This window comes from Ranitomeya variabilis, chromosome 7 (assembly GCF_051348905.1).
Source record: "Ranitomeya variabilis isolate aRanVar5 chromosome 7, aRanVar5.hap1, whole genome shotgun sequence".
NCBI lineage: Eukaryota > Metazoa > Chordata > Amphibia > Anura > Dendrobatidae > Ranitomeya > Ranitomeya variabilis.
In genome coordinates, this window is record NC_135238.1 from 12,285,325 (window position 1) to 12,345,643 (window position 60,319).

At 45.4% G+C, this 60,319-nt stretch overlaps 4 protein-coding genes across 6 annotated transcripts; 3 read left to right on the top strand and 1 right to left on the bottom strand.

Moving 5' to 3' along the window:
• The first annotated feature begins 666 nt into the window (after positions 1-666).
• Positions 667-11,666, top strand: LOC143785337 (programmed cell death 1 ligand 1-like). Of its 3 annotated transcripts, XM_077274090.1 has the most exons (7): positions 667-1,304; positions 1,788-2,114; positions 2,414-2,713; positions 3,923-4,057; positions 5,185-5,682; positions 11,186-11,263; positions 11,515-11,666. In XM_077274090.1, the coding sequence occupies exons 1-6, from the start codon at positions 1,244-1,246 to the stop codon at positions 11,230-11,232; spliced, it is 1,368 nt and encodes a 455-aa protein (XP_077130205.1). In that variant the 5' UTR covers positions 667-1,243; the 3' UTR covers positions 11,233-11,263; positions 11,515-11,666. The 3 variants fall into 3 exon arrangements, with proteins under 3 accessions (XP_077130205.1, XP_077130204.1, XP_077130206.1); XM_077274089.1 differs by lacking the exon at positions 11,515-11,666 and having other exon boundaries at positions 11,186-11,323; XM_077274091.1 differs by lacking the exons at positions 3,923-4,057; positions 11,515-11,666 and having other exon boundaries at positions 11,186-11,323.
• Positions 11,667-11,722: 56 nt separating this feature from the next.
• Positions 11,723-25,109, bottom strand: LOC143785340 (uncharacterized). Its single transcript, XM_077274093.1, has 5 exons — positions 24,971-25,109; positions 13,779-13,952; positions 12,959-13,100; positions 12,711-12,756; positions 11,723-12,412 (listed from the first exon to the last, which is right to left on the bottom strand). Exons 2-5 carry the CDS (start codon positions 13,857-13,859, stop codon positions 12,364-12,366), a joined length of 318 nt encoding a protein of 105 aa, XP_077130208.1. The 5' UTR covers positions 13,860-13,952; positions 24,971-25,109; the 3' UTR covers positions 11,723-12,363.
• Positions 14,078-27,125, top strand: LOC143785338 (uncharacterized). Its single transcript, XM_077274092.1, has 5 exons — positions 14,078-15,424; positions 18,290-18,619; positions 19,821-20,105; positions 22,626-22,721; positions 24,913-27,125. Exons 1-5 carry the CDS (start codon positions 15,379-15,381, stop codon positions 25,311-25,313), a joined length of 1,158 nt encoding a protein of 385 aa, XP_077130207.1. The 5' UTR covers positions 14,078-15,378; the 3' UTR covers positions 25,314-27,125.
• A 9,795-nt stretch (positions 27,126-36,920) lies between these two features.
• On the top strand, positions 36,921-37,819 carry LOC143784353 (uncharacterized). The gene has a single exon (XM_077272547.1). The coding sequence runs from the start codon at positions 37,024-37,026 to the stop codon at positions 37,702-37,704; it is 681 nt and encodes a 226-aa protein (XP_077128662.1). The 5' UTR covers positions 36,921-37,023; the 3' UTR covers positions 37,705-37,819.
• Positions 37,820-60,319: the final 22,500 nt, after the last annotated feature.

Below are 60,319 nucleotides of genomic sequence, written 5' to 3' on the forward strand. Positions count from 1 at the left end.
AGAGCACAGGGGCCCCAGGCAGCACACGGGGCCCCAGGCAGAGCACAGGGGCCCCAGGCAGCATATGGGGCCCCAGGCAGAGCACAGGGGCCCCAGGCAGAGCACAGGGGCCCCAGGCAGCATATGGGGCCCCAGGCAGAGCACAGTGGCCCCAGGCAGCATATGGGGCCCCAGTTAGAGCACAGTGGCCCCAGGCAGAACATGTGGGGCCCCAGGCAGAGCACAGTGGCCCCAGGCAGAACATGGGGCCCCAGGCAGAGCACAGGGGCCCCAGGCAGCATATGGGGCCCCAGGCAGAGCACAGGGGCCCCAGGCAGCATATGGGGCCCCAGGCAGAGCACAGTGGTCCCAGGCAGAGCACAGGGGCCCCAGGCAGCATATGGGGCCCCAGGCAGAGCACAGTGGTCCCAGGCAGAGCACAGGGGCCCCAGGCAGCATATGGGGCCCCAGGCAGAGCACAGTGGCCCCAGGCAGAACATGGGGCCCCAGGCAGAGCACAGGGGCCCCAGGCAGAGCACAGGGGCCCCAGGCAGCATATGGGGCCCCAGGCAGAGCACAGTGGCCCCAGGCAGAGCACAGGGGCCCCAGGCAGCATATGGGGCCCCAGGCAGATATATGGATTCTAGACTCCCGATTCTTTAGAATCGGGCTGCCATCTAGTAAGAATATAATGACTATGGACAGAATAGAACTATTATAATACTGTCACCTTTGGGAAACACAATGTGAACTATGTGAAGAATTTGACCATTGTATTTTGGTTCCTGTACCTTCCATATTATGGTTGGTTCTCTGCTTTGTTCTGGAGCTTGTGAAAAGTAGTTTGCTTCATTGCACAATTACAGGCCGCTGGACACTCAGTTGTGGTTTTATGCTCCTTTACGAATGTGTATATAGAGTAAGTAGCAAAATGCAGGATTTACTTTTGACCATCCAGTTTCTCAACAGATTTCTCAAGCATTGGGGGAAAGGCTTTGGATATTCTAAACCTGTTTGATACCTTTGCAACAAGCTTGAATAAAATCAGCATAAATTTTACAACATTGAAGTCCGGGAACTCCTTGATATTTCTGTTTGCATAGACTCCTATACTGTAAGCATTGGAGATTTATTAGGTTCTTTTCATGGGTGTTACTTCTTATTATAATTGTATTATTTGCATTAGAAATTCCTATGTCACTGGTAACTCGACTGGAGGTATTTCATTATTTAATGAATGTGGAAACAGATATGATACGTGAGCATGAAGCTCCATAGTGTTATTTTCCTTCCTCTGCTTCTGTGGTCCAACAACCAGATGACAGGTGAGTGTCCATTATAATCCTGATTTTCAGCTGTATGAGCAATGGCAACTTTTCTATTATTATAGAATCAACTTTTAACCCATGGCGGTTCCCTTAGCTTTATCTGCTGTCTTGGGGCTATGTTTCAAGAAGTGTTGGAGAGTCAGTGAATCTGATTTTCTGATATAATAAGCTGCACTTAGATATATAGATTTTGCATCTTTTTATTTACGATTACAACGTTTTTCTCTGGTAACGGCCTTATTGTTTGCCCATTGCGGTACCCTAAGAATTGTTTCCAGAAGTGTTGGAGAGTCAGTGAATCTGATTCTCTGATATAATAAGCTGCACTTAGATATATAGATTTTGCACCTTTTTATTTACGATTACAATGTTTTTCTCTGGTAACGGCCTTATCGTTTGCCCATTGCGGTACCCTAAGAATTTTTATTTAAAAATAGTGATCATTCTTGCTGTGACACAGGTTTTCATTTTTCATTGTAGGAGCATTTGACTTGTCCGGCCCGGATACTCACAAAGTTCTAATAGGATCTGTCGCCATCCTCAGATGCTCCTTTAATGTGGACAAGCTGCCTCTAGACACACAATTTTTAGCCATACATTGGTTTTTTATGGGAAACCAAATTCTAGCTTATGACAATATGTTACATATTTCTCGACCAGGATTGACCATAGATCTTGAGGCTGCTGTGATGGGGGACGCATCTCTAATCATTTCGAAAGTGAACATTTCAGACAAAGGTGTATATAAGTGTCGGGTCATATACAGCCCTCACTCCAAGGTTAAGGATATTAAGCTAGATGTAGAAGGTAAGGAGCTGAATTATGTTTTACCTTAAATAGTCATGTGGAAATATTAGGTAGATTTCACACCTTGGGCTCTTAAGTGACAACTCATAGAAATCCGTAATGGTGGCCATATTGGTTGTCACTCAGTCTTTATAAAATCAGATGAAACTAAGAAATGGCTAAATATAAGTTCTATGAAGTAATAGGAGACCACAAGTAATGTGGTGGCTCCTTTATATTCATGGGTTTCCGTACCTTGGCAAGGGACATTTATATATCTGCTAATTCGGGAAGCTCTGACTTTTTTCTTCCAATTGTAGCTCATCCTATCATGAAAATAGTAACTAAACCTGTGATTAAAGATGAAGAGAATACGTTGCGTTGCTCAATCACCGGATTCTACCCCCCTGATATCACCATCACATGGCTCTGGGGGGCCGAGGTCCTAGATACCCATGAAATGTATGAGCCTCAGAGACAAGAAGATGGGACCTATAACGTGAGCAGTGCGGTGGTCATAATCCCCACGGATGACAGCATGAATAAGACGTGTACCTGTAGGGTCACTCATGTGTCTCTTCAGTTCCCAGTCGAGAAAACCTTCCACTTGATTCTTACAGGTGAGTGGAAAAAAAAAATCTTAATGAGGTCGTATTTGTAAAGTGAATCTGGTAGAAAGTTGCATCTGTGAGTCCTACATGCCAGAGAGTTTATCCTGGTGATCTGGGTGTTAGAAACATAAAATTCCTGGTGGACAAATAGTTAATAATAACTATTAATAAATTATATCCCTGGTGATCTAGAGACTCACAAATTACTAAATAATAATATGGTATGGCGAGGAAAGTAAATAATATCCCTGGTTGTCTAGTGGTTCATAATTAAAATAAATAATATCCCAAATGGTGAAGCAGTTAATACGTTGTAAATAAGATGTAGAAATAATACTCCTGGTAGTGTAGCAGATAATAATATAAACATAACTCCTGGTGTTCTAATAGTTAATAAAATCCCTGGTGGTCAAGCAGATAATAATTTAAATAATATGAATTGTGGACTAGCAGTTAATAAATAATATAAACAATATTCCTGGTGGTCTAGTGGTTACTAGATAATCTTCCTGAAAGTCAAGTAGTTAATTAAATTAATTTACCTGGTGGTCTAGAGGTTCATAAATAATACACAACACAATTGTTTGTCTAGTGGTTAGTAAATAATATCTCTAGTGATCATGTAGTTAATAAGTAATGGTACAATCAATCATCCTGGTGGTCTGCAAGTTACTAAATAATGTCCCTTAATGTCGAGCACTTAATAATAAATACACATTAATAAATTATATCCCAAGACCTTTAGAGGTTAGATAATATAAACCCTGGTGGTCTAGTGGTAAATAAATAATAACTCTGGAGTTAGAGTAATAAACATTCTTTCCTGCAGTATAGCAATAATAAAGAAATAGGGTAAAGAGATAGTAAATAATGTCCCTGGTGGTCTAGAGGGTAAAAACTTTCTTAGATGAGTAGGATTGAAGGGTTTTTCCTGAAGTAGTACACTGATGATCCATCTGTAGAATAGGTTATCAATATGATATTGGTGGGGTCGGGTCTCGTTGGGCTTTTTCAGGAGCAAATATCAGTGGAGAAGCCAGGTGCCAGACTCTGGTCCATCTCATGGATAGGTCATCAGTAACCTGGAGCACTACAAATCTATGAATTTATTAATCTCTATACCACCAGGGATGCTATAGAGCAGCATTATGTCAGTTTTGGGTAATACCTTTAACAGATAAAATCCTAGAGTGACCCAATGTTTTTGTTGTACCCAAGAGCGCGCAGACGTTCGGTCCTCGGAAGGCTCTGCGGACTGGTCGTATACCACGTTCACAGGTCTGTTCATCGCCATCCCAGTCGTTCTCTTGCTGCTGGTCGTTCTGCTGACGGGGTGGATATGGAAGAATCGAGGTGAGAAAGGTGACGGCGTCGTGTAGCCGTCATACTTTTGTAATTCTGATGATTACTCATGAGCAATCAACCATTACTATGTGCCATGGTAAATCTAAATCCATCTCGGCCAGATCTGTGGTCGTACAGTGCAAACCCGGGCACAGTACATATAGTGCTGGCTGATGCCGAGGAGCCAATTCTGCTTTTGCGGGCAGCTCTGATAGCATGAGACACAATGGAGGATGTACCGCGTCTGCTCATCCACCCGAGAGCAGCCACATACACGGACGCAAAAGATCTTCAGGACTCCAATCCATCGTCCGAGTCTGTAGTCCATGGCGGCACTGTGACCTGCCTCCAACCGGCCGCCATCCATGGTGCCTCTTCTGATTAGTAGGCCCGGTGCTACATTATATCCACTGATCAGAAGAGGAGGCCGGCCGATAGGGGAGGGCTCTGATACGGCCGCCATTGGACTATGGTCTTTTATAAATCTTTTTGCTCAACTCCGTATCTTTGTAATCACACATCAGTTTAATAAGTGTAAATTGCTAAAATACTTAAAAGGGTTTTCACCTCCCACATCCAGAAGTGAGAGACGTAGCTGATAGGGAAGACTGTCGACTTCTTTCTAGGTTTCCTGTACGCCCCGTCCCATTATTAAAATAAGAGGCCTGCACGATAGCTGCTGGAGCAACGTGCCGACAATTCAGTGTACACAGAAAGCTGCCAATCAGGGGTGTGGGTGGAGTTATTCAGAGAAAGCTACCAATCAGGGGTGTGGGTGGAGTTATTCAGAGAAAGCTACCAATCTGGGGTGTGGGAGGGGTTATACACAGGAAGCTGCCAGTGATGTGGGTGGGGTTATACGGAGCTCAGCATTTAGAAAACTGCAAGATCTGAAGCAGAGTAAACAGGGATTTTATAAAAACTGCACAACGTAGTCTAATAAGTGATACATCACTAGTATTAGGCTCTCTGCCCCTACATTATGCAACTTTAATATTACTTAGCAAAAACCTGCTGAGAGATTCCCTTTAAATCTCATGACCACAATCCTGTCATCTTCATCTGATGGTGGTTTGGAAGTTACAATATAACATAAGATTTTGATTTTATTTTATATTTATGTTTACTTTCCATAGTTTGTACACAGGTGCAGAGCACAGGTAATGATGAGGGGTCCGGAATTCCAGAGTCTCAGAAGCTACAGGAGCTTAAATCTTCATGTCCAGAGTCAACAGAATCTACAGCTCTGAGATCTTCTCCTCCAAAGTCACCAGAATCCACAACTTCCAAACCTTCTATTCCAGAGTCACCAGAATCCAAACCTTCTTCTCCAGGGTCACCAGAATCCACACCTCTGAGACCTTCTCCAGGGTCACCAGAATCCACACTTTCTCGCCCTTCTGCAAAGTCAAGATCTGACCCTTCAAAACAATCCCCTCCAGAGTCACCAGTGTTCCCACTTGTAGAACCTTTTGTTGTTTTACAAGTACCTTCAAAATCTACAACGTTAGAGTTGCGAGTATCATCATCTTCACAACTTTCTTCACGAGAACTAGGTCCTCCACCACAAGTAAAATGCCAGGATGACGTGCAGCAAGGTTTTCTACAGCCAAGACTTTATTTGTCCGGTCATGGTAAGTGGATCCCATTGATCGGGCAGCTTGTGGGTGAGTTTACTTTTGCACAGGGAGCCAAGTCAAAAAAGTCTTAGAATGTACATTGTTATAATATCCATCCCTCTGGCCACTAGACTTGCACAAGTCTTCACACCTAACCTATGAGCAAGGCATGAAAAAACTGACCAGATTAAAAATCACAATATTTATTGAAAATATATATAAAACCACATATGAAAAAGATTTAAAAAAATGAATCCACCCAATGAAGAAAAAGGAGGTGGAATAACTTGAGACCCCTATAAATATGCATATAATTCTGAAGGTATACGAAGGTAGTGTCACAAGAAGATACGATGTACAAATTGCACATGGTAAATATAATAATACAGTAATGAATTATAAATGCATGGAATGAGTTCATTAATAGTTATCAATACTCAGTACTGGTAACAAAAACGATAAAAAACCATTTACATCAGATGCAATACAAAAACCATGAAATAGAGACAATAAAAAGATAAAGAGTGATATAGACAAGCGGATGCGCAGATCTGAAACAAGAATGTCCATCTGATGCGCATTTCGCACAATGTGCTTCATCAGGGGTTAGATGCTAAGTGTGCAGATGCCTCCTTGTAAACACCAATAGAATGGAAGTAGCTTACTTTAAGGTGGGTGTGATACACCATGGGATACAGGTATGGATCTAAAGCTAAAGTGGTGTCGAAATGATCCTGGAGTGACCTGATCAGCTGACTGTTCATGTGATAAAAAAAAGTCAGGAGTGTCACTACTGATGTGGTATGACTAATCTCAGGGAGCTTCAAGGTAACATGGCAACACTGGAATTGAGTGTACGGCGATGCCCCGAACCACCCGAGAAAACTCAAGGATTGAGCTCAACAGAAGAAGCATTTGACAGATGACCATGGACTTAGAACTGTTTCTTGTAGACACAGTGTTTCAGGGTGTTGCCCTCATCAGTACAAGGGATGAGATCTGATTTGGCTGGGTGAGAGGCTCTGGACTGGGGTCTAAGGGGTAACATTTTCCTTGTGGACAGTGAGAAGAGGGGCAACACCGCGAAACACCATGTCTGCAGACAGAGATGCTGGTTTGGCTTTTATCCCAAGTCATATCGCAAGAAACAACTTCCATATTTATGGTTCTTTGTTGGAATTCTAGAGGATTTATAGGGCCCTCATTGATTCTAGGGACGGCAATTTGAGAACTTTTGTTCTTCTGGCTTTCTCCACTTGTATCCATTACTCTTGCTTGTAATTCCAGTATCTTTATGCGTCTTGGACTAGTATTGTTGTTATCTCTTTTAGCACATTTTTTTTCTTCTAGGCTACCCTTTAAATGATGGATCGATATGGTCATATGTACCTTCTCAAACTTTTTTCCCGGCATCTCTTGATCCTCGGGTGTGTCTTTTTCATTTGTCTCATTTGTTTTTTTGAGTATCATTATACTGTCACAGATCACATGTAGGTTTTCACTTTTTTCATTCCCACTGTTGACTCATTTGTGTATATTTTACGCATCTTCTTACACTTTTCACTTGTACTTTTATTGCCATCTACCGGTGCTTCTTTTTGTGTTTAACATTATACAGATATGATTGTTAATTATATTTATTTCACCCTCACATGCACTTGTCATACACATTTGTATCACCGCACACATTCAGCTTTATCTTATCTGTTTTCACATTAATATTCAGTACACTTTTTTCCACTTATTTTCATGTTATCATTGTAATTTTTGCTTTTTTTCTGATTTTTACATTCACTTTCACACGTTTTCACTCATCTCCTACATATATACCACCCATAATTCCAAACCTATAATCCTGCTATGATTAAAGGCATCTAGGATGCCAGAAACGCGTCACTTTTTAATCTATACCGTTTTTATCTATCCGCTGGAAGTGCCGCTCTCTTCACTTCTTCCACTGTTGCTGTGCCACACCAGATGGAGACGTGGCACTCACCGGTCTTTCCTCCCACGGACTCCAAATTCACAAAGCGTGTTAAGCTCAAGTCTTTTCCTTTAGTTTGAGGAAACTAACTTCCCCATCAACTAGTCTTTAAAATGTTTATTTAACTAAAATACGTTATACAGGGAAAGTTAGGCAGGAAATTTACTCATACATAGGTGAATACTGGAGGACATGGGGGACCTCACAGGTTCCCTTTAACATCTAACCCCTGAAGAAGCACATTCTGAGAAATTCGAGTCAGTATTACCGTATTTTTCGGACCATAAGACGCACCGGACCATAAGACACACCCCAAATTTTGAGGTGGAAAATAGCAAAAAAAAATTCTTAGAAGATGGGGGTCCGTCTTATCGTCCGAATTTAAGGTATCTTACCTGAGGGCCTGGCGATGGTAGAGCGGAGTCACAGGAGGCATGGTACCTTCCTCAGGAAGCCAGCGGCAGCAGAAGTGGGGCAATGATGCAGTCCCAGGGTATCCCAGCAGTGCGATGCTGCGGGTCCGGTGTCGGCGGTGAGGTAGAGCAGGGTCCCTTCTTCAGGATGTCGGCGGCAGAAATGTGATGCTGCGGCCCGTTGGCCACGGTGAGCAGAGTGCATCATTGATTTCTCGGTGGCCATTTTCCTGAAGCTGAGGACCGCCGAGATCTCAATCTGCGCAAGCGCGGCCTCTGGCAGCCATTTTCCTGAAGCTCACAGCCTCAAGAAAATGGAGCGCGAGAGGCCTAGCCGAGATCTCAATCCGCGCATACGCTGCCTCCGGTGGCCCACGGCTTCAGGAAGATGGCAGCAGAGAAACCGAAGATGTACTTAGCATTGCTCACCGCCAACACCGAGCTTCAGCATCGCCGCACATCTGCCTGAGGAAGGGACGCTGCTACACCACTGCCGCAACCCCCCAGTAAACCTGCGTTCGGAGTATAAGACTCACCCTCCATTTTCCTTCCAATTTTTTTGGGGAAAAAGTGCGTGTTGTAGTCCAAAAAATACGGTATGTATATGCACTTATCTATATCATTGTTCTGCCAAGGGCCATTTGGATATTTATACCATCATTCAGGACTGTACAAAATTATCAACTTGAAAATGATCCTGCGATATTTGGTCAAACAATTATCTCACCCCTAATGTGATGGCTGGAGCTGCTTCTCTTTGGTGGGGCTGTGATATTAGGTGGTATTGATTATAATATTGTTATTCACAGCTGCTTTACTAGGTTTACATCGGTCAGGAGCGCAGTCAACTTTTTGTAAAGAACCTACAGTAGTAATTTTTACCGAACACAGATATATATTACACAGCAGGTCTCCTCAAAGTGGGAAATTTATCACTGCTCACGTATCATAGAACTCAGGAAGTGGGAGATCTGCTGTATACATCACATAGGATACACTGCGACTCTGCTTTATATACATCACGAGACAGAGACTCTGTTGTATATACATCACATAGGAGACACTAAGACTGCTGTATACATCACATAGGATACATTGAAACTGCTGTATATATATATATATATATATATATAACATAGATGTATATAGCAGTTTCAGTGTCTCCTAACAGAAGACAGAAACTGATGTATATACATTACGTAAACGGAGGCTGGTGTATATATATCACATAGGAGACACTGAAATTGCTGTATATGTATGTATACACTCACTGGCCACTTTATTAGGTACACCTGTCCAACTTCTTGTTAACACTTAATTTCTAATCAGCCAATCACATGGCGGCAACTCAGTGCATTTAGGCATGTAGACATGGTCAAGACAATCTCCTGCAGTTCAAACCGAGCATCAGTATGGGGAAGAAAGGTGATTTGAGTGCCTTTGAACGTGGCATGGTTGTTGGTGCCAGAAGGGCTGGTCTGAGTATTTCAGAAACTGCTGATCTACTGGGATTTTCACGCACAACCATCTCTAGGGTTTACAGAGAATGGCCTGAAAAAGAAAAAAAATCCAGTGAGCGGCAGTTCTGTGGGCGGAAATGCCTTGTTGATGCCAGAGGTCAGAGGAGAATGGGCAGACTGGTTCGAGCTGATAGAAAGGCAACAGTGACTCAAATCGCCACCCGTTACAACCAAGGTAGGCCTAAGAGCATCTCTGAACGCACAGTGCGTCGAACTTTGAGGCAGATGGGCTACAGCAGCAGAAGACCACACCGGGTACCACTCCTTTCAGCTAAGAACAGGAAACTGAGGCTACAATTTGTACAAGCTCATCGAAATTGGACAGTAGAAGATAGGAAAAACGTTGCTTGGTCTGATGAGTCTCGATTTCTGCTGCGACATTCGGATGGTAGGGTCAGAATTTGGCGTAAACAACATGAAATCTTTGGGATGTGGTGGAACGGGAGATTCGCATCAGGGATGTGCAGCCGACAAATCTGCGGCAACTGTGTGATGCCATCATGTCAATATGGACCAAAATCTCTGAGGAATGCTTCCAGCACCTTGTTGAATCTATGCCACGAAGAATTGAGGCAGTTCTGAAGGCAAAAGGGGTCCAACCCGTTACTAGCATGGTGTACCTAATAAAGTGGCCAGTGAGTGTATATATATATCACATGAGACACAGAGACTGCTGTATATAAATCACATAGGCTACACCGCGTCTGGTGTGTACAATACATAGGGAACACGGAGACTACTGTATACATCACATAGAATACTCCAGGCTCTGCTGTATATAAATCATATAGAAGACACTGGGACTGCTGTATATTCATCACATAGGAAACACCGGGACTGGTGCATATACATCATATAGGAGACAGCAGGGCTGCAGCAAATACATAATATAGGAGACACTGAAACTGCTGTACATACATCTTATAGGAGACACTGGGGCTCTAGCATATACATCACATAAGAGATGATGGGGAAGGAGTATATACATTACACAAGAGACACTGGGGCTGGATTATATACAATAGGAGACAGGCTGGAGTATATACATTACAGGAGATGATGGGTCTGGAGTATATTCATCACACAGGAGACATTGCCGCTGTTGTCTTTTTCTGTGGGTCTGAAGTTCATAGCTCGCTAACTCTGCCAACAAAGTACATCCAGACACTGGCACCGGTCAGCGTCAGGACGTAATCCTTCATTGCATGGGATGCAGCATTCAGCAGTGAATGCTCCCTGTGCCTGCCCACTGTGCAAAAGGAAATTAAACCAGTGTAGTCTCCAGGAATCTGTCCGGGGCTGGAGAAAAGGTGAACAGCCCACGGGCCGGAGGTTGTCCACTCCTGCTGTAGCTGTTTATTCATTATCTCTTTTTTTCAGAAGTCGTTTTATTCAGCTTCCATGCCTTGCTCATAGGCTGGCTGTGTCTCCATTACATAAGACCTTGTGCACATTTTTGGACTATATTGTTGCTCCAGTCCTGTATTATCCATCTACCATCAGTACTGGTGGCTCTCCCCTTCCTTACAGCAGTGATTTGTAGACTATTCCAGGGCAGGATGAGCGATCAGTCTAAGCATTATGTCCATTTCCTATTTCAGAACACTCGGCGAAGACGTACCACTGGGGACACCCCTTTGGAGACTAGACCTTCAGGTCTCCAGCTCTACCTGGACCAGGTAGATACATGCGTCTGTCGGTACATTCTCTGGTGACCATGGTGGATGCATGAGGAGTGGAGGGGTACAACAGAGGGCACCAAGTATGGCGACACCGTCAGTGCCATCTCTAGATGTAGATCATCAGGGTTGTCTAATGTCGGACGGTCCATCACCTCAGGTGCAACACTGTCCTCATCAGCTGACTACAGAGAATGACGCGCAACAAAGTTTTACATCAAAAGCCTGACTTTACTATCATTTCTGTGCAGGAAGAAGAGTCGGCTCACAATCCAAAGTCTTCTCCTAATAAAAAATTTATAAGCAATCAATTCCTTGCTCAACATGTCTACCATGATAAAGGGAATGTCCAACTCACCTTTTATATAGGTGTAATTATTATTTATCCTCCGGAGCTGCACTCACTATTCTGCTAATTTTTATACTATACATGTAATTGGTGAAAAGAACAAGAACTAAACCTTTGACTTAATGGTTTAAATTAAAAAAAATAACACTTCTCAAAGAAAAAATATTTTGTTTGCATATTTGTTAGTACTTTAGTGAAAAGGAACCTGACTTCTGGACATTGTCTATTACACTAATGTGATGGTTACAATGTTTTCAGCTATACACTATGTGCAGTATTTGTGCTATAGTTAGTGCTAAAGTTAACAAGTAAAACTTGCCTCTGAGTATAAATCAGTGACCCCGCGTCACCCGGGCAGTACAGTACGGTATTACGGTATACATAATGCAGTCTACTGGCTGAGTCACGGAGTGAAGAGCCGGTTCTTCTCTTTGATTACAGCTTCAGCCAGTTGCCGTCACCACGATGTTTCTGAAATCCAGCCTGAGAACCCTTCTGCCTATAACTAAGGGTCGGACGGGAGTATGTTACGGTCTGTATGTTATGGTCTGTGTTCAGAGTGTAATGCCCGGACTGACCACGGGTGAGATGGATCAGGCAACAAGTGAACAAGCAGTTCTCGAATGTGATGTTGGAAGGACTCGAGAGACTTAAATTGTAAAGAGCAGCTTCAAAATGGCTGGAATTGTGGGGTTTACAGTAGTCACTCCCCCGAATCTGAAGGTTGAGAAGTTCTCCTGTAGTTAGACATTCAGTTGCCGAAGATCAGAGTTTGGTTGCCCCCTCCGGCTGCAGCGCGGCTGTAGAGACAGAGGATCTGGCGTTACCTGCACCATCATCACTGTGGTCCTCTCACAACAGCACGTAATGAACCTTTTCACCTTCCTACTAGTTTAATTCATTTTTTCAACTAGTAAATGAGGAGGACCTTAAAGAAACGTTTAAAGAATTTTTCAATTATTGCTTCAACTTAAAAAAAAAGAAAATTCTACCTGGGAACCATAAAGCAGGTTAGCTGCTACGTAGAGAGTGGGGGAAAAAGTGTAACCACGATGACTATGTTTGTAGACTGTGTTTCAGATCCTACTTATCGCTTACCTGATCCAGTAGGAGGCCATTGCTGGGTCCTGACGGATGCCAGCACCTGTATACACAAGACACAAGTGCAGAGCAGGGTTAGGGTTAATAACTTTCGTAAGGAAAACATTACAGAAGTGGACACAATGCAGCGAGATTTATGGAAACATCTCTCTGGAAGCTTCAGAGCAGAAATCTGTAGACTATCACGGCCCCATTATTATAAATTTGCCCGCTGAATCAAAACATAAAATGTGATGGAACATTACCTCTCAGATACCTCTGCCCCACCACGTGCTGGGCACTGGAGTAACCCAAGTGGGCGTAGAAGTGGGAGACATGGAAGTGGAAATTCTCATACCAGATCCAGATATACAGCAGGCAGAGCAGAGCGCTGGATACGGTCAGGAGCTGCGGGAGAGTGCGGCAGGGTCACCCATAGTATACAGTTATAATCCGTTATCCTTTCCTTCTATGTAGGAGAGGTGGGTTGTCAGACATTTGCTACGGAAGCCACGACCAGAGGGTAAACGTGATGTTTCCAGAGCTGCACTCAAAATTCTGCAACCTACCTACAACAAATATGCTCTGCACAATATAAGATCACAATCATTCTATGTCACATCCGAACATTTACAAATATTTAGCTGCAATGGAATTTAACATTTTAATTTATTTATTTTTTTGAAAAAAAAAAAAAAGGAAAAATGTTGGAAATTAATATAATACAATTGCTGCAGCAAAAATTTATTACATTAATTTCCAATACAAATTGCTTACAAGCGCACAGAGGATACTTCGTTCTCCCTTTATGGTTTGCCAGTCTCCTAGCGTTCCCCATCTGATCATTTATATTATCACTTCATTTCTTTTATTCAGAGCAGGGATTAAACAAGGTGAACCCAAAAGGCTCCAAGAAATGAAAATCACATATATGTCATTGTTATTCTGCGCTCAATTCACATCCAAAGCAGAGATCAAAATAGAATTGGTCACAGATTACAGATTTTGCTTTCCCACATAACTAATTTAATAAAAGAGAATAGTAATCTATTTGGAGTAATCTAGTTACCCCCTAGCAGAGCTCACCTCCCATCGGTGCCACCTCATGCGCCCTTTCTCCACCGGCCTGGTCTCCATGTTGCAGCGCTCTCTCCTTTGCCGCATCATGTGTGATCTCTCAGAAGCCGAATGTCTGCATTTATAGCCGCTGCTATCCTTCTTCTAGTATGTGGCTGATGGACGAGTGATGGATGACGAGGCCTGGTGCAGAGATAAAGGGCATCTGTGTGTGCGATTAGTGACATTTATGTAGGACCACGGAATGCTGATGAGGGACGACATCTATGTCCTTCTATTCAGACAGCTGAGGAAAAAGTGTTTTATACTTTAAGGGTTTTTTTGGTTTTGACATTTGGATTTAAGATTGAAAAATAACATATGGAAATGACGTCCATTATGACTAAACATGGAGGCCATATGCATTAAACAAAAGAACTCTGATGGTCAAGAAAGCACTGATCATATGATCGCCTGGTGAACCATCATCGTGATGAAGCCATATTGGCCGATACAGTTGTATGGAGACTTCTCTACTGAGATCTTCAATTGCAAACGCTTAAAACCAAAACAACCATAATCTTGGATGCTGCAAAGGAAAGTAAAATAACAAAAGAACTACAGACATTTAAAAAAAACAAACAACAAACCTTTATTAGTTCAGCATTTAAAAAAATTGGAATACCCTGAATAGACTTATAACTCCCATCATTCTACACATTTGTAGTGTTTGCTGGTATTAGGACATCACTTTTATGGCCCATTGTTGTAAGCCTCACATGGGAGAATCAAGTATGGCGCTTCGATTCACAACTCTAGTTCCAAAATATTTCAGAAGAAGCTAAAAAAAAAATGAAAAAAAAAAATCAACATGGCCTCAGCTGAACGGATGTGTGTGTCTCGGCCTAATGGGCCACAAAAATGGAATAATTAAAAGACTTCTGAACAGTGTGAGGCCGATGTCTGATGTAAGAGCTGCCGCTACAGATCTTCAGACATCAGCTCTTTGTCTCCTGAGACTACCTACCGCATCACCAAACCTTGAAGATAGCGGAGCCTTGATCGTGGAGCCCTCTGCTGACATGACCCTAAGCATAAGAGGGAATAGAGATTCGCAGGACCACAAGGGGACTTTGTCCAAAATGCCGCCTACACTCGTCAACGAGAATTAATTTTTTTTAAATGCAATGGAAAAAATGTCCAATGTACAACTTCTGATCCATATTCTACTGTACGTTCTACTGTTAATAACAGTGTCATGTTCATTTCATCGGCCATTATGGGAGCAGGCAATCTTTTGCTTCCTTCAGAGGAAAACCAATAAGAATACTGGGAATGTGTTTATATTCCCAGAACAAAACTGCTCCTCTTAGTTTCACTTCCCAAGGTCAATCTCTAAATCTGCACAGAGCAAGAAACTTTCTGAAAGCTGAGAAGGGGACATATAAGTGAAGAAAAGTGTTCCAGTATTTTACAGGTCAGAGGACAATCCACAGAAAATCCAGGCATTCACGTTCCCAGCAAAAAGCGCCTTCCTTTCACTTTCCCGTCATCGTGGACTAAATTTACACAAGACGTTAGGACTCTTTCTAAAGCCCTGGGAAAGGTGTTGATAAATGAAGGTACCGCCATGGGGCAAACGATAACCCTGCTGCTTCTCTTCCTCGGTCATACATGTGAGTGTTGTAGTTACTTGTCTCACCCTGCTTTATAGATCTTGTTTACCAGATCCCTCAGTGACGGCAGCCATAACCCCACCCTTATCTCACTCTATTGTCTTCTAGTTATATTATAGCTAGTGATTGTAACAATGTAACCTGGACTTATACAAGTATTGCAGATGAACTATTAGGTTCAATTTGGTGTGTTACAGCCTTGCTAACTAATGATACCTTGTTGTGTAGTGCTGATGATCAATCATATGCATCATTTTAAGAATTATACAATAGAACTTATTAAGTGTCAATTTAACCTGTACTACATTTGTAAATTTATTTCTCTTAGCTATTCCTTATTACATACTGTTTGTAAATCAACATATCAAATAAAATTATTACACATGTTCATTATTTATATACTGAGGTTGATATATTAATAGGACAATATGCTTGAAGGAAAAATGTTGCATTCAAAACTTTGTGTTGTACTGACATTTTTCCCCTAAGGTTGGGGTCACAATGGCGTATAATCGGTCTCATCTTCATCCAGGAGATGGACGATTTTTTTTTTCACTTGTCATCCATTTTTTTTAGGCTACTTTCACACTAGTGTCGTGTACTGCGCGACGCTATGCGACGTTGCAGCGCACCGACGCATAGTGTGCAAGCGCCGCACAACGGGGGCAGCGAATGCTGTTTTTCAACGCATCCGCTGCCCCATTGTGATGTGCGGGGAGGCGGAGGCCCGGCCGCGCATGCGCGGTCGGAAATGCTGCAGACGACGCATCAAAAAACGTTACATGTAACATTTTTTGGTGGCGACGGTCCGACACAACACGACGCAACCGTCGCACGACGGTTGCGACGTGTGGCAATGCATCGCTAATGCTAGTCTATGGAGAAAAAACGCATCCTGCAAGCACTTTTGCAGGATGCGTTTTTTCTGCAAAACGACGCATAGCGACGTGCAGTGCACGACGCTAGTGTGCAAGAGGCCTAACTCAGCAGCTATGAATCCTTTACACGACCATTTCGTTTCCTATGCTACAGAACTGTAATGTATCCGTAAAAATCAGGTGTCATACTGACGGCATCCCATTTTCCCCCTCACCCATCAGATTTTGAAGTCAAATCTCAGCATGCCGCAATTGTTTACTTACGTTGAATACGCAGATCTGCACGGTTTCATCGAATAACAATGCTCCAATCATATTTTTTTAATCAAAGTGCACTCGTCTGAGTTACACGCTAGTGGGAATGAGCCCAAGTAGAGATACTTCTTTCCCCATTAATATTGCTACAATACAATATAATGAACGATGTAAAAATTATGCCAAAAAAGTCAGAATTGTATATTTTTCAGCGAACTTGAACTTTTAGTTTTTCAGTATGTTTTATGAAAAAAATAATATCATTGAAAATGACAACTTCTCCTTGAAAAAATCAAAGCCACGAACGGTCAAGTTTAAGAGGAGTAAAAATCAAATGCAAAAATAAAAATGCACTTAGTCAAGTCATGAAGGGGTTAAATCTAGTATCATTAAGAACTCAAGGCCTTTAAGGGGAATGTACAAGATGTAACACGACCAACACAGACTGTGCTTTTCTCCACTTCTTACAACATGACTATTTTCTGTGTTATGAGCATGCATGTACATTAAAGGAGAATCGTCATGTTGAACGCTGCTCCCTACTTGCAGGCAGCCGGTCATAGACCAGGAGGAGCTGAGCAGCTTCTTTCTGGCAGCCTTTCCACCTGCTCATTTGCTTATCATGTCCCAGATTGAACTGCTATTTTCATGTCCCCGATTGAACTTGCTATTTTCATGAACAGGAATTTCGGTGATTTAATGAATGGGGACTCACTAAACATGGCAAAAAAGCGGTTTACATGTGCTGGTGATCATGTGTGTTAAAATTCCTGTAAGTTTCAGTCTGCAATCTCTATTCCAAATAGGGTCGCAAGGGGCATAGCTATAATGTAGGCCCGGACATGAAGGGGGGTTTGGAAGTAGGAGGCCAGGAAAGGGTTAATAAAAGCTAAGGGGGCATGAGGTTAAAGTTCAGGTCACATGGGTTGGGACTCAGTATAGGATTGGGTAGGAAGTTGTGGGATGGAGTCGGGAAAGAAGTTTTAAAGTACCTTAAAAAGAAGAGGAGCATCCAGGATCATCATCTTCTTTGGATCCAGGACCAGTGAACATCACCATGGACCCATCATTAATGTCGTTCCTGGAGGCTGCAGCGGAGGCCTGGGAACGAGTGGCTACAGGACCAGCTGGACTAACTGGTAGGATGACACACTAACCCAAGCGCACCCGCCTGCCAGACGTCATTGCCCCCCAGAGCCCCGATGTCCCTCAAACCTCCCTGACAATTCTGGAAAGGGGAAGAGCCATTCACCCCCGTGACATGATCCTGGCCCTTTCTGTTCTGAATACTAGTCCCCACTGATACCCCACAACGGGCCTCGCCCACCATGGGCACCAACGGAGGGCTGTTCGAAACGGCTCTCCCAGTAGTATAGACTGGATGTGAGCTCTGTCTTTCCCAGTATTATAGGCTGGCTGCAAGTTTGGGCTGTCTCCCAGTAATATATAGTCCGGATGTGAGCTCTGTATATCGCTACAGACATCAAAGGCGAGAAGATATAGTGTAGATACCAGACTGATAGCCTGGGGGCAGCATAGGACCCTTGTGTGCCTGATGTATGATTGCCAGAGATAGGCAAATTCATATAATAGAGCCGATTTCTCCAGGTTGAGGATCAGGAATGAGCGCCATAACACACAGTGCTCTGCTTGACCATCAACATCAAACGAGTTAATTTGTTTTGTCTTAATTCTGGAAGATTTTGACACTCCGACCCATTCACTCTTCTAGGTTGTGCCCTGGAGATCACTGTTCCTTCCTCACAAGTTGGGATAGATCAGACTGATGTTCTTTTGCCTTGCACATTCGATGTGGAAACATTTCCTCTACAACTACAGGACTTGTCCATCTTCTGGCATTTTGGAGAAAATAAAATTGCAAGATACGACACAAAGACAAAAGGGTCTACTTCACGATTTGTCATCGATGAGCAGAAGGTCAAGAAGGGCGATGCCTCTCTGACCATCCAAAATGTGACCGTCTCCTACCAGGGCACATACACTTGCACTGTGGTTTACGGTCTTGACATTCAAGAAAAGAAAATTCAGTTACGTATGCTTGGTAAGCCCAGTATGTGATGGGTCCATAATTGGGGGAAAAGGTTATGTTGTCAGCTGCAGTGCATGCAATTTACCTCTGGTCTGTATTATTAGCCTGTTGCCTTTCATATGCCACCATAGAATTCAAGTATTTTACGAGGTAGTCACAAAGTTTTAGTCTTAAGGCCACGTTAAGGCCAAGTATTTGGTCAGTATTTTACACCAGTATTTGTAAGCCAAAAAATGACTTCAGACCTATTCTTGGAAATTGGCCAAAAAGGTTCCTATACATAATAAAGTTGGCTAGATCAGCACATAATGGCACAGGCCATTTAGTATATTTTCTGGCATAAATTATAATACATTTGTTGGGTCACACCCCTCTACTAAGCCACGCAAACTTTTTGAAAGGCGACAAGACAAAAGCATAAAAGTCAGAAATGTTTGTGCAAAATAGGTATGACCTCCACTATTCTTGACAAAAAAACACCAGTACACAGGCAAAGATGCTTAGGCTACTTTCACACTTGCATCGGTACTCGGCCGTCACAAAGCGTCGGCGCGACGTACCAACGGAAGAGTGTCCTTTCACATTTCCGTCTGCAGTCCCAGGGAGAGAGAAAGAAAGAAAGAAATTTCCTGCCGGGCATGCGCAGTTGGAAAAACAGGATACAACTCACAGAAAAAAGTTCCCTTGAACGTTTTTTCCCCAATGACGGGCTGCCAAATTCCGACGCAACCAGTGGACAACGGACAAAAAGTGTGGCCATACGTCACGATGCGTCACTAATACAAGTCTATGGGGAAAAAAACGCATCCTGCGGGAAAATTTGCAGGATGCGTGTTTTTTTCACAAAACGACGCATTGTGACGGGTTCTGAACAACGTAAGTGTGAAAGCAGCCTTACGTGTCCAAGGCCTCCAAACAATTGCACTATCCAAGGTGCAGCGGACCCAAGTAAAGATGGCAAATACACAGGTGCAATAATACCGATAAGGCAGCCAGTGTTTTTTTTGTCAAGAATAGTGGAGGTTTTTCCTCTTATGGTTTTTTTTTTTTAGACTAGGACTGGCAATATGTAAGGACCCTTGACGTGGGTTGCCAGCTTAAGTATTGTGGCCATAATATCAATCAATACCTTGCATTTTCTTTTTAAATCAAAACACCTAATGGCAAATAAAAGTGATTGTTTTACAGAAACTAATAAAATCTCTCTCCCCAGCGGCTCCGAGGGTCAGTATCACGGCTTCCAGGACTCCCGATGGTAACGATCAGATTTATATGTGTGAAGCAACAAACTTTTTCCCAGAAGAAGTGACAATGCGCTGGTTGTTGGACGGGAAGAGAATCGATTCTCCCCGACAGAGTAACCACAGATATTTCAATAAGGAGATTTATCATCAGATTCAGAATAAAGAGAACAACCCACCATCCCAGATTTCCTGTGAGGTCCAACATGAGGCATTAAAAAGTCCTATAAAGATAACAGAAAAAGTCAGACTGGAGCGTAAGTCGTTAATACCATTACTTTACGGTCAGGTTTCTGTACTCTCAGGCTATGTTCACAGGAGACGGTGAGCTGTGGTATCACCGATTGTGACTGGTGGATCCTGTAATCAGCAGTGTATGGAAGTGTTACCCGTCATTGTAATCCAGCCTCTGTTGATAAGGAGCCTGCTGAAAACTACTGAGAGGACAGGAAGTGTGTGTCACATCTGTGTCTGAACATGCTGCAAGAACCCCTGCATTGGCCGCTAGGTGGCGATAGCTTCCCCTTTGTTATTCACTTGTGTTTCTGCAGTGAGCTGGTAGGTAATTAGCTCTCTGCTGGGAGCCATGGTCAAGGCTCGCCTCTATATAATTCCCAGCTGACCGTAGCTGCCAGTTATTAGTTAGATTGTGTTCAAGGCTCTGACTGTGCTGTGACTTGGTTCCAGTTGTCTTTTTTGTGTTTCAAATCATTGTAAGTCTAAAAAAGCCCCCGTGGTCAGCGTGAAAATTGAAAGATTATTAAGGTTTTCTTTTTGTAAACATCGTGATATTCAAAAAAAAAATATAGCCAAATTAAATTATTTATATATACACTAAATATTTGGCGAGTGACCGAATCTGCATGATTTCAGCTCTGCAGGCCATTATTTTGGTTTTAAAATGAAACAAGTGTGATGCAATTGAAGTAGAGACGTTCAGGTTTAATTAAAGTGGTTGAACAAAACTATAAGGGGCTCAAAAGTAATTGGACAAATTAACGTTACCTTAAATAAAATGTTCATTTTTGATACTTTGTAGAGAATCCTCTGCAGCAACGACAGACTCAAGTCTGGACGTCACCATCGCTGGTTTCTTCCGTGTGAGGCTTTACTGCCTTTGATTTCTGTGTAATATTTTATCTTCATCTTTGAAATTCATCTCGATGGGTCCGACAGTCACAGTCCACCAGAACCTGATTATCCACTACAGGTTTTCACTAGTGTGCAGGCAGCAGATGCAATGTCTGCAAAACTAAATCCATTCAGTCATCCGCTGGCTTCATCCAAGATATAACATCATTCATCAGTTGCGATACCCAATAAATAGTTTATTGCATCTGCTGCCTGTCATTTAAACTCCAATACAGTGGGTGTACTATCCGAAAATAAAAAAAAAAAAAAGGATAGCAGAACATTTGTCTAATATCAGTAATAATAATGCCTCTTATTCTGGAGCCTCCAAACATTTTGTCGATATTCACAATGGTGACATTTCACACTTTGCGTTTTACGATTTTCTTCACTACATCATGGAGAGTGTTTTTCGCTTGGATGGATCTACTGACGGGGGTTTTTCTTCACCATGTAAAGGATTCTGCGATTATTCATCACTGTTGTCTTCCATGACGTCCAGGCCTTGTTGAGTTCCCGAGCTCACCAATGTGCTTTTACTTTTTTGCAGAATGTATGAAACGGTTGAATTTGCCACTCTTAAAATTTCTGCTCTCTCTAATGGATTTCTTTTTTTCAGCAAAATGATGTTCTGCTTCTTTTCTATTAAGAGCTCCTTTGACTGCATGATGTGGGTTCACAGTAACAGCTTCCGAATGCAAATGCCACACCTGTAGTCAGCTCCAGACCTTTTACCTGCCTAATTGATGATGGCTTAAAGAGGCAATAGCCCGTGCAGCCCATGAAAGAGCTTTTGAGATAATTGTCCAATTACTTTTGGTCCTTTTAAAATGAGGCAGCTACATATTAAAGAGCTGTAATTCCTAAACCTATTAGGATGTGAATTCAAATTAAAGCGGAGAGTCTGCACTTTAAGCCCATATTGATTATATAACTTTTTCTTGAATATGTTTTGGTAAACAGCCAAAATGTATGTCGCTGTTCAAATATTTCTGGAGCCAACCGATATATATATTTTAGAGGTTGCAGGCAGACAAGTCCTGGATGGAGTGTGTGTGTGTGTGTGTGTGTGTGTGTGTGTGTGTGTGTGTGTGTGTGTGTGTGTGTGTCACTGAGATGCCTAGCCTCAGTGATGCGAAACCCAGAGAGCAGACTGGCCTGGATTTTGGGTCCAGGTTTTAGGAACGGCTACTAGAGCTGGGTGGAACTGGCGGTCCCCATACCTCCAGTTTTAGGCCTTGGAATGGCCCATTCTAGACAGTTCAGCTGCATCATTCAGTATCTGAGTGTAGAGGTGGAAACATCTGAGACTTTGGTCAGTCGGCCAGAAACTGACCAAATGTGATTATATTTGGTGGAAGTCTGACTAGGTCTGTGAAACTGGTTTAGGATATAAGAACTGTATTTTATTCCTTAATGCCTGAGAAAAGCTGTTTAACCAAGAAAGTATGTTCCTGTATTAACACTACGAGCTGCCTAAAAGCAAGCGATACATACATACATACATACATATACACACACACACATATACACACACACAGAAGGTGAAGAGTAGAGGCTTATATCGATGGAAGAGGATGTGGCAGTCATGGTGTAATTTTTGCAGTAGCGCTATGTGTTATTTTTGCTTCTGTTTGTTCTTCCAGGTGACAGTAATAGTTGGTGGCATTTAGTCATCATCGGTGTCTTAGTAGGATTATTGGTAACGTCACTACCAGGACTCTGGTATTTCGTGAAAAGAGGTGAGATCCTACATTTGATGACACTTTTTTTTTTTAGATGATATATATCACTATATTGCTAGCACCGATTGTGGGTGTTAGAGCCGACACCTGCACCCGATCGCCACGGCGCTTAGCTTGAGGCCGAACGATCACTGCGCAGTACATATACTTCTTTAGGCTGGTTTCACACGTCAGTGGCTCCGGTACGTGTGGTGACAGTTTCCTCACATACCGGAGACACTGACTCACGTAGACACATTAAAATAAGTGTCTCTGCACATATCAGCGTGTTTTCACGGACCGTGTGTCCGTTTGCAAAACACGGAGACATGTCTGCTTTTCTCCGGCAGCACGGTCCGCAAAGCGTCCCACACACGTGCACAGGGAGAACAGTGTGCACGTACCGCCACAGGAGAAACAGCGCTACAGTTAAGCGCTGTCCCCTGCGTGTGGTGCTGAAGGCGACATTCATCTCTTGTCCCCTGCAGCGCTCGCAGGAGAAAAGAGATGAAAAATCAATTTTTTTTTGTTAAAAATAAAGTTTGGGGTCACCTCCCACGCGCCCGCCCGCTTGCAGAAGAAATACTCACCCAGCTCCCACGATGCCTCCTCTCAGCGCCGGCAGCTTGTTCTGTGTGAGTGGTCACGTGGTACCGCTCATTACAGTGATGAATATGCGGCTCCACCTCCCATAGGGAGCTGGGTGAGTATTTCTTCAGCAAGTGGGCGAGACCCCAAACTTTATTTTTAACAAAAAAAAAAAAATTTTGATTTTTCATCTCTTTTCTCCTGCGAGCTCTGCAGGGGACAAGAGATGAATGCCGCCTTCAGCACCACACGCTGGGGACTGCGCTTACTGTAGCGCTGTCTCTCCTGCACGGTCCGTGTGGTCCTCAGGCGGCACACGGGCGGGACACGGCTGCCGCACGTGTGCCACGTGAGCACACGGACACAGATAACTCCAGTACCGGAATTATCTGGACGTGTGAGACTGGCCTAATGTGGGACTGCAGTTCCCGCAGAGCAGTATATGTATGGTGCATGTCGGGAAGGGGTTAAAGAGAAATAATTCATTGTACAGTAAACTTCCTTTAATCTCCTCTCAACATGAGGATTTTTTATTTTCTTTTGCGATTTTATTTTTCCCTCCCCTTCTTTTGAGAACCATAATATTTTTATTTTTCTATCCACATAGCCATATAAAGTCTTGTTTTTTTCGCAGGACGAGTTATTTTGCCATTTTACCATAGCAGGTGCTAAAAACAACAAACAAAAAAATAGCAAAAAAATATTCTATGTTCAGTGAAATTAGAGAAAAAAAACAAACATTTTCACCATTGTTTTTAGGACGTTCATGACTTGTTAACCTGATACTTTAGGTCAGTATGGTTATGGTGAAACCAAACTTGTATAGTGTTTTTTCCTTTTTTAACATAAGAGATGGGAACATTTTTGATTTGTAAAAATTTGTAAAAAAATTGTTTGGTTTTCGAAATCCATGACTTTTTTCATTGATTGAGCTATACGAGAGCTTGTTACTTATTGATACCATTGGGGTATATACACCGTATGTGGTGATTAAACCCCCCCACAATTCTGGCCTATTTTTTTCACTTTACAGCATTTATTGTACGAGTTAGTTTCATATTTTGATCGTACTTTTACAGAGGTGATGATATTGAAGTTTTGTTCTCTTTATTTTAACAGGGATTTGAGGAAGGTGATTCACATTTTAAATTTTTTTTTTTTTTTAAAGATTTTTTTTCTTTATTCTGCTACTACTAAGGGCTTATAAAGACGACTGTATTTTTGGTCCAAGTGTGATCTGACAAAACATCGGATTGCACTCAGACCAATGTTATTCTATGGGGTGATTTTTTTCCTCAGAGTGAGCCCACCTGACGAAAGAAAATCACAGCGTACCCAGTTGCCTCCGTAAATCGGATCACACTCAGCCATGCAAGTCAATGAGTTGGTGGGAGAAAAAAAAAAAAAAATAAGACTCAACTGGGATGACATCTGAGCGCAGTCCGATTTTCACAGAGAATGGAGAATTTTCATTTCTATCTTCTCCATATCTGGTAAATCAGATCTCACTGTGACAAACGCTGATCAGACTATTGGAAGGATTTTTTTCGGATGTGAGAACATACAGGCGTGTAACCCTAGTCTAATACAAAAAAAATAAATTTCTCTGTAATTCCTACAGATTCCCAGAGGTTTCAGGTTGGTCACATTCACAGGGTGAAGACTGAGGAGAAAGTTACCTTTTACTGTACGGCTTCTAATTGTCCTCAAGACGTGCGGGTGACCTGGACGATCAAGGAGAACAATGGAGAGAGGATGGTAATCACAGATAATAACCAGGAAAGAGATGAAGAAGCTGTCCTCAAAGTCAGAAGTGACTACATTGTGGAAACAGAGCGATCAAACGAGGATAACCTCCATCATGCTATCTCTGCTCTGAGATTTACACCGGTTGTGTCCAAACACAAAGAGGTTGAGGTCTCCTGCCAGTTCCTCTGTAACGGGAGAATTTTGGAGAAGCGTCTGAAATGGAGCTTCAATTTCAGTAAGAGAAATCAAGGTCTTCCAAAGTGTTTCTTGTAAATTCCCAGTTGAGCTGCAGTAATAATCAGCAAGAATAAAATGACGAGAAGACATATTGACCATGATGAGACCTAGAAGCATCGTACTTATCATCGTAGTTATTATAGGATAACCATCTCCCCTGAAATCTAATCAAATCCAGACAGCTATTCGTCCCTTAATAACTCGATGGAGTTAAAGTACTGATGCAGAATCAGAGGGACGGAAACCATTCCAGGTCAAAAGAGAACTCATAGAAAATCTGGAAATTTGCACTTTCTAATCGTTCTAGTAATGTTATGACTCTTTCTAAAGCCTTGGGAAAGTGGCTTTTAAACGAAGGTACCGCCATGGGGCAAACGATAACCCTGCTGCTTCTTTTCCTCGGTCATACATGTGAGTGTTCTAGTTAGTTATCTCTCCCTGCTTTGTATAACTTGTACACAGCATCAGTCACTGTCAGCAGTCACATCCGCTCCCTTCTTGTTTTCCCACATCACATTTTACATCACATTGTCGATTACAATACAAAGCGTGTGTCTCATATGGTTCAGCTTATCTTGTTTTTGATCTCTGCACTGTTATTTTGTCAAAATCTTCAATTAACCTTGTAGTGCCTTATTTATATGGCTGCGAAATTGGTGACAGCGTCAGTTCTGCTCCATCTGTAACTGAATTATCGTGTGACATCTATTGCTTGTAATTATGTATATATGATATGAAAATCATTACTCACGTGCGATGCTTATATACCTACTTTCACATTCAATACTTGCACTTTATAAACCCCAAATGCAGACATTTTTTCCCTAATAAATTGGTTGCGACTAAAAACTTACAAGTTTGCTTCATCAACGTATTAAATTAATTAGTTATGTGAACCAAAACTGGCATCCAGCTCATATACAGGATAGTAGAACGTCAGCAAATAAAGTGCATGGTAATGTTTATTTGTTCTCTGTCACAAGGTTTTCTCTTCTGCTTTTGGTATTAATTAGTCTCGGTATTCAAGAGCCTGAGTTCACCGAATGTAAAGCCTCGCTGTTTAACCCCTGAAGGATGCAGGTTTTTTTTTTAATAACTATATATTTTTTTAAGCACATTCAGTAGTTCTTGATATGGTCGCTTCCTTGGCGCTTCTGTCAGACACCAATGGGTTGAATGGTGTTTTTTTTTTTTGTTTTTTTTTTTACAAGGACTGTGGATGTTAGGTGATACCAGGTATTGTACATACACTTGCTCAGATCATGGGGCACAAAGTAGAATCACGACACGTTTCAGAACCAAATCAGCTCTTTCATCGGGTGATACATAAAAATCATGCTTGATTCCCAACAAAATCCCATTTCTTGGAAACATACTATTCAATCCCCTGGTGTCAGACCACAGTGTCAAAGAAGCCGACCAAATCAAAAAGTTCTCTATGGGCTTACACCGTTCTCTTGAAGGACCTGCCGACTGATGATGTCCAAATTACCTGAACGAGTTGTTATTTGTGCAGTCAGAGCAACCCCCAAATCATCCCCAATGTGATGTCCTGTGAGCGCAGACGCTTTTTTGTTTTCTATTTTTTATTATTAACCTGAATATTTTAGTTTACATGTTGACAGGTCTGAAGGATAAAATATCAATATGAGATTAGTAGGGTTCAGACATGGCACTCGTGCTCCAACCAGCTGAAATCCTCCGGCAGAGGGCAGATATAAAGTGATGTACGGGGCAGAGCGCAGCAGCTATGCATGCTGCTCTGCAGCTCCGTTCTGTGCTTTATCTGCCATATTTGGCTGCTGCCGGGGCATTTTTCATCTTATCATTGGGTGTAATGGATGTCGGACTCCGACTAATATCATATCCTCATAGGTCATCAACAGTAAAGTGACGGACATTCCCTTAGAGAGATGATAATAATAATAATAATTTTATTTATATAGCGCCAACATATTCCGCAGCGCTTTACAAATTATAGAGGGGACTTGTACAGACAATAGACATTACAGCATAACAGAAATCACAGTTCAAAACAGATACCAGGAGGAATGAGGGCCCTGCTGCTCGCAAGCTACAAACTATGAGGAAAAGGGGAGACACGAGAGGTGGATGGTAACAATGGCTTTAGTTATTTGGACCAGCCATAGTGTAAGGCTCGGGTGTTCATGTAAAGCTGCATGAACCAGTTATCAGCCTAAGTATGTAGCAGTACAGACACAGAGGCTATTAACTGCATGAAGTGTATGAGAACATGATGCGAGGAACCTGATTATGTGTTTGGTTTTTTTTTCGAATGGGCCACACAGGGATGGTTAGGTAAATGCATTGAGGCGGTAGGCCAGTCTGAACAAATGAGTTTTTAGGGCTCGCTTAAAACTGTGGGGATTGGGGATTAATCGTAGAGATTATTATATTTACACTAATATGAAGTTTTTACTTTCACACCATTGTTTTATTTTCTTTTACCCAAGTTGTTGATGTGTGAAGTATGATGAGGAACGCAGGGGTGTGATCTACTCTGACGCTATAGGGAGTTGTCCCATAGCGGAGGATGGGTATCAAACTTATTTTCACAGTAGAGATCTATACAGAGGTTTACAGATGGAGGAGCGCTTTCTGAAGTAAGTAAACCCTTAAAGAGGTTGTCCAAGCAGATAATATTGAGTTATCCATGGCATATATAATCGGTGATATTGGTGGTGTTCTAACACCAGGTGACCCCCACTGATCAGGTGGAAACAGCTCCAGGTGTAAAGACAGAGCTGCAAAGTGTAGTTCCATTCAGTAAGTAGTGGCTGCTGCCAGGTTCTGCAGAACAGCAACTATTCTATTGATCAGTGGATATGCTGGGTATTGGACCACCACCAATCTCATATTAATGACATATCCTATGGCCAGACCATCAATATTTTCCACCCGGACAATCCCTTTACTGCAATAAGAGTTTATCTTTCACAATATACATTAATAAAGGGACCAAGCACAGTTCACACCTCCTCTTACCTCCTGCCAGGTTACATGGTCAAGACACCTCAACTTGATGGAGAAGTGAATAGTTAAAAAGGTCAACATGGGCAAGATGGCTGGAAGGGAAGGAGACCATTACACAATTTCTGATGCAGTACTGAGACAATAGAAGAAAATAAGGTTATAAAATACTGTGGATTATAAAATTATTTCCAGTCCATATAGCAGGTTCCGGAATAAGGGAGGTTAATGCAAGGAGTCAATATTCTTCATATTACAAGTCAGCTACTGCAGAGCCTCATTTTTAAAGCAAGTAGAACTTTGTAACAAGGTTTTACTGGCGTGAAGCTGAACGTTGGAAAATTTGCACCTTTCTAACACTTTCAATGACCTTACTACAGGCATCCTGTTACCACCTTTTACATATGGAAGGTGCTCATTTTCCAATAAAAATGTCTTTTTTTTTTGCTTTTTTTTGTAGAGATCAGATTTGTGAGTCATGAGAAATCTAGAGATGAAATCATATGCAAATCAGGCTGGAAATGCACTGGGGGCATTATTATGCATTTGGAAGAGGTAGAAGTACAATTGGAGCGCCCACCAGGGCAGTGGGGATACTCGGTACCGGACCGGTACGCACTGGGTACGCAGGACATGCGGATGTGTCGTTCTGACGTGCCCGCCGACCGCACGGGAACACAACTTGTTGCGCTTGCGCGGACGGCGGGGGTAGTCAAAACGACACATCCGCATGTCCTGCGTACCCAGTGTAAAAGACAGGTACGCATGACACATGCAGAAGTAGGTGGACTTAAATGGAAGAAGTGGGCGGGGCTTACCGGAGGAAGTACGCAGCCCTCTGCAAAGCCCCGGTACGCAAGTGTGAAACCGGCCTAAGAGGCATTGTCGAAATCTGTGTTAAACCCCTACAGCATTCTGTCTTCAGATTACATAACAAAAACCTGCTGACTGCTTCCTTTTAATGTCAAATAGAGTATACAATTCTTATTTTTTTTTATTGTGCAGGAATCTGAGCTGTGAATTTTACGCCTCTGAGTAAAGATAAAATCTGAGCAGAAGTTTTACATTTCACTCCAAAGGAAATTAATAACAGATGGAGTCAGAGTAAGGACAACAAAGGCTACGAGGAACATAAAGGCGCTACGCGGCGTATCCAGCCCAACAGTGACGGCACCGACACAGCTTTTATCGAGGTTACATTTATCAAGCCTTATGTAAAATATAGAAACAAAATATTATAAAGTGATTGTGGAGCACGAAGCACCGAATTCTGTAATAGAGAAGATCGACCTACGAGAGAGCTGTGAGAAACATGAATGATGTCCGTAAAGCACTGGGGAAATTAATAGCGCTATAAGTAAAATAAATAGTTCTAAGTGTCACGTGTCAGATAAATCGCATAGGTTTTAGAATCCAAAAACGGAAGATTTACATGATACGCTACATACTGTATATAAGCAAGATACTGGAGGCCGCAGGCAGACAGGAGACTGGGAAGCAGGTAGCAGAGGTACTGGAGGCTACAGGCAGACGGGAGACTGGGTAGCAGAGGTACTGAAGGCCACAGGCAGATGGGAGATTGGGTAGCAGAAGTACTGGAGGCCACAGGCAGAGGGGAGACTGGGTAGCAGAGGTACTGGTAGGCACGGTACTGTATAAGGAACGTGCCTCTGACTGCGGAGCCCTTAAGGGATAGCTAGAGGGGAAAACTGTGCAGTGCCCAATTCCCCCCTCCCACTACTTTCCCAGGTGATGTCATGATTGGGACGCCCAGCGGACCAACCGGGGAGAGGAGGGAAGTCTGGCCACACCCTCAGGGGTTAAATTCTAGTGCCGGGCCCGGATTCTCCCTCTTTCTCCCCGGCTGACCCTCGGAAGCTGTTGTCTCCCTGATCTCCTGACCGCTATGGCTGCCCCTACGACCGAGGCCCTACAGCGAGGAGCTGCACAGGAAGGTGAGCAATGGTCGCGATCCCCTAATTCTGGCCTGGGTGCTCACCTTCCTGTGCACTCTCCTCACCCCCTAGCCTCCCCGGCGTCCCCCAGGGCTCCGTCCCTGCACACCCCCTCTCCTGGAGTCTCTTTCTCTCCTGTCTCCCCAGGGCAGCTAACCCCCACTCATCTGCCCTTATTGTCCATCGCAGACCCCGGTCCCCCTGGGCCTCCTCTCTCAGCTCCGGGCGCTCCCGCTGATCATGGTGCAGCTGCGACGCCAGGTAGACGCTCGGGGCGTTCCTCCCGTCCTCCCGAGCGCCTGCGTGTTGGAGCAGAGCCAGCGCTGACTAGCCGCCGCGCTTCTGCCCCACGTGCGGCTCCGGGGGGCGCGGCGGGCGTCGCGACGTCTACTTCGGGCTCCGCTGCCCGCCGGTGCCAAGCGCCCGCTCCTAACTACAAGTGCGCCCGGGCCCCGGTCACTTCCGGTCCCCAATCTAAGGCCCAGGGCCCGGCACACATAGTGGCAGCCTCCCCCTCTTACACAGGCCGCCCTGCCTCCCAGAGTGCAGCGCGGGCCCTGTGGGACATGCCCACTTCCGGCCCCACTTCCTCCCGGCAGACATGCAGCGCTGCGGAGGCAGGCAGGGGATCGCCCGCTGCCTCGGGGTCCTCCCGAGCGCCTGCGTGTTGGAGCAGAGCCGGCGCTGACTAGCCGCCGCGCTTCTGCCCCACGTGCGGCTCCGGGGGGCGCGGCGGGCGTCGCGACGTCTACTTCGGGCTCCGCTGCCCGCCGGTGCCAAGCGCCCGCTCCTATCTACAAGTGCGCCCGGGCCCCGGTCACTTCCGGTCCCCAATCTAATGCCCAGGGCCCGGCGCACATAGTGGCAGCCTCCCCCTCTTACACAGGCCGCCCTGCCTCCCAGAGTGCAGCGCGGGCCCTGTGGGACATGCCCACTTCCGGCCCCACTTCCTCCCGGCAGACATGCAGCGCTGCGGAGGCAGGCAGGGGATCGCCAGCTGCCTCGGGGTCCTCGGCGGCGCGCCAGCCGCTCAAGAGGACCGGGGGGCAGCCAGCCCAGGCACACCGTGAGTCCCCTGCAGCGTCAGGGAGTCTCCCCTCCCTGATGCCGGCATGGGACTGCCAAGCCCCGCCCACTTACTCCCCGGGAGGCAGCAGCAGCGCAGCTTTAGTCTGTGGGGCTCCAACCCGCCAAATCGGTCGGGGGGGCGCCTCACAGACAGCGCTCACTAGCCCCCCGTGCCGGTACCCACCACAGAGCGCTGGACCGGCCCCTACCAGAACAGGACTGCACCACCGTGGGCCTCTGGCCAGCCCACCCCTTGCCCGCCATGTCCCCCCAGCAGGCACATCGGCGTTGCCTGTGCGGGGGAGCAGGCAGTCGGGGGCCAGAGCCACGAACACGGCCGCGGAGCGTGATGACTGGTCTATCGAGACCAGCCAGCACGCTCCGCAGCCAGGAATGTACGCACCAAACACGCACACAGTCGCACCAAACACACAGCTGCAATAAATTACGCGCAGCCAACACCCCCATGCTCCCAAACGCAAATCGCAGACAGTTTCCTATCAGTCCCCACCCTTCTGCGCTCACCCTGCGGTGCCAGCCTAATAGTCTCCGCACCTTCCCCGGCCCTACCCCCTGCACCGCCGCTCACGCCCCATGGCCAAGGTAACGTCCCCCCTACTCCCGAGGTAAATGCACCTAACGCAACCCCTAGACGGGGTGATCGCAGGCATAGATGCCGCAAATCGTCCTCACCCTCATCAGTAGACTCCCACCACCGTTCCCGCTGTCCCTCTAGCTGTCGGCATTCCCACTCCAGACGCCGACACCACTCACACAGGAGCCACCATAGATCCCGCTCCTCCGGATGGCGCTCGCCATCCACAACCGGCTCAGATACATCGGGAAGATACAACGGGCGGTACCGGTCGCATGCCGAAAGACGGCGGTCTCACCGGACACCCAGAGCGGGTACCCGGTGGGAACAGACACTGACACCCCCCGTTACGGACCAGGCAGAGATCGGAGCCCCAATAGCCTCTCATCCTCGAGCACACGACAGATGTCATCCGTCACGTGCTCCGTCCTGGGCTGACGTACGGGGAGACATGCCATACGTACCTCCCCGGTCCACCAGCCAGCACCGAACCATCGAAACTATAGAAGCTGGAGCACCTCCCTCTCCGGGGGACGCTCGGCACCAGACACAATGCAGCAGAATACATCCCCGTGCCACGGCGCTGGCCGCTGGCCTGCCATCTTCATCCTCCTGGGCGGGCGGCCAGCACCAGGACGCCACGGCAGGAGCCAGAGTACCTCCATCCGGAGACACTCGGCCCGCATCTGACAGCGGTGAGTTCTTCGATGTCGGTGAGCACTCTACAATACAAAATGCGGGAGAAAGCGAGCCGGCAGCCGCTATTAAGACCCTAGTTCAGCAGTTGACACGCCCAGGCGTACCAACTGACACTAGCACCACCCAAGCAGCTAGTCTGCACAAGGATGAATTTTTCTGTGGAGTTAGCCCGCTAGGAGCGCACGTTGAGTTAGAGACAAAAAAAAAAAATTGGGGATAATGCTTACGTAGACAGATGGTCCGACGGACGTTTGGTTACGCCAGTTGAGCTGATGGCTGAGTGGTTAAGCGCCTGTTTTCTGATATAGACAACTTGAGTTCTATCCCCCGTGAAAGTAATTTTCTGGGAGCGCACGTAGGCTTAGAGACGAAGCAGAAAGTTTGGGGTAATGAATACGTGGAGATATGGTCACTGTTATCGGCCGACCAACAGTCCGTAGACAAGGAAAGGACGATAGGTGAGCGGCTACAAGATTGGAACAAACAAAAAATAGCGCAAACGATGAATAACTGGCTTCAGGCTTTCGCGGTTCTCGGCTGCATCATGGGCCAAAAGCACCCAGAACGCTGTTCCGAACTATTTATCTATCAGGACCTAATCTATAATTCACATAAGTTTCACGGCGGGTCTGCATGGAAGCGGTACGACGAGGAGTTTCGCAGGCGGCTGGCCCTGCAACCAGACTTGGGCTGGGGGGGTAAAAGCGACCGATGTATGGCTACGACTCATGCTGTCCCAAACACAGCCCCCCTTTCCAGCAGCGACCACTTATCACTCAGCAGCAGCAGGCCAGAATACAGGGGTCGTACGCGGACCTGGGGCCTGCTTACTTTTTAACGACGGATACTGCCGTTTCCAAGGGTCCTGTAAATATAGACACGAATGCTCCTCCTGCGGAGGTGGACACCCTGCATCCAGGTGTACCCGCCAAGCAAACAGAGCGCCTGCGAGGTTTTCACCCCGGCGAACATAACCGCGATGGGCCCATGGCTAAACCGTTATCCCAATAAAAAGCGGCGCAACAGCCACATTTCTGCTTTAAATACGGCTTCTATATCCCCTTCCAACCCAGTCCCAAGTTAAAATCAGCACGCGAATTCCCCAAGATTGAACAAAAGGAGTAGAACTAGGCTCGATGGCGGGCCCATTAAAATCATTGTGTGCTCCATCGCTGACTGACAGCCTGAGTGAATCTTCACCCAGGGCTACCAACCAGTCCAACCAACAGGAGCCGGTTTTTCATCCTTCAACTGAAGGCTTTACAAACGAGCTACACAGGAGTCGGAGCACACAATCGGTGTGCATGGTATGATCAATAATGAATTAACGCCGAAAAGGTGGTTACTTGAATCGATGCCGAAAAAGGCGGTTACTACGGCTATGACGAATCAATGATAAATCAATGCCGAACGGGCTTTTACTGGCAAATGAGAATAAACTACACTGGAGCAGGAGTTCCTCCATCAATGGGAGTCACTCCGCCAGAATCAGATGGCGGTGAGTGTTTTTCATTTGGCGAACTCAATGGTCTGGGGCTCAGCGGACGGTGGAACAAGGGTCCCTGAGGTGGACTTTGAGAACGGGTGAAATATGGTTTCATAATGCGGGCAATGAATACAGGTCCCGGGGAATGTGCTCAGAGGACAGTAAATGAGATTATTGATGGGCTTGACATACCAATCATCAATTAAACCCCAGCTTTACATACGGTTTCTTCAACATACTAGAAATTAGACTCAACCGCTGCCTGAAGGCAGACTTGCTGGTCTGGAGGACATTCCGGAAGTCCTACAAGTTTATGGCGCGGGGCATATATGCATTATGGCGCGGGAGGCGCCAAACAAAGATTTAGGCCTAATGGTCGGTGGAAATATTACAGATGGTTTCGCGGCAATCTACAAGGACCAGTGGTGAAAAGGCCAATGGCCTGAACTATGGACCACGGCCGCATGGGGCCGTGACCCAGCACTGGTAGAAATTTTGGCAATAGTAACATCAGTCGAGCTATGGGGGCCCAATTGGAAAATACGAACATCAGATTTCTAACCAAACAGCTGAGAACAGCAAAAGCCCAAAACAGCATGCCCCCTTCTTCTCAGCCAGCACTCGCACTGTTGCGACGCCTAGCACTACTATGCCTGAAACACAACATCTGGTGCCGGGCTACATTTACGGCAACTGTAGATGAAAGAATTGTTTAACTTTGTTATCTTCCGATTGGCAGGCATTCAAACTCTTCCTCTCCAGGGAGCAAACGTCGGGCCTACGATGTCCTCCTTCCCTCTGGGACATGGTGGCCAATCACTGATGCCCTTGATCCGCGCTTCAGTGATACCGGCGACTTGGCAGGTTTACGGTAAGGCGTGGGAGGAGTGGTGCTCGCTAACGAAAGGAAGACCAGTCGATAGGTGCCACCGGGTGAGATGCGACGTCTTAGTAGAACTCTTACAACGGCTCGGGCGGAGAGGTGCGTCAGGGACATTAGCGCAACGTCATCTATCGGGAATAGCTTCATTCGTTCAGCTGCTGGGGTGGGTGGACGTAACCAAATATTCTTCATCAAACAAGCCGTTAAAGGCTGGAGAAGGCTTCAACCTAGCCAGGAATGCCGTCGCCCAGTTTCCTTACGGCTACTGCACGACATAATTGCAATATCTTCATCAGTGTGCAAGTCACAATAAGAGGCAACGCTGATATCTGCGGCGTACGCAATCACCTTCTTTGGGGCACTTCGCGTCAGTGAATTAGTGCCGCAGTCAAAAAACAGCATCAGTAGGCGGTTTAATCAACGAAGACCTCGTCATATGCAGCAAAGCTCTGCGCATTAGAGTACGGAGATCCAAATGCGACCCCACCGGGAGGGGGACATGGGTATTGGGCAAGGCGTCAGACGGCCCTATATGCCCCGTAAAAATAGTTAACCCCTTCCCGACATGTGACGGTATAGTACGTCACATGTCGGGACCCCCGCTTTGATGTGCGCTCCGGCGGTGAGCGCACATCAAAGTCGCGACATGTCAGCTGTTTTTTACAGCTGACATGTGCGCGCAATAGCGGCGGGTGAAATCGCGATCACCCGCCGCTATTAACTAGTTAAATGCCGCTGTCAAGCGCAGACAGCGGCATTTAACTACCGCATCCGGCCGTGCGGCCGGATATGAGCGCATCGCCGACCCCCGTCACATGATCGGGGGTCGGCGATGTGTCAGGAAGGTAACCATAGAGGTCCTTGAGACCTCTATGGTTACTGATTGCCGGTGGCTGTGAGCGCCCCCCTGTGGTCGGCGCTCACAGCACACCTGCAATTCTGCTATATAGCAGCGATCTTATGATCACTGCTGCATAGCAGAGCCGATCGGGCTGTGCCTGCTTCTAGCCTCCCATGGAGGCTATTGAAGCATGGCAAAAGTAAAAAAAAAAAGTTTTTAAAAATGTGAAAAAAATAAAAAAAATATAAAAGTTTAAATCACCCCCCTTTCGCCCCAATCAAAATAAATCAATAAAAAAAAAACCCAACCTACACATATTTGGTATCGCCGCGTTCAGAATCGCCCGATCTATCAATAAAAAAAAAGCATTAACCTGATCGCTAAATGGCGTAATGAGAAAAAAATTCGAAACGCCAGATTTACGTTTTTTTGGTCGCCACGACATTGCATTAAAATGCAATAACGGGCGATCAAAAGAACGTATCTACACCAAAATGCTATCATTAAAAACGCCAGCTCGGCACGCAAAAAATAAGCCCTCACCTGACCCCAGATCACGAAAAATGGAGACGCTACGAGTATCGGAAAATGGCGCAATTTTGTTTTGTTTTGTTTTTTGCAAAGTTTGGAATTTTTTTTCACCACTTAGGTGAAAAATAACCTAGTCATGTTAGGTGTCTATAAACTCGTAGTGACCTGGAGAATCATAATGGCAGGTCAGTTTTAGCATTTAGTGAACCTAGCAAAATAGGCAAGCAAAAAACAAGTGTGGGATTGCACTTTTTTTGCAATTTCACTGCACTTGGAATTTTTTTCCCGTTTTCTAGTACACGACATGCTAAAACCAATGATGTCGTTCAAAAGTACAACTCGTCCCGCAAAAAATAAGCCCTCACATGGCCAAATTGACGGAAAAATAAAAAAGTTATGGCTCTGGGAAGGAGGGTAGCGAAAAACGAAAATGGAAAAACGGAAAAAGCTCCGGGGGTGAAGGGGTTAAACACTATGCTGTAGTAAGACATCCGGGTAGATTTTTTCTTTCACACACCGACGGGTCCCCTCTTACAAAATATCAATTTCAAGCGATTTTTAGACAGTGCCTAGAAGCAGTCGGTGTGGCTCCGAGAGAATATGGGACGCATTCCTTCCGAATAGGGGCGGCTACCGAAGCAGCTAGAGTGGGGGTATCGGAAGTCGAGGTGCAGAGAATGGGCCGCTGGAAATCCGCATGCTTTGCCAGATACATAAGACCAGACCTGCTTTAACACTTTTGTCTCTTACAGGCAGCTTTAAGCCCACAGTTTGGGTAGCGGGGCATTCTTTTGTCTACTGGGCGTACGAAAGAGCCAAACTGCGGCCGGGCGGAACAAATGTTGGCTTCCCGAAGCTGGAAGTCAGCTGGAGAGGCATCAAAGGGCTCCGGTGGCGTCAGATCTTCCTGGAGATGGTCGACATCGCCAAGAGGGCCAAGGGGCCGGTGGTGCTGGTGCTACATGCCGGAGGCAATGATTTGGGCAAACGAAAAGGGGCCGAGCTGTACACAGTAAGGTCAACAGATGTCGAACGGTTTGTTTGTTTATTACCGGATATGGTGGTGGTGTGGTCTGAGATAATACCTCGAGCGGTTTGGCACAGAGCCAAGGACGTGAAAGCCATCGAAAACTCAAGAAAAAGGATTAACACAAAGACGTCGAAGTTGGTGAGAGAAAATTACGGCATTGTGGTTCGCCACCAAGAGCTAGAAGGGAACAATGTAGCTTCACTAAGACCGGATGGCATCCACCTCACGGACGTCGGGCTCGACATATTTTTGGAGGGTTTGCGGGATGGTGTTGAACAGGCTCTAACGAGGTTGTGTGGGGGGTCGGAGTCCTGTGTAGGTAATACACATGATCCTCCGTGGCGGTAGGTAGAGGGGGGCAAAGGTTCGTAACCTCTCATCGGCTTGCTGGCCCAGCGGTCGTCGGCTGGGGCCTTCAGCAATGAGTCCGTCGCGAAATGTAATTGCCCTTCTCTACTTTGCAAAATAAACTGTGACCCACCTGTTCAACCCATCCAGGCTTCTTGGTATCTTTTATTACGGAGTGGTGGGACGGGGGAAGGCACGGTTTACGACACACGGGTCTCTGCAGTCTGGAGGCCACAGGAAGACAAGACTTTGTGTTCCCAAGTCCTAATACCATGACACAGGCGTGTGTCTTGGTAGGCCTTATATAGGCCCAGGCAGACGATCACATGGGAAACCGCCAGGCTCCGAATTAAAGCCTGGACCACATATATACACACACACACACACACACACACACACACACACACACACACACACACACACACACACACACACACACACACACACACACACACACACACACACACACACACACACACACGTCAGCTGGGTAATTTTGGGAACAGCACTAATGTTAATGGGTTATGACTAACAGCCCAGAGATCCAATGACAAAGTGGAAGATTTTACTTTATTTTACATGTACAACATAATACTTAATACAGACAAACTCAGCTCCAGTAACCGCTCAGAGCTATTGTCACCAGACACCTAACAGTTGGTTCATGTTCCCTATAAAACTGCCCACCTGCAATCACAGAATCTAAGTCACCAAATCAAACTTCTCTCATAAAATGAAGCACCAGAGAACACTGGGAGATTTCAACTCTGAAGTTTGCATATTTGTCACTTATTCGATCCTATCCCATCTCAGAACTTAAAACGAGGTGTCATGTGGAGGTATGTGCGGGCGTCCTGATGGGAAGCAAATTATGCTCAAAATTAAAATTTAAGATTATTTTTGTCACTTTCAATCCAGGGGAGTGGTATTTAACTGACTTTAAAAATCACAAGAAGTTTCCTTTGGCGCAAATTTATGAAAAGCAACATGGCAATAACGTTGATCTAAAAGATCAGAAGCCGCAGGTAAATAAGGTATTAATACTGTATTCTGCACTTTCACATACTTAAAATGTGTAACAGCTACATAAGGGTAATCCAAACAGATTACAGTCCTTTTTCCTGGAGCAGACTTCACACACAGAAGAGATCCAATCCCATTAGAGTCGGTATCACCTTCAGCCTGAGCTCCAAAAGCTTCCAGTGCCAAACAGAAATATTACAACTCCAACACACAGACTGCTCAGCTTTCCCAGCTGACCTGTAGTTTCCATTCAGAGAGACAGGGGCTTGTCTCTTCCAGCTGTAGTTCACATTTTGGCTGGTCACTCACCAGCTTCCACACACTCCACTCAACATCCAGCAGGCTGACACAAGGTGGACCCATTTCCTTGTTCTTAGTCAAAGCTAGTCAGGTGCATCTAATTGACTTGCAGTGCTAGGATTTCACTCAGTCCTATGTGGCTTCCCTAGAGATTTGTATTTTTTCTTCACACTCATCCCATCTTGGGTAAGGAGATGGCGAGGAAGGCAGGATTTGTGGGGCAATCATGCTAGAGCTATTAAAAAAACAAAATGGCTGCCTGTTCTGTTTTTTTTTTTTTTTTTTATTAGAGCCAGCAGAGTCTGTAGAAGGTCTGCAGCTGTTGGTGGGACCATCAATGCTAGCAGGGACCAGAGCTTAAGCCAGTATGCTGTATTTTACACTAGGAGCAGAGGAATGTCCCCCCAATTCTGGATGACCTAGTCCAAAGATGATCCTCTGTAAAATGTTATTACTGGGAAATTTCATGAAGTGTATATGTTCTTACTGCAGAGATACAGAGGCAATAAGAACTTACAGCAACTCGTGATGGAGGAAGAATAAAAAGGAAACCTCACAGTAAAGTTTCATATCAACAGACCGCACATTATTTTTTAAATTCTTGCTTCCTCATTAAACACAGAAGGGGCGATTCTGCTTGTGTATGGATAATGGCTTTTGTTGCATACAGCCAGCAGACATGATCTGAACATCTGATATTGGGGTAGAAGCACTGAAAACGCAACACAGTCAGAGACACGACATCTGATGGAGCATGTGGTGACATTCTGCAAAAGTATGGCGGCATATATGCCCCTCCCCCCGTGATGTACATTACCGCTGCATGCAGGATCTAGGTGACAAGGTTGTAATAATTGCAAAAGTCATGTGTATTAGAACTTGAGTTACCATAATCGTTTTTCCATCACTTTGATATTGATGACCTATCCTTAACTTCAGATTTATCTTTTAAATTATTAAGATAGGTCATCAATATCACTCATTGTGGGTCTAACAACCGCACCCCCTGTGATCAGCTGTTTGCAGCTCCAGGTCATCCAGCTGATCAGCTTCTATTCTAACTAAAACCGTAGTAGTTTTAAAACATAAAATATTAAAATTAAGTTTTGGTACTATAGATGAGGCTCCATTTAGGTTTCGTAAACATCCGCGAATTCCATTTCTGTATCTTTTTCCAATGGTCTATAAACATATTGCAAAAGCCCCTTTGACAACCCGTCATCTATGGGGTTACTTCCTTTATTACAGCTGTTTGCAGTATATAATCTACTATATAATTGTCTAAGGGTCACTTCCGTCTTTCTGTCTGTCAAGGGAATCCCAAGTCGCTGATTGGTCGCGGCCAGCTGGCCGCGACCAATCAGCGACGGGCACAGTCCGGCCACAAAATGGCTGCTCCCTACGCCCCTGCACTCAGTGCCCCCTCCATACTCCCCTCCCAGTCAGCGCCCGCCAACCACATAGCGTTATAGCACTCCGTTAACGCTGCTATTAATCCTGTGTGACCAACATTTTACTATTGATGCTGACTATGCAGCATCAATAGTAAAAAGATCTAATGTTAAAAATAAAAAATCATGATATACTCACCTTCCGGGGCCTTTCCCGCTGCTCCTCACAACGCTCCGGGCCATGCATTGCAATCTCGCGAGATGACGACGTAGCGCTCTCGCGAGACCGCTATGTCATCATCTCGCGAGACCGCAATGCATTCTTGGGACCAGAGCTTCGCGAGGAGCATCGATAAAGGCCTCGCCTGGATCCAGGGGCCGCCAGAGGGTGAGTATATAACTAATAATAATAATAATAATAATATTATTATTATTTTTTTAACTGCGATATGGTGCGGGCAGTGCCATATGCCACGCGGGCAGTGCCATATGTGCTTTCCTGTCTGGGAGCAATGGCTGGATGAGGCTGCACATACAATTAGATTAGAAATGCCAACTTTATCATAATTATACATTTGGCACATTTTTGTCTAACTTTATAATTACTACGTTTTGTTCAGCTGTTCTACCATTTTTAGCATCCAAATGTTGATACTTACCGTATCTAAAAGATGCAATCTGAATGGGCTTAATTCTAGTGACGTCTGGTCCTGCACCTCTATGGCTGCTAAGAATGATCTTCTTAGAGAATTTAAGCCAGCTGTGGTCATTATGAGGAGAGGTTCCAGAACAAAGCAAGGGAGATAAGACCATCAAAAAAGTGGAAATGTTTGACATAGAAAGTCAAGTCATTTGGGACCGAAGGGCCGCTGGCCGGAGAAAAAAAAAGTGATCGGATAGCCGCTATTGCACAGGCGCCTCCATCTTGCTAAAGGGGAAAAAAAATGATAATTACTTACGGGTAATTTGATTTTCCAGAACCATGACAGCACCGCACATGAGAGATGGCATCCGCCCCCAGGAACAGGAAACCTGTAGCAGAGATAAAAGAATGGGGCGGCCACTCTCTCCTCAGTTTGTTTCAGAGTATGGAAGATGACCGCTTTGTTAGTACACATTCATATATCATATTTACATTGTATAGCTGTATATTAGCTCTTATCTATATGTCAAGAGTATGTATATATATATATATATATATATATATATATATATATATATATATATATATATATATATATATATATATATATATATATTTATTTTAGTGAATCACACAACCATCACCAAGATAGGGCGGGAATTAATGCGGTGCTGTCATGGTTCTGGAAAATCAAATTACCCGTAAGTAATTATCATTTTTTCCCTTCACCATGACAGCACCGCACATGAGAGGAAGAAATAGAAGACTCCTTAGGGTGGGACAACAGCAGATAACACCTTTCTCCCGAAAGCCAAGTTTGAAAGACCTAAGTCTAGCCTATAATGTCGGAAGAAGGTAGAGGGTGAGGACCATACTGCCGCCCTACAAATCTGCTCCACCGAAGCGTTTGCCCTTTCCGCCCAGGTTGTGGCAATAGCACGCGTAGAGTGGGCCGTAACACCCTGTGGGGGAATTTGGCCAGAAGAAGAGTACGAAAGTGAGATAGCTGTACGCAACCACCGTGCAATAGTTGCCTTTGAGGCCTTTTTTCCCCTGTTTGTCCCCTGGAAGGTGACAAAAAGGGCTGATGACTGACGCCAAGATTTTGTGGCTTCTATGTATTGAAGCAAGCAGCGTCTGACATCAAGACAATGGAAGGTTTGCTCTCCCTGGGATTTTGGTTGAAGACAAAATGAGGGTAAAATAATTTCCTGGCCCCTATGAAATTTAGAATTGACCTTTGGTAGGAAGGCTGGGTCAGTTTTGATAATTACTCTGTCATCCTGGAAGATAGTGTAAGGGGGGTTCACTGAAATAGCCTGCAGCTCGCAAGTACGGCGGGCTGAAGTCAGAGCAACCAGGAGGACAGTTTTTAGTGTCAAAGATTTATCAATTTATTGAAATAGAATCAAGAGGCTCAAAGGGGGAAACAGTTAGAGCATTTAAAACTAAATTTAGATCCCAGGGAGCCACCTTGGGAGATAATTTTGAGGGTCTAGATGTAAAAGAGGCTCGGATGAACCTATAGACCCAAGGGTGATCAGCAAGTTTGAGATCAAACAGCGCACCCAGGGCGGAGACATGCACCTTCAGGGTGCTAGTAGATAGCCCTCTCTCCAGACCTTTCTGGAGAAACTCTAAAATTTATTTTACCGGGACTTCTTGGCCGGTCTGGGACAATTGCCGCCCCGAGAATTCCAGGAATTTCTGCCAAATTTTCTGATACTTTTCTGAGGTGACTTTTTTCCTGCTGGCGAGCAACGTGGTTACTAAAGGGTCTGAGAATCCCTTTGCTAGTAGCAGTCCCCTCTCAAGTTCCAGGCGGTGAGATGTAGCCCGTGTACTTGAGGGTGTTGGACTGGCCCCTGATGTAGGAGATCCGATGTGTCTGGAAGGATCCACGGGTCCGAGATAGACATGCGTCTGAGCCACGTGAACCATGCTCTTCTCGGCCAAAAGGGGGCTATGAGTATTACTCGTGCTTTGTCTTCCCGAATTTTCCTGAGGACTGTTGGGATTAACGGTATTGGGGGAAAAGCATATGCCAGATGAAAGTTCCACTGGTATAGAAACGCGTCTAACCCTTCCGGTTGTTCTCTCGGGTTTAGAGAATAGAACTTGTTCACTTTCCGATTTTGTTTTGTGGCGAACAAGTCCACTTCTGGAATGCCCCAGTTGGCACATATTTTCCCAAAGACTTCCTGGCTCAGGGCCCACTCCCCTTGATGTAATGGATGACGGCTTAGGAAGTCGGCTACTTGATTTTCTGATCCTCTTAGGAATGTCCCAGTTAGAGAGAGAAGGTTGTTTTCGGCCCACAAGAAAAGTTCTTTGGCTTCTGTCATCAGGGATGGAGATCTTGTGCCCCCTTGGCGATTTATATAAGCTATTGTTGTGTTGTTGTCGGATAACACCACCACATGCCTTCCCTGTATTCTTTCCCCTATTTGAAGAAACGCTTGTCTCACCGCTGACAGTTCTTTCAGATTGGAAGACGCTTCTGTCATTGAGGGCTCCCATTGACCTTGTAGGACTTGATCCCCCACATGCGCTCCCCATCCCCATGGGCTCGCATCGGTGGTGATGATTACTGGATTTTGCAACGACCATGGTACCGCCTTGCTCAGATTTTCTGGTTTTGACCACCATTTTAGTGAGTCTTGGACCCTTGGTGATAGGAGAATCTTCCGATTCAAATTGTAAGGGCTTTTTGCTTGCTCGGCTAGTACCTGCCATTGCAACTCTCTTGTGTGGCTTTGGGCCCACCGTGTTGCTGGAATTGTCGCCGTTAGAACTCCCAGGAGCGACATTGCATTCCGTAGAGAGATAGATTGTTGTTGCTGAAGAAGTTGCACCTTCTGCTGGATGGACTGAATCTTCCTCTGTGGGAGAATACACTCCTGTTTGATGGAATCTAGTAGGATCCCGAGGAACTCTTGAGACTGTGTTGGGACAAGTCTTGATTTTTTCAGATTTATTATCCATCCCAATCTTGTTAACACGTTTATAACTGTTGTTACTGCTTTTTCGCAATCTTCTTTGCTGTTTGCTACTACCAAGAAATTGTCCAAATAAGGCACCAGTAATATGTCTTGTTTTCTGATGTAGGACGCCACTTCGGAAATAATTTTGGTAAATACGCGGGGTGCTATGGCTACCCCAAATGGAAGACATTGATACTGTAGGTGGGTGGGAGTTTTTTCGAGGTTTACTAGCAGTCTGAGATATTGCTGATGTTGGCTCGCGATTGGCACATGGTAGTAAGCGTCTGTAAGATCGATTACTGCCATATAACAGCTTGGGTTGAGTACTTTTATCGCCATCCTTAGAGTTTCCATTTTGAACTTCTCTATTTGAATGTACTGATTTAAGGCCCTCAAGTTGAATATTACTCTTAGCGAGCCGTCTGGCTTTGGTGTTAGAAATAGGGTACTGTAGAACCCCTTCCCTATTTCCTGATGAGGAACTCTCACCAATACTCCTTTTTGTATGAGGAGATGAACTTCTCTTTCCAGTGTGGCCTGATTTTTTCCCGCCACCTGGGTCATTTTTAAACGATTTGGTGGGAGGCTGGAGAATTTGAGTTTCAAACCCTCCGATAATAGGTTGGTTATCCACTGAGAAGCCGGCAGTGCCGCCCAGTGGTGGACGAACCACCGGAGTCTTCCCCCCACCGGAATCCTGGCGTCATTGGTGTTTTGGATCAGGTTTAGGGGGAGGCTTGTTGAAAAGGAATCCTTTCTGTTTCTGATCTCTCCAAGGTCTGCCTCGGCCAGACCTGTCATCTGAACGGCCGCGGGCCCCCCTGTATCCAGATCCCCGAAAGGACGAACGGGAAGTCTCCCATCGGCGCCTAGGAAAGGAAGGAGGAGAAAACCGCTTCTTTTTGTCAGACGCTTTCTCAAGAATCTCGTCCAGAGCTTTACCGAAAAGATATTGCCCTTCACAGGGTACTCCGCAGAGTTTGACTTTTGACTGGAAATTAGCTGCCCAATTTTTCAGCCATAATGTTCTACGGCCAGAGTTAGCTAAAGCACAAGCACGTGCGGCCCCTCTGACCGAATCAATTGATGCATCCGCCAAAAATTTGGCGGCACCTTGTAGGGAGGGCAATGCCTCCAGTAGTTTATCTCGCGGGCATTTATTCTTGATTTGGTCACTTAACTCCTCCAGCCACTTGACCATAGCACGAGCCGTGCAAGTAGCTGCAACCCCGGGCTTAAACGACCATGTTGATGCCTCCCAAGCTGATTTTAGAAAGGCATCTGCCTTCTTGTCAAGGGGGTCTTTTAGGGCTCCCATATTTTCAAAAGGCAATGCTACCCCTTTAGAGGTGCTGGCTATGGCGGCGTCTAATTTAGGAGCCTTTTCCCATTCTTCACATACCGCTTCATCAAAGGGGTATTTTCGTTTTAAGGCTTGAGGAATGGAGATCTTTTTATTTGGCTTTTTCCACTCTTTCTTAATTAAATTAAGTATACTATCATGGAAGGGAAAAACCTTTCGCTTCTTCCCCTCCAAGTTACTAAACATGCTATCCTGTACTGAACGTGGCTCCTTTGGGGTCTCCACCCCCATAGTTGCTCTAACGAGTTTAAGTAGTTTTCCAATGTCCTCAGACTGGAAATACGGGTGGCCATATTCCTCATCCGAGGAGTCTAATTCTGAGGCATCAGAGGGGGTTAACACTCCCGGTTCATCCCCTGAATTAATGTCCGACCCCTGCTCACTTGTTGGGGGAGGGGGGTTTTCTTTAGCCGCCTGATGTTTCAGCTGCTCTTTGACTGTAGATTTGACCTCTTCCCGTATTATTGACCTGATGTTCTGTAATAAGGAAGGTGATTCTTTTGCGACTGTTTTATCTATGCAGGCCCGGCAGATTCTTTTGGTATATAGTTTAGGGAGTGTCGCTTTACATAGTGGACAAGCCCTATTCTTTTGTTTGGAGGTGGCTTTCCTTCCCTAAAAAGACACAGTATAGTGTATCAGTGTGTGTGTGATTTTGCCTTACAAAGGCACTCACCCCTCCAGGACCCCGGATACCGCGGTAGTTTGCGCCTCCTCAGACATTCTGGGTGCAGGCATCTCTGGATCCATCGCTGGTTCGGTCATTCTAGCAGGCAACTGCGTGCTATAGAGGACCAGCGTCTAATCCGTTTGCCCCCAATATATAGGAGCGGTGCGCGTGCCTCTGGAACAGCTTCCGCCCGGAAGTGTCCAGCACACCGGCTCCTTCGGCGTGTGACATCACTTCCGGCGCGACCGGAAGTCGTCATCCTTCACTTCGGCGGCCGGCGTCAGTGAAGGACACGCCCCCCTGCCCCGGACCTGCCTCCTGCCCAGAGCGGTCGCCGGGGAGTCCAGCGAGGGGAAAAGGCGCGGTACAGCAGCCTCTTTCATCCGGACAGCACCGCACGCAGTGCCGCCGAGCATGGCTGCCCCCCCCCGTGGACCTCGGCCTCCGGACCGGAATCGTCAGAGGGTATCCCTCCGGAGGTAGGAGCTCTGCGACAGGCGTCCACCTGCAGGAACAGGAAACCAAACTGAGGAGAGAGTGGCCGCCCCATTCTTTTATCTCTGCTACAGGTTTCCTGTTCCTGGGGGCGGATGCCATCTCTCATGTGCGGTGCTGTCATGGTGAAGGGAAAAAATAAAAAAATTCCCTCCTCCACGATGGCACCACTGATAGCTGCTACTGTACAGGTGTGGACAGCACAATCTTAGTGGAGGAAATTTTTTGTTCTCTAGCCAGGACAGGCTGAGCGGTACTGTGCAGTGTATATATACAGGAGGAGCGGTACTGTGCAGTGTATATATACAGGAGGAGCGGTACTGTGCAGTGTATATATACAGGAGGAGCGGTACTGTGCAGTGTATATATACAGGAGGAGCGGTACTGTGCAGTGTATATATACAGGAGGAGCGGTACTGTGCAGTGTATATATACAGGAGGAGCGGTACTGTGCAGTGTATATATACAGGAGGAGCGGTACTGTGCAGTGTATATATACAGGAGGAGCGGTACTGTGCAGTGTATATATACAGGAGGAGCGGTACTGTGCAGTGTATATATACAGGAGGAGCGGTACTGTGCAGTGTATAAATACAGGAGGAGCGGTACTGTGCAGTGTATATATACAGGAGGAGCGGTACTGTGCAGTGTATATATACAGGAGGAGCGGTACTGTGCAGTGTATATATACAGGAGGAGCGGTACTGTGCAGTGTATATACACAGGAGGAGCGGTACTGTGCAGTGTATATATAAAGGACAGGAGGAGCGGTACTGTGCAGTGTATATATATATACAGGAGGAGCGGTCCTGTGCAGTGTATACATACAGGAGGAGCGGTACTGTGCAGTGTATATATACAGGAGGAAAGGTGCTGTGCAGTGTATATATACAGGAGGAGTGGTCCTGTGCAGTGTATATATACAGGATGAGCGGTACTGTGCAGTGTATATATACAGGAGGAGCGGTACTGTGCAGTGTATATATACACAGGACAGGATGAGCGGTACTGTGCAGTGTATATATACAGGACGAGCGGTACTGTGCAGTGTATATATACAGGAGGAGCGGTACTGTGCAGTGTATATATACACAGGACAGGATGAGTGGTACTGTGCAGTGTATATATACAGGACGAGCGGTACTGTGCAGTGTATATATACAGGACGAGCGGTACTGTGCAGTGTATATATACAGGACGAGCGGTACTGTGCAGTGTATATATACAGGAGGAGCGGTACTGTGCAGTGTATATATACAGGAGGAGCGGTACTGTGCAGTGTATATATACAGGAGGAGCGGTACTGTGCAGTGTATATATACAGGAGGAGTGGTAATGTGCAGTGTATATATACAGGAGGAGCGGTACTGTGCAGTGCATATATACAGGAGGAGTGGTACTGTGCAGTGCATATATACAGGAGGAGTGGTACTGTGCAGTGTATATACACAGGAGGAGCGGTACTGTGCAGTGTATATATATATACAGGAGGAGCGGTCCTGTGCAGTGTATACATACAGGAGGAAAGGTGCTGTGCAGTGTATATATACAGGAGGAGTGGTCCTGTGCAGTGTATATATACAGGATGAGCGGTACTGTGCAGTGTATATATACAGGATGAGCGGTACTGTGCAGTGTATATATACAGGATGAGCGGTACTGTGCAGTGTATATATACAGGATGAGCGGTACTGTGCAGTGTATATATACAGGATGAGCGGTACTGTGCAGTGTATATATACAGGATGAGCGGTACTGTGCAGTGTATATATACAGGATGAGCGGTACTGTGCAGTGTATATATACAGGAGGAGCGGTACTGTGCAGTGTATATATACAGGGGAGAGGTACTGTGCAGTGTATATATACAGGATGAGCGGTACTGTGCAGTGTATATATACACAGGACAGGAGGAGTGGTACTGTGCAGTGTATAATATATATATATATATATATATATATATATATATATATATATATATATACACACACACATATACATACACACAGGACAGGAGAAGTGTACTATGCAGGGTATGTACAGAATAATAGAGGAACTGAGATTAGAATATATATTATACTGTTTAAAAAGTGGTTTCTGTTCCATAATGGAGACAGGGTCTCAGTATTTGTATTATTATTTGGAAAAATAAAGTTTATTTGGTCCCGCCAATAAAGCTTCTTTGAATTTGAACAATTCATTAAATATAAAGCATAGCTTCTGTCCTGTATATCTATACAGAAAACAAAACAGCAGTGCGAGATATATATATATATATATATATATATATATATATATATATACATACATATATATATATACACACACACACACACACACACACACACACATACATATACACACACACACACATACATATACACACACACACACACAGGACAGACGAAGCATACACAAAGCTACACACTATATACACAAGTTTAAAAACAAAATAGGGTGGTGATGTATATATACTGTATGTAGTGGAGGTGGGCACTATATACTGTGGCGCATTACACACTATACAATACCATCATCTCTACACTATATACAGGCGCACACACGAAGGCTTATGCACAGACCTTATACATACACCGGTAAACACAAGCACATGCATAACCAAGTATGTATAGACACCATCCAGCCTGACTGCACAGTGAGGATCAGGAGTGTGTGTTTCCTTTGCTTCACCGATGGCTGCAGCCTCCACACCTCAGTGTTTACCGGCGCGCACTACATGACCAGTGAGTGGTCTGGGCGGCCATAAGCCCTCCGGGGCACAAACAGCTGCCCGAACCGCTCACATCATACAGGCGACCAAAGGCGGGAGCATCCCAGGAGCAGATGTGATAGCACCGCATTAGTGCACACGGTGTCCGCTCCGTGGGGTAACATGAGCCCAATAGGTGTTTGCCCCACTGGCTAGTCCAGACCCTGTGTGGATGTAATCACCACAGATTATTATCTATACCGTATGTACAGAAGACAGTTCAAAGTTTAGCAGAAAATTGTTAAGATGAAGCATGGGCCAGTCAGTCATGGAAGCAACATAGTCACCACTGTGAAGGCTACTGCAGGTTATACAGAACACAACAAAATGGCCGTCTCTTCACAGCAGCCGCTTTACCTCCACAGCCAGGAGACACAGCACTGTTTTTCCCGCTCTTACTGACGTCAGGGGGCGAGGCTTCTGCTCGGTGAGCGAGGTGGATCTCTAAATGCCGCCATTTCATTTGCTGCTCACATCTGTGGACACGCCCACTAATAGCTGAGAGCCGCGAAGTGACAGGCATGTGGGAGCGAGACGGCAGCTTCTTCTTCCCGCGATGTGAGCGTCACGTGACCGCTTCACCGCTCACAGCCTCACACGCCGCACTCTGAGGTAAAAAAAAAATCGGCAAATGGCGGCGAAGTGTTTTGTGTGAGGTGATTTTGACTGAAACCTCGTGTGTGAAGGGCCTGGCGGGGAATCTATCCGCACACCCGGTCCTCTGTGTAATTAACTCTTCATCTCAATTCTAGATCGATAGTTTATGCTTTGAACACATCTGTGACGAGGTGAAGAAATATCGGAAGCTTTCGCGCCATGTTTAAGTAGTAATATGCGGCAGCCATTTTTTTTTATTTTAATGACTTTTATTAAAAAAAATTTAATCTCAAAGCCATATGTTTATTTTCCGCCTTTGATAAACACGGCCGTACGAGGGCTTATTAATCTCAGGACGAGTTGTAGCTTGAGGCTGTGTACACACGTTGCAGATTTTTCACGTTTTTTTCGCTATACAACCGCAAAAGAAAGCATACATTATGCATCCCATCATTTAGAATTAATTCCGGAATTTTTGTGCACATGATGCATTTTTTTTCCGCGAAAAAAAACGCAGCATGTTCATTAATTTTGCGGATTTCCCACTATATAATGCATTGGGAAATGTCCGGAAAAAAACGCACAAAAAATGCTTGCAGATTTCTTGCAGAAAATTTCCAGTTTTTCTCAGGAAATTTCTGCGAGAAATCCTGAACGTGTGCACATAGCCTTAATTGACCCGTTTATTTTACCATGTGAGGGTATGTTTCCACGGTCAGGATGGCCGGCGGTATCGCCGCAGCGGCGAAGCCGCTCGGCGCTAAGCCCCGCCCCCTTTCTGGGACGCGATCATGCCGGATGTGTTAACTCTTCACATCCGGGATGATCGCTCGCTCCCATAGAGCCCTGTGATATGCCTTTGCGGGGACACAGCGTCCCCGCAAGGTGTACGGACATGCTGCGATCTGAAAAGACGCGCAGCATGTCCGGAGTCGCAGGGCCGCCGCGTGCGGGTTTCCACGCATAGTGGAGACAGGATTTCATAAAACCCCCTCCACTATGCTGGAACATCTGGACGCTGCTTGTTTGACGCTGCAGCTCTGCGCAGCGTCAAACAAGCAGCGTTTCCTGACCGTGGAAACATACCCTAATGGAGTAAAAACAGAAAAAAATCCAGGTGAGAAAAAAAATAAAATCCACTATTTTTTGGGGCGGTTTATTAGAGATAATGTGATTCTCCAGGTCAGTACGATTACGGCGACACTGAAATTGTATACGGGTTTTATTTATTTTCTTTTATTGTTTTGTTTTTCTCTGAGGGGCTGATACAAATTATGCATTTTGTGTCTTGTGGAATAAAATTATTTTGGGTAAGCTGGGATAACTTGCTTTCCTTTTTTTTCCCTATTTTTTTTTTTTTTAGTATTTTTACAAACATTAATTTTTTTCGGTCCCTCCCAGAGAAACCTATAATCTATTTTATCACTATTATTATTACTACTATTATTAACTCAATGTAGACAAAACCGAACTCATCATCTTTCCCCCATCCCGCGTACCTCCCCTACCTGATCTATCTATTACAGTAAACGGCATTAGGCTCTCTCCTGCACCTGAAATCCGCTGCCTCGGGGTAACTCTCGACTCTGCCCTGTCATTCTAACCGCACGTCTAAACTCTTGTCACCTCCAACTCAAAAATATTGCCAGAATCCGTCCCTTCCTCCGCCCACAATCTACTAAAACTCTTGTGCATGCCCTCATCATCTCCCGCCTCGATTACTGCAACACCCTCCTCTGTGGCCTTCCCGCTAACTCTCTTGCTCTTCTCCAGTCTGTCCTCAACTCTGCTGCCCGGTTAATCCACCTCTCTACTCCCGTTTCTCCCCTCTGCAAATCCCTCCACTGGCTCCCAATTCCCCAAGGAATCCAGTTCAAACTACTAACACTGATCTACAAAGCCATCCACAACCTGTCCCCTCCCTATATCTCTGAACTAATCTCCCAATACCTTCCCTCACGTAATCTTCGATCCTCCCAAGACCTTCTACTCTCCTCCACACTTATTCGCTCCTCACCCAACCACCTCCAAGATTTCTCCCGAATATCCCCCATCCTCTGGAACTCCACGCCTGAACACGTCCGATTATCCACCACTCTCGGATCCTTCAGACGGAACCTGAAAACCCACCTCTTCAGGAAAGCCTACAGCCTGCAATAACCATTCTGCCGCCTCACCAACCACCCGAGCTGCCGCCTCACCAACCACCCGAGCTGCCGCCTCACCACCACCAGAGCTGCCGCATCCCGACCTTCTGTCTCCTCCCCGTTATCCTGTAGAATGTAAGTTCGCAAGGACAGGGTCTTCTCCCCTCTGTACCAGTCTGTCATTGTAAATTTCTTTACTGTAAACGTTATCTATAACCCTGTATGTATCCCCTTTTCTCATGTACAGCACCATGGAATTAATGGTGCTAAATAAATAATAATAATAATCACTAGTTCTACACAGGGTGTCCCTTAAAGGGAACCTGTCACCCCCCCAGGCCTTTTTAACTAAAAGAGCCACCTTGTGCAGCATTAATGCTGCATTCTGTCAAGGTGGCTCTTTTAGTTGGGGTCCCTCCCAACGCTAAAATATTCCTTTTTATAATTTGCCCCTCATACCTCTAGTCTGTCCGGGGGGCATATCTTTCCCCCTCCGGACACAAGCACCTCCCAGCCATCCTGCAGCACTCCTTAATGTCCCCGGCGCCTGCGCTGTAAGTTCCCATCATGTGATGGGAGTTGAAGGGCAGTGCAAACTGCGCATGCGCGAAAAAAAACTTACAGCGCAGGCGCCGGGGTCGTTAATGACTGCAGAGGAGGCGGCGCAAGGAGGGGCTGAGGGATGGCTGGGAGGCGTTTGTGTCCAGAGGGGAAAAGACGTGCCCCCCGGACAGACTACAGCTATGAGGGGCAAATTATAAAAAAAAGAATATTGCAGCGTTGGAAGGGACCACAACTAAAAAAGCCACCTTGACAGAATGCAGCATTAGTGCTGCACAACATGGCTCTTAGGCCGGAGACACACTGGTGCAAGATACGGCCGAGTCTCGCTGGTTAAAAGCAAGCTGTGGCATCGGCACTCCGGAGCGGAGCGTGCAGCTCCATGTATTGCTATGCAGCTGCACGCTCCACTCCAGAGTGCAGGTGCCACAGCTTGCTTTTAACCAGCGAGACTCGGCCGTATCTCGCACCAGTGTGTCTCCGGCCTTATAGTTTAAACCGCCTGGGGGAGGGATACAGATGCAAAAATTCATATTTTCAAGAAATTTAAATTTATTAACATTTTATTCAATTGGAATTTTAAACAACTTCAATAGGGTTTCCATAATTTGAGATGCAAAGGTTGATTCGCTTTGCAAAATTTTATTATTAGTTTATTAAATTAATTCAAATGATGGTAAATGAGAATTCCTATGTGTCCAGACTTTAACGAGGCTGAAGTTGGTTTCTTATTTGGCAATTTTTATTTTCTGTTTTTTTTTTTTTATAGGTTTAACAACAAAAATAATCATCACAATAACATACAATGCAGCGAAGTGCCCTGATGTGAATACACTTAAAAACAGCTACAAAAATTATAAAACTGGCACAAAAATGGGCATCAAAGGGTTAAATGACTTTGGGCCACTGCTATCACACTGCAGACATATAGAACAGGGCGCCCCACATCAAAACCAGGTCTCTTCAGCCTGGCCCTAATGGGTTCTGGGCATCAGAACTGAAGTGGGCAGACAGATGATTTTGGCCATTTGAATAACAAGTTTTTAAGGGGTTAAATGACTTTGGGCCACTGATCTCACACTAAGGGCAGCACGGTGGTTCAGTGCTTAGCACTGCAGGCTTGCAGCGCTGGAGTCCTGGGTTCAAACCCCACCAAGGACAACATCTGCAAGGAGTTTGCATGTTCTCTTCGTGTTTGCGTGGGTTTCCTCTGGGTTCTCCGGTTTCCTCCCACACTCCAAAGACATACTGATAGGGAATTTAGATTTTGAGACCCAAAGGGGACAGCAGTGATAATGTGTGCAAAAACTGTAAAGCGCTGCGGAATGTGTTAGCGCTATATAAAAATAAAGATTATTATTTAAGGGCTCATGCTCACTTGTGAGAAAAATGGACCACTGTTATTCAGTGGGTGACATCTCATCTGCGTTTTTTTTTATTTGTTGCGTATCTCGGATGAGACTCGCCAATGCAGGTCAATGGCTGCGAGAAAAAAATGCACAGCAGTCGCACTATGCGAGTGCCGTCTGTGTTTTGAGCACCGGTGTCCTTTGAAAAGCTGGTAATTCATATGCGGCTACTGTAAAAATCACACTGACAGGTTAGAATACAAAAGATAGAATAGCTATATACTCATAGAATACATATATACTGTATACATGTCAGTAACACACACACATAGATAGATATTACATAGAGATAGAATACTCGGTAATTCATTTGCCGGGTTCTGTAAAATCACTGCAGGAGCTGACAGGATAGAAGAGATGGATTACATACAGTAAATACATATAGAATTGGTAGATATATAGATGTCAGTGATAAATACAATTTGTTGATGTGTGTGCAAATTAGGGGACATGTATGTAATTAATAAAAGATTATTTTGCGGAAAAAAAAATGGCGTGGGCACCCGCACAATTTTCAAACCCAGCAGAGGGAAAGCCAGCGATTGGGGGCAGATGTTTGTAGCCTGGGAAGGGGGTAATACCCATGGAGCTTCCCAGGCTATTAATATCAGCGCACAGCCGTATACCTAGACTTTACTGGCTATTAAAATAGGGGACCCCCAAAAAAATGATGTGGGGTTCCCCCATAATTAATAACCAGCAAAGGCTATGCAGACAGCTGCGGACTGATACTAATAGCCTAGGAAGGAACCACGGATATTGGCCCCCCTGGCTAAAAACATCAGCACTCAGCCACCCCAGTAAAAGTGTATCTGTAAGATGCGCCAATTCCGGCACTTAGCCTCGCTCTTCCCACTTGCCCTTGTAGCGGTGGTAAGTGGGGTAATAGTTAAGGTGTTGATGTCACCTTTGTGACATCAAGCCCCGAGGTTAGTAATGAAGATGCGTCAATTAGACGCCCCCATTACTAAAGCTGGAGTCACACTAAATGACTTACCAACGATCACGACCAGCGATACGACCTGGCCGTGATCGTTGGTAAGTCGTTGTGTGGTCGCTGGGGAGCTGTCACACAGACAGCTCTCTCCAGCGACAACGATCAGGGGAACGACTTTGGCATCGTTGAAACTGTCTTCAACGATGCCGAAGTCCCCCTGCAGCACCCGGGTAACCAGGGTAAACATCGGGTTACTAAGTGCAGGGCCGCGCTTAGTAACCCGATATTTACCCTGGTTACCATTGTAAAAGTAAAAAAAAAAAAAAAAACACTACATACTCACATTCTGATGTCTGTCACGTCCCCCGCCGACGTCCACAGGGCTAAAACTGCTTTTGGCAAGAACGCTGCTGCCGAGAGCTTCCCTGCACTGAATGTGTCAGCGCCGGCAGTAACAGCGGTGACGTCACCGCTGTGCTCTGCTTTACGGCCGGCGCTGACAGTCAGTGCAGGGAAGCTCTCGGCCGGAGCGCGTGCATTAGCAGCACTCCTGCCGAAAGCAGTTTTAACCCTGTGGACGCCGGGGGACGTGACAGACATCAGAATGTGAGTATGTACTGTTTTTTTTTTTTTTTTTAACTTTTACAATGGTAACCAGGGTAAATATTGGGTTACTAAGTGCGGCCCTGCGCTTAGTAACCCGATATTTACCCTGGTTACAAGTGAACACATCGCTGGATCGGCATCAGACACGCCGATCCAGCGATGACAGCGGGTGATCAGCGACCAAAAAATGGTCCTGATCATTCCCCAAGGACCAACGATCTCCCAGCAGGGGCCTGATCGTTGGTCGCTGTCACACATAACGAGATCGATAGCGGGATCGTTGCTACGTCACCAAAAGCATGACGTTGCAACGATATCGTTAACGATATTGTTGTGTGTGACTCAGCCTTTACCCTATATACTGAAGTAGTAAATAAAGCATAGACACCCATTAAAAAAATCCTTTATTTGAAATAAACACTGACTCCTTTATTGTTCTTAATTAAACCATACTTACAACATCTGCTAATTCCCCAAAGCCCTCAGTCTCCTGTAAAAAATAAAAAACAACAATATACCCATACCTATCCGGCGTTCAGTTAGTCCCACACCGTTAGGCTACGTTCACATTTGCGTTGCGTTGGGCGCAGGTTCGGCGACGCATAGCGGCGCATGCGTCATGCGCCCCTATATTTAACATGGGGGTGCATGGACATGCGTTGTCTTGCATTTTGTGACGCATGCGTCATTTTTGGCACAAGCGTCAGGGCGCACAGGACGCTGCATGATGCATTTTTTTTGCGCCGAAAATCATGCTAAAATTGGACGCATGCGTCACAAAAAGCTGCGTTTTGCATGCGTTGTGCGTTGCGTCGCCGACGCTGCGCCGCACAATGCAAATGTGAACGAAGCCTAATCTATATCTGGGATATATACAGTTTAAAACCGGGAGCGCTGCTAATGCGACCGGCTCGGCTGTAAACTACTGGGGAATGAATGAAATGCTGCCAGCGCAGACTCAGTGACTGGTGGTGCCTTCACTGAGTCTGCCCTCCCTCACAGCCTGAACTCAGATGAACTCTTCAATGTGGGAAAATGCCAGCTGGTTTTCTCACGCTCAAAAGTTCAGTGCTGGTCAGGCTGTGAGAGAGCGCAGCTTCAGTGACATCACCTCTGATCACTGAAGCTGTTCTCGCAGCCGGCCTAAACTGATACGACTTCAGGACCATGGGAAAATGCCAGGGATGAGATGTCTTTCTGCGCAGGCGCCAGATTACGAGCCCCGCAGGAGGGAGATGGGGACAGCCACAGCGAGACTCAACAGGTGCCAGATTCCCAGCCCCGCAGTGTGAATAAATCATAACACACTGTGGGGCGGGATCTGGGGCCTGCGCTACACGCAGGCGCGATCTACGTACATCAGTTCATGTAAGTTCCAGGGCAGCTCGCTCGGCGCATGCCCGAAAAAGTGATTGCGCAGGCGCCGGTGACGTGAGGAGGCGGCGCCCGGTGGCCAAAGGGGAATGATGGATGGATGCGAGGCGCTTGTTGAGTCAGCGGGAGAAAACATACCCCCCTGGACTCAATACAGATATGGCGCCAAATTTATAAAAGTCATTATTTCTGCAGTAATAGGTATAAAAAACATAACAGCCACCTTCACAGAATGCAGCCCTAGTGCTTCTGAAGGTGGCTCTTTTACCTTAAAGGGAACCTGTCACCCCCAAAATCGAAGATGAGCTAAGCCCACCGGCATCAGGGGCTTATCTACAGCATTACAGAAAGCCCCCCACAACGTCATCGGGTTATTTCGCAAGGCATTACTGGGAATGCTAGCTGCCGGGAGCATCGCGAGCATCGGTAACGCTGCGCGGGATGCCGGAAGGTAAGAATATTGTGGGTTTTTTATTTTTAACATTATATCTTGTTACTATTGATGCTGCATAGGCAGCATCAATAGTAAAAAGAGAGAGAAAGCGAGCGAGAGAGAATTTCCCTGACTGGAAATTCTTCCACGCATGCTCAGTTTCAAAAGACGGAACCTGTCGCTTGCCTTCTGCTTTTGACAGTCAGCGACGGATCCTGCGTCCATAGGCTTCCATTATAGCCAACGACGGGTAGCGCAGGATCCGTCGCTGAGCGATTTTCCGACGTACAGAAAAAACTTCCTCTGTGCGTTGTCCCCGCCCGACAGACAGCAATTTTCCAACGGATCCAGTGCATGATGGATGAAACGGATGGCCATCCGCCACAATCCGTCGCTAATACAAGTCTATGAGAAAAAACAGGATCCAGCAGAAAAATTTGCAAACAGGATCCAGCAGAAAAATTTGCTGGATCCAGTTTTTTCAAAAATCGACGGATTTCGACGGGAGCTCAAAGACGTAAGTGTGAAAGAGGCCTTACACATGAACTCAGAGGGTGGGCTACAGGGTGAAACTAATATTAATACCACTCAGCTCCTTACCTCTAGTAGTGAAAAGCAGGAACCCAAGATTGACACCAGCACGAAGCACAAGGATACACTGGCTGTTATGGAGGAATCGGATCCTCTCACCGTTTTCCAGGCTACCACACACGCAATCTCCAAGCAATATCTGAAGGATATGATTGTGGCTCTGCATAACTACGCAGCAGCGAAGTGGTCAAACAACTGAAGCTTAAAGTAACTGAACGAAGCAGACAAAACAATTTGAGGTTCCGTGGAATACAACAATCGATCCCATCAGCCCAACTCCTTTATTTAAGTGCGTTAACGAGATCAATGAGAGAGAGCGAGGACATCCAACTAAGCTGCTCATCCCTTATGGAGGAAAAATTAATCTGTCTGCCATGACAAATGAAGTCTTGTGGATCATTCAGCAATTCAACATCTGCCCAGATGATAATGCTTAATGTATCCACAAGACCAATACGTACCTCCTCCGGGATTTATCCTGTCTCAACAGCCTTCCTCTGACAACTCTCTTTTGGGTTAAAAAATGTTTTGACCAATAATGTTCCTCATTTTACATGTTAAAGTTTTATAACTTATCAAAACTGTTTTTTTTCCCCCCCAAAAAAACAAAGACTAATAAATAATCTCACTTGGATCCCATCCAGTATCAATGGTATATTCAGACCCTTGCTGTGGAGGGGGGTTGTCATTTGGAAATTTTTAAGAGAGAAATCTCAGAGGGAGAGTTAGCGGTACCCAATTCTTAAGGCCGGAGTCACACTACAGTGAGATACGGCCGAGTCTCGCAGGTTAAAAACAAGCTCTGGTGTCGGCACTCCGGAGCGGAGCGTGCGGCTCCTTGTATTGCTATGCAGCCGCATGCTCAGCTCTGAGTGCCGATGCCAGAGCTTGGTTTTAACCTGCGATACTCGGCCGTTTCTCGCTGTGTGTGATCCCGGCCTAATAGTGAAGAAAAAGAGCGCAAAATATAGTGCATACAAGGCAACAATAAATAGAGGCTTTATTACAACAACAATGCCAAGACAGACAAAAAATACAATTAAAAACAATTCAAATCATGATGGAGCGACATGCAAGACAATGAAAGGCAAGTGAGGAAATGTGCAAAATTACAAATATATTCAAAAATTATTATAAAGGCAGTCAATATTGTGAATGCATGATAGATCTGGTATAAAAGAGGCAATGAAAGGATTTCCAGGGAGAATGATGTCAAATGTCCATGGCTGGAAAAAACATCGGATGAGTCTCGCATGTCAATACCCAGCACTGCACCTGGCACAGAGGAGCGCAGAGTGCGGCTGCATGTATTCCTATGCGGCCGCACGCTCCGATCTGAGTGCCGGCAGCATTAACATGCGAGACTCATACGAGTTTCGTGCAAGTGAGTATTTCCCTAAGTCAGCATGCCCTAGCTCTGACCTGATATAATAATGAAATGTTCAAATGACTGTAGTAAGCCAACAGATCAATCTCCCTTAGAACCAAATCTATGTGTATAATTTTCTAAGGGGTACTTCCTTCTGTTTGTCTGTAACGGAAATCCCGTGTCGCTGATTGGTCGCGGCCGGATTTAAACACCGCTTCACTTTTTACTATTGATGCTGCGTATGCAGCATCAATAGTAAAACATATAATGTTAAAAATAATAGTTTAAAAAAAAAAACATTTTATTCTCACCTTCCGCGCCAGGCTTTCCCGCCCCTCGCGACGCTCCGGTCCCAAGAATGCATTGCGTCAATGACCCGAGATCACGTGGCGGTCTCGTGAGACTGCTACATGATCACGGGTTATTGCCGCAAGGCATTACTGGGAACGGAGCGTCGCGAGGAGCATCGGTAAAGGCCTCGGCTGGATCCGGGGGCCGACGGAAGGTGAGTATATAACTATTTTTTATTTTAATAATTTTTTTAACATTTAGAATACCCGATGCGTTAGAATCGGGCCACCATCTAGTCATATATAAATACCCATCTGACAGTTTCCATATAAACAAAATATAAACATGCATGAATCAATGTATAAAGTCATAGATCACCAAAGTGGAGACAGTCCATCAGAGGCTCAAACACATATGCAAACACTCAGAATGTGTTTGTAACAAAATGCTAAGGCAAAAATAAGCCAAATAAGGATCCCCTTCCCCTGATGAAGCTGCTTTGAGGCAGCGACACGCGTTGGGCAGAGCTAGGGCATGCTGACTTAGTAAGTATGTTTAGATTTTTGTGCGGTCTTTGTTGAGAAACTTGGTGACTGTCAGTTCACTATGGGGGCTTGTTCACACATGTGATCCTTATTTCACTGTGTATGTGAGTGACGAG

Coding starts and splice junctions, on each gene's coding strand:
- LOC143785337 (XM_077274090.1), top strand. CDS start 1,244: ATGAAGCTCCATAGTGTTATTTTCCTTCCTCTGCTTCTGTGGTCCAAC. Junction 1,305..1,787: donor GTCCAACAACCAGATGACAG/GTGAGTGTCCAT, acceptor TTTTCATTGTAG/GAGCATTTGACTTGTCCGGC. Junction 2,714..3,922: donor CTTCCACTTGATTCTTACAG/GTGAGTGGAAAA, acceptor GTTGTACCCAAG/AGCGCGCAGACGTTCGGTCC.
- LOC143785340 (XM_077274093.1), bottom strand. CDS start 13,859: ATGATGCGGCAAAGGAGAGAGCGCTGCAACATGGAGACCAGGCCGGTG. Junction 12,757..12,958: donor GGGGCAGAGGTATCTGAGAG/GTAATGTTCCAT, acceptor TTGTGTATACAG/GTGCTGGCATCCGTCAGGAC. Junction 12,413..12,710: donor ATGGCCTCCTACTGGATCAG/GTAAGCGATAAG, acceptor CTGTCTCTACAG/CCGCGCTGCAGCCGGAGGGG.
- LOC143785338 (XM_077274092.1), top strand. CDS start 15,379: ATGGGGCAAACGATAACCCTGCTGCTTCTCTTCCTCGGTCATACAT. Junction 15,425..18,289: donor TCTCTTCCTCGGTCATACAT/GTGAGTGTTGTA, acceptor TCACTCTTCTAG/GTTGTGCCCTGGAGATCACT. Junction 18,620..19,820: donor AATTCAGTTACGTATGCTTG/GTAAGCCCAGTA, acceptor CTCTCTCCCCAG/CGGCTCCGAGGGTCAGTATC.
- LOC143784353 (XM_077272547.1), top strand. CDS start 37,024: ATGCTTTGCCAGATACATAAGACCAGACCTGCTTTAACACTTTTGTCT.